This window comes from Patella vulgata, chromosome 4 (assembly GCF_932274485.2).
Source record: "Patella vulgata chromosome 4, xgPatVulg1.2, whole genome shotgun sequence".
In the NCBI taxonomy this organism is placed as follows: Eukaryota; Metazoa; Mollusca; class Gastropoda; family Patellidae; genus Patella; species Patella vulgata.
Genome location: NC_065882.2, coordinates 80,335,749 through 80,395,594, shown reverse-complemented (window position 1 = coordinate 80,395,594; position 59,846 = coordinate 80,335,749). Strand labels below are relative to the sequence as shown.

At 37.6% G+C, this 59,846-nt stretch overlaps 2 protein-coding genes across 2 annotated transcripts; both read right to left on the bottom strand.

The window, feature by feature from the left end:
• Positions 1 to 5,839: 5,839 nt before the first annotated feature.
• Positions 5,840 to 37,107, bottom strand: LOC126817104 (aldehyde dehydrogenase, mitochondrial). Its single transcript, XM_050543917.2, has 14 exons — positions 36,938 to 37,107; positions 34,856 to 34,960; positions 33,290 to 33,430; positions 32,352 to 32,431; positions 26,679 to 26,728; positions 24,128 to 24,189; positions 23,478 to 23,606; positions 22,211 to 22,324; positions 16,408 to 16,510; positions 15,470 to 15,651; positions 14,781 to 14,945; positions 12,375 to 12,532; positions 10,747 to 10,861; positions 5,840 to 8,277 (listed from the first exon to the last, which is right to left on the bottom strand). Exons 1-14 carry the CDS (start codon positions 37,061 to 37,063, stop codon positions 8,245 to 8,247), a joined length of 1,563 nt encoding a protein of 520 aa, XP_050399874.1. The 5' UTR covers positions 37,064 to 37,107; the 3' UTR covers positions 5,840 to 8,244.
• Positions 37,108 to 47,666: 10,559 nt separating this feature from the next.
• LOC130012477 (uncharacterized) lies at positions 47,667 to 57,793 on the bottom strand. Its single transcript, XM_056100514.1, has 9 exons — positions 57,682 to 57,793; positions 57,155 to 57,367; positions 56,140 to 56,370; positions 55,471 to 55,695; positions 53,800 to 54,030; positions 51,926 to 52,492; positions 50,854 to 50,991; positions 50,117 to 50,249; positions 47,667 to 49,570 (listed from the first exon to the last, which is right to left on the bottom strand). The coding sequence occupies exons 1-9, from the start codon at positions 57,704 to 57,706 to the stop codon at positions 49,309 to 49,311; spliced, it is 2,025 nt and encodes a 674-aa protein (XP_055956489.1). The 5' UTR covers positions 57,707 to 57,793; the 3' UTR covers positions 47,667 to 49,308.
• Positions 57,794 to 59,846: the final 2,053 nt, after the last annotated feature.

Sequence of the window (59,846 nt, the reverse complement as noted above, 5' to 3'; positions counted from 1 at the left end):
TGATGATATAGCAATTGTCAAAATGGTTCAAGGATATTATTTATCATAAATTATTGATTATTGATTTATAAAAAAACCAAACCAAAATGAAATGGCTGCTGTTCTCCTCCGACTCAGCGCACAGTGCACTATGAGGGAAATTTTGCCAAGACAGCGGCATTGTCGAATTCAAGCTGCCAGGAGGTCTTTTGCGTGCAAGCCTCGTTTTTTCGTCCTATCCGAAGGACTATACGCTGTCTCTTCCCACCCACGACCTCCATCGTACACCACTGATAAGGTCGAACCACGCCGATAATTCCTGATGAACTTTCTCGGCCAACACAATGGATCTCAAGGTTAGCAAGCCAACGTCTTACGAGATCACTGAGCCACAGTGGCTCCCTTATAAAAAAAAGGGGGACGGGAGGGGCAGAATAATTTGTTACCATTCATCAGCTTTTAATAATAATAATTACTGAATATTCATATCAATTTGGAAATTCTAACAGTTTATGCCAGGGCCTAAAATAAAGTTAAATTCTCGTAGCACGGATTCTGTGTCCGAAAATTCAGAACTGACAAATGGCATCTGTGGACTATTCGCAGATTTTTTCGCATGAAAACTCGACACGAGGAAGACAACACACCACTTTTGTTACGATAATATTTGAATTATAATTTAAATTCTATCATCACATCAACATCAGAACTAAAATTCTATCAGTAACAAGGGTACTAAATAAAAAAAAAACAAATCTAATTATTGTATTTTAAAGTCTCTAGGGAGTGAATCCATTAGGGGCCAGGAGTCAGCGCTACCTTACACTTATTCAGAGCACTACACCATTTTGTTCAGAGCACGGTTTTCTTATTTTTGAAGCACAGATTTTTCATTTCGATTTCTTGCTCCAAGGCACGTTAATTATTTTAGTCCCGGGTTCTTATTCTAGAATATTATCCATAGTTATATCTCGGCAACGTCAATTAAATAAATATTATTAGTAGATACATTATGGGAGATTCGATAACAAGTTGCCAGTTCTCACTATAATAGTTAAAAACTAGATAACGTAAAGGCAATTTGCCGAAAATTTCATTCACATTGATCCACTATGAACCGAGAAGTAAGCGAATGAAATTTCCGCCCTAGCCTCGTTCAACATTACTAAAGTCAGTACGATAAACAGCATAGTCTCCATTATCCATTTAATCGTTAAATCGTGAGGGAAATTTATGCCTATGCAGTAAATCGGTTCACAATCCACTACAGATCGCAGGTTAGCGATGGCATCTAGAGTTGATTATGGTCTGAATACTAGGTTAATTGATGTCTAATTGATAATTTAGATAACATTTCAGGCCTATAAGAAAGACCTGCAATAGACAGATTTAGCTCTTGCATAGTGTATGTTTAAGCCAAGTTAAGAATTATAGGTTTAAACGGTTTCTTTCAGAAATATGCAGGCTTGTAAATTAATAACACTATTGCTGGTTTAGTTTAGTTAGTACTGGACCTTTTTGTGATTTCTATTTAATTGGTTTTAAAGATTTGTTTGTTCACCTTTGATTAGACCCCACACGAGAGCTAAAACCTATAATTTTATTGTTTAATCTTAGAGTAACCTATCTGACTCTCTGGAAATATATGGGGATCGCAGTGGCTAAGTGGGTAAGACGCTGGCTTGCTAGCCTGGAGGTTGAACGTCCGATCCCTGCATTGGTCGAGAAAGTTCATCCCGATTTTCCAGCGTGGTTCCCCTTGTCAGTGATGCAGGACGGAGGGCCTGACAAGAACTACTGTCTAGTCGTTCGGATGGGACGAAAAACCGAGGTCCGTGTACACATTGGCGTACACGTAAAAGATCCCTCATAGCACACTGTATGGCGTATGCCCGTCTTCATTAGCCCAGTTTGGAGCAGAACAGTAGAACATTAAACCCCATTTCATTTCATTTCATTTCATTTCTCTGGAAAAACAAAATGATAAGCCAGTAATAAATGAAATTGCGACAATTTTATTCTCACCGTCTGAAAACGGGTCGTCATATTTGCGGCCTATGTTAACAAAGTTTTTTTTATAAACTGCACAATAAACGATCTAGAACAAAATAAAACAATATATTATATCTAATAATTATTGTACCGAATCAATGTAATAACAAATATAAATTTAATATTGTCATTTATATTGAAGCAGAACTGAAAATAGGGGAGGATCTTTAATTAATAAGTATAATAGGACAGAGCCTAGAGGTAAAAAAATGCGCACGTTTTCTTACAATCCGTCCACAAAAAACCTAAAATGGCAAAGTGGACTAAAAAGTGTAATTTGTTGTTACTCATTTCCTTACAGCAGTTTGCAACATTATTATTTACGTTTTATTTATTTGCGCAATATTGACATTGTGGATATGTGGAACTATCATTCCCGGAAAACAGATATAAAAAAGGAATGAAACCCCACGCGAGCTCAGCATATTAAAATTAAGTTTATTAAATTTAGCTTTTAGAAGTTTGAGATGTACAAATATTGGCTACCTTTGCGTTTTCATGTAATAATGGATATGCTGATTGTTGTTTTTGAGAATGTACAACATTTCCTATAATATGATGTTAAAAGAGGTCGAGGGTGCACCCCACACCCCGCCTATATCTCCGCCTGGGCCTTATGCTCTGAGCCGCCGTGGCTCCCTGAGAACAAAGAAATGGAGAAGGAATAGTTACATGAATATTGAGAGAGTAATCAGAGATTCGGTTTCATCCGTATGTGCCGGATACGTTCTGAGCGGATATGCAAAAGTCCGAACGCGAATATGCCCAACCGGACATCAAGAAAAAAGCTGGATTAGGTATGTAAGTAAGCCATCAGCCGAATTGATTGACTGGTAGATGTCCAAGAAGTTCCAGGATGAAGAAGATCTACAGCTGTGACATACAATTACTGTTATTTTTTTACTGGGTGACATTTCGACTTGATTCTGTAGTCTTTATCGTCAAACAAGCTAAAACCTTGTTTCAAGGATGAACATCCATACCTGATGGTGATGCATGTACTTGCCGACAGATAATATGATACATTTGTTATTTTATTGAATTGAATCTCAGATTATTCTTAGAATAAAAAAAATAAAATAAATATAGAGCATACATCCACAAAGGTGTATATTTACAAGATATCAAAATCTGAGGATGAGCATAGGCGTACGAGCTGGGGTGGCTGGGCACCAAATGCTGGGAAAATTTGGGCACACAATTGTACTTTGTAAAAGTTGTATAAAATAATATTGCGTTCTTGAATGTGTTCAATTTAACAGCGAATTTATTATTATTATGTAACATACAAAGAACCTAACTACATTTTTTGGGCACCAACCACCACCGCCCCCCCCCACTCGACACAAACTAGGCCATTCCAGGACTAACACATGGTTCAGTTTTATTTCAATAATACGCTTGCACGTAGGGGTCTTTAGCAGTGGGAGGAAACTGGAGAAAACCTATGAGGTTGGACAAGCGACCCTACTCCTTGTCATGTAGAACCAGGGAACTGAAACCACGCCAGTTGACTCAAAGACAAACCTTATGATACAACCCGCACGTGCTTACCGTTAGGCCAATCCCCCCCCCCCCCGTAATTAGAAATTGATTGGCTACTTGTTCTTCTATGGGCTAACATTTATTATACAAAAAAGTACTGTATGAGCAGATGATAACGTGTTTGGCTTACCAGGAATCAACTCTTGTCTTATAAACGTATACACTGTATATCAAGTCAATCAGATTACAACTTTAGACTCTAGAGCGTCCACAAATATAGGACAACTTTTCCATGTTGGAGTATTACAGGGGCCGCGGAACAGGGGGCTGCTATTTCCTCCCATTCTACATTTATAATAATTATAACTGGCATTATTCTCGTCATGGATAACACGAGTGGTGAGTCATGGTCAGCTTTTCTTTCCTGATAGCAGGAGGGTTTTGGGTTACTTTAAAATTCAAAAAATCATATCATAGTTTCAAAACTTTCTTTGGACCCTTAAGCGGGCCCCAAACCCCACGCCGGAAGCTTCCGGCGCCTGCCGCAATATGCTCTAACGTCACTATGCGACGCTTCGTTTTCGGGACCTCGTCCCTCAATTATTATTGTCAGACCCCCCACTTCGGATATCGCTCCGCGGCCTCTGTATTAAATGCGAAATGAAATGATGGGGTTTAACTTTCTACTGTTTTGCTCCGAGCTGCTTGGACAGCGGCACTACGGCCTACTCTTATATCGAATTCCAACTGTCAAGGGATCTTTAACCTGCATGCAAATGTGTACACAGGACCTCGATTTTTCGTCCCATCCGAACTACTAGACAGCTGTGCTTGTCAGGCCCTCTGTCCTGCATCACTGACAAGGGAGAACCACACCGGAAAATCTGAATGAACTTTCTCGGTCAATGCAGGGATCGAACACCGACCTCCAGGCTAGCGAGCAAGCATCTTACCTATTTAGCCACCGTGATTAAATGTGTGAACACAGTGAAGGCATAGTGGGATAAAGGCTTCAGGAGATGGAGGCCCAGGGGCCTCTGCCAGGTAAAGGACCTCTAATTATTGAGTTAAAAAGTTATTTCATTTGTGAATGTTGAATCAAAGTAAACTTATTGCGGCAAATTAAAGAACTGTACTGTATATCCATGGGCAGACAGTGGGTAAAAACATTCTAAATTCACAAAAAAAACTTGTCTTTCTGGGGGGCCTTAAAGTATCTGTAGAGTAAATGAATACACCATCCTAATTGTGTTCTGAAATAAAATGGGGTTTGAAATGAAATGAAAAATGAAATGAAACGGGGTTTAACGTCCTACTGTTTTGCTCCGAACTGGGCTAATGAAGACGGGCATACGCCATACAGTGTACTATGAGGGAAATTTTGCCCGGACAGCGGCACTACGGCCTACTCTTATATCGAATTCCAACTGTCAAGGGATCTTTTACGTGCACGCCAATGTGTACACGGGGCCTCGGTTTTTCGTCACATCCGAACGACTAGACAGTTGTCCTTGTCAGCCCCTCTGTCCTGCATCACTGACAAGGGAGAACCACGCCGGAAAATCTGGATGAACTTTCTCGGCCAATGCAGGGATCGAACACCGACCTCCAGGCTAGCGAGCAAGCATCTTACCTATTTAGCCACCGTGATTAAATGTGTGAACACAGTGAAGGCATGGTGGGATAAAGGCTTCGGGAGATGGAGGCCCAGGGGCCTCTGCCAGGTAGAGGACCTCTAATTATTGAGTTAAAAAGTTATTTCATTTGTGAATGTTTAATCAAAGTAAACTTATTGCGGCAAATTAAAGAACTGTACTGTATATCCATGGGCAGACAGTAGGTAAATTCACAAAAAAAACTTGTGTTTCTGGGGGGCCTTAAAGTATCTGTAGAGTAAATGAATACACCATCCTAATTGTGTTCTGAAATAAAATGGGGTTTAACATCCTAGTGATCTGCTCCATGACCTACTGTTCTGCTCCAACTGGGCTAATGAGAGAGAGAGAGAAATGGGGTCTAAAACATGAAACAAACTAGGTCATTTTGGGACTAACATATGGTTCAATTTTATTTCAATAATTTGCTTGCACGTAGGGGTCTTTAGTAGTGGGAGGAAATCGGAGGATCCGGAGAAAACCCATGAAGTTGGACAATTGACCCTTCTCCTTGTAACCTATAACCGTGGAATTGAAACCACGCTAGTTGACTGAATGGCAGACCTTATGATACAGTGCGCAGGTGCTAACCATTCGGCATCCAACCCCCCCAACTGGGCTAATGAAGGGGGGGTTTGAGGAGGTGAATAATAACTCAAACCATAAGGTAATTAATTGTATTTCATGATTTAATGGTGAAATTAATTCAAGATACATTATGAAAGATTAAATAAAGAGCTGGCAGTTCTCACTATAATAGTTAAAAACTAAATGATGTAAAGGGAATATGCAGAAAATTTTAGTTAAATTGCTTCACGAGAAAACCCTACTTTAAAATCTTTGTAGTTTTTGAACTATAAAAAACGAATCAAAATTGGATCTGTGTTTTAATCAGATTGATTCATCTTATATGGTAACGATACAAAATCATACATACAACAATAAACAGCTGTAATGGGCCTTGTTGATGAACACATTAACCATACTATTTGATGAATACTGACTGGGTGGATCTAAAGACCTATATTCATGAAAACTTAAGCATAAATTTTAGCTACCGGCCAATTAAAACACAGCATTAGGACCTACATTAGTTTAAGTTTTCTTGAATAGTCTACATCCTCGGGACAAAAACATGAGCCACAACTTTCGTGCTGGACATGCATTGAAAATATCAATACATATAGGTTGCCAAGCAACAAAACATACGCCCACAACAGCTAAGTCGTCTTGGCAATCAACAAGGGTTGTCATATATTTTTTCTTTTGTAAGTAATGGTAACATTTACAACATACTCAAATCTGATTAATAACCTCTACAGCATCCGAGATAATTCAAAGGGATCAAGGGCCATAATTCTAGCAGTAATTATCAGAAATCGTTGAAAATCATTAAGGCGTCTTCATCGCACGACTGTAACACTGTGTATAAATTTAAAGACAACTGGATGTTAACTTTAGCGTTAAGAGCATCCACAATTTTTTTTAGAGTGATCAAGGGCCATAACTCAGGCAGTAATTGTCAGAAGTCGTTGAAAATCAATAGGCTTCTTCGTCTTATGATCTTAAACATTGTGTATAAATTTACAATTGGATATTAACTTTAGCCCGCAAAACATTATGGACACAGGATGGACAGGGGCGACAACAATATACGACCGCATTTCAATATGGGTGCATAAAAACATCAAAATCTGTACCAGACAGAATTACAGATGACTTGTGCCTAATTTTCAGTTACCGTCGCTGATCGTCAATGGTATTTTTCAGACAATATGAATTTTTTTCACAACATAATCCCCGTTAAATGTACTTATCCTGATATCAAAATTAAGAAAACAAAATCAAAACATTTCAGCATCCTGTCCGAATATTGACAACTTTTCAATTCATCACAATTTTGTAAATAATGAATTGAATTGGACTATTTTTCAACTTTCATAATATTGTAGTTTGCAAGGGATTCTGAATTCCCCAAATGACTATCAGAGACATTGCGAAGATCTGGCTCGGACTTTAACAATTTCATCAGAGATATTGTGAAGCTCTGGCTCGGACTTTAACAATTTCATCAGAGACATTGCGAAGATCTGGCTCCGACTTTAACAATTTTATTAGAAATATTGTGAAGATCTGGCTTGCACTTTAACAATTTCATCAGAGACATTGCGAAGTCCTGGCTCAGACTTTATAACAATTTCATTAGAAAAAGAATCTAAATAAAAGGTATATATAAAACAACTTAACATGTAATAAATATAACATATTTATCAAAATATTTTTCACTGGACAAAAGTCAGTAAAATACTACTGTAAAGCTACAATACATCAACAGTCCAATAAACATTTGTCTCAGAATATGTCAAATTTTAACAAAAGAAAAACTTCGGTCCCCATTTTAATCTATTATAAATAAGGGAATATGGTTGTTGTTAGAAGTCTTAATTAATGTTATGTTTGGATTGTTAAATTGTTTTACTCATGGATGGAGGTTGTTATTCATTTTTTTTTATCATTGCTTGATTAAGATACCTGTAAGAGTATTGAAACGTTGTATGTAACAAACCAAGAAGTAGTAAATCTATAAAGTTGTATTATTATGAACTGACGGTTTATAATCCTTAAATATATTAATATTTTTCATTTTGTTTCGTTTAAAATTCACACAAAACTATACGACGACGCTAACATTTGAGCATAGATTGGTGCTTTGTCCAAGGCCACTGTGAGTATAATAGGACAGAATGGTTAAAATCGTAAATATCTACCAAACCAAACCTGTAACAATTCTCCTCATACATGGACTGGGATCTGAACTTTAAACGATTGCTTACAACTGACTTCACTTGACAAAAGCGGAGTGATTTGTTTCCCTTGTTTTAAAGATTTGTGTAACACATTCCTTATTGATATATAAATTGATATAAGGCCACTGTAATATATTTCTACACAGGAAGGAGACAAATTAGTACAATCACATAATTATTTGTTCATTAGATTATGGTAAGATGAAAATAATATGATCTAATTATGTCGGATGTTGCTTAGATGTACTCTGTTTTTCTTTTCCTTATTAGGAATTTTTCTGTGGGATCTTAATGGTGACCTGAAATATACAAAAAAACATTGTAAATGACATGTAACAGAAATGAAATGAAATGAAATGGGGTTTAACGTCCTACTGTTCTGCTCCTAACCTGGGCTAATGAAGACGGGCATACGCCATACAGTGTGCTATGAGGGAAATTTTGCCCGGACAGCGGCACTACGGCCTACTCTTATATCGAATTCCAACTGCCAAGGGATCTTTTACGTGCACGCCAATGTGTACACGGGACCTCGGTTTTTCGTACCATCCGAACGACTAGACAGCTTTCCTTGTCAGCCCCTCCGTCCTGCTTCACTGACAAGGGAGAACCACGCCGGAAAATCTGGATGAACTTTCTCGGCCAATGCAGGGATCGAACACCCGACCTCCAGGCTAGCGAGCTAGCGTCTTACCCACTTAGCCACGTGATCCCCATGACATGTAACATTCTAAATTGGAGAGCGAGGGGGAAGGGGGCATATCGATAAAGAGGGAGAAAGAGTCGGGGAGAGAGAGAGAGACGGGCAACGGAGGGGAGAGAGAGAGAGAGGAGGAATAGAGGGAAGAACATAGGTTGCCAGACAATGAAACATACACCCACAGCAGCAAAATTGTTGACAAGGGTTTTCGCATATTTATTCTTTTGTAGATAATTGGGGGCATTTACAAGACAATTTCATACAGATGAGATTGTAATTTTCGTCATTTGAGGGTTCACATGGTTCTACAAACTGAAACAAGGGTTTTAACTCTGCAAGTAATTTACAGAAATTGTTGAAATTTGACAGGCTTTTTTGTTTTACTAATTTAAATAATGCAAATAAATATCATACAGATCAGATGATAACTTTTGTCATTCGAACGTTTACAAGATTCTCAAAATAAAACAAGGACCATAACTCTAGAAGTAATTGACGGAAATTGCTGAAATTCAATAGACATCCGTTTCACAAATTTAAATGATGCATATAAATTTCATACACATCGGATGATAACTTTCGTAAATTGAGCATTAACATGGTTCAACAAAGTGAAACATGGGCCATTTCACTAATCTAAATGATGCATATAAATTTCATACAGATAAGATGATAACTTTTGGTGTTAAATAATTCACAAGGTTCAACAAAGTGAAACAAGGGCCATAACTCTAAAAGTAATTAACAGAAACTTCACTAATTTAATAATGCATATAAATTTCATAAAGATCGGAAGATAAGTGAAATAAGGGCCATAACTCTAGATGTAATTAATGGAAATTGCTGGAATTCAATAGGATTCTTCTTTTTTTCTAATTTAAATGACACATAAATTTCATACAGATCTGCAGATAACTTTTGATGTTAGAACGTTCACAAGGTGCAACAAAGTGAAACAAGGGCCATAATTCTAGAAGTAATTGATGGAATTTATTGAAATAAAATAGGCTTTTTCATTTCACTAATGTAAACAACATACATACATTTTAAAACAAACGGATGATAACTTTTAGCAATAGGAGCATTCACAAGAAATTGTGGACGACGGACGGACCGACAGATGGAGGAACGGGGTTGACGCCAATATACATTGGAAATGTGGACATATAAAAAGGAGAGAGAGGGAGGGATAGAGGGAAGAGCAGGAGGGAGAAGGGGGTGGAATCAAACTGAGTCAGTTCTACAGTTTGATCCATTTGAAATACAAGAGAGTATCTTTCAAAATATCATCCAATGATGTAAATGATGAAATTGTTATCCAGTATAGTGTCCTGCGGTTAGACAATGTAGCTAACAGATTCAACCCAAACGGTTCAAAGAAAGTGTTGAATAATTTAAGATATTTATTGCAACAAAATGTTAACCCAAGACAAATATCATGCAAAAACAATCAAATAATTTCCTGTAGTGCAAGTTGCCCAATCTGATTAAAACACAGATCCTATTTTGTTTCGTTTTTTATAGTTCAAAATTTTGTTTTGTTTGTCTTTACTACACTAGGATCTGGAAGAGTTGTTATATAACAGGTGTTCTAGTTGATGTGAGGAATTAGTCAATGAAACAGACTGTTATGGCGAGTTCCTGGCATGCTCTGCACGGAACTGTAGGTAAACCACTAGAAACGTCAATGCTGATTGATTAATCAATGTCTGACGTCATAGGTTCAAAACTCGGTCGTATGACCCTCTGACGCAACCTTCCACTACAACTAGTCAGATTTTCATGTTGTGGAGGCCATCGAAAATATAAAAAAACGAAACGAAACATAGATCTGTATTTCAATCAGATTGCAAGTTGGTGTGCACGTTGAAGAACCCTTGACAGATGGGGAAAATTTGTCCTCATAACACACTGTATGGCGTATCCCCTTCTTCATAAGTCCAGTCGAAGAAGAACAGTACGTAGGATGTTACACTCCCTCTCATTTTGTACAATAATATTTCTGTGAATGTTAACAGTTGACAAATAATGTGTTGCTGTAAATGAAAGTAGAAAATGTAAAACTGACCGTTTTGACCTCTGTATAGCTATCTAAACCATACTCTCCCAATTCACGACCATTACCAGACATCTTGTAACCTCCAAATGGTGCTGCTGCGTCGAAAACATCAAAGCAGTTTACCCTGTAATCATTGAGCAATTAATAATTGATGTAACCTTTGAAACATCAAAGCATGATCAAAACAGCTTGTCATACTCCACATTATAGTGCAACTAGTCTTCTGTTCAAAGGGAATATATGCTAGTCCTTGGTTTGAAGGGAATATATACTAGTCCTCTGTTTGAAGGGAATACATGTATATACTAGTCCTCTGTTTGAAGGGAATATATACTAGTCCTCGATTTGAAGGGAATATATAATAGTCCTATGTTTGAAGGGGATATATACTAGTCCTCTGTTTGAAGGGAATATATACTAGTCCTTTGTTTGAAGGGAATATATACTAGTCCTCGATTTGAAGGGAATATATAATAGTCCTATGTTTGAAGGGGATATATACTAGTCCTCTGTTTGAAGGGAATATATACTAGTCCTTTGTTTGAAGGGGAGATATACTAGTCCTCTGTTTGAATGTGATATATACTAGTCCTCTGTTTGAAGGGTATATATACTAGTCCTCTGTTTGAAGGGAATATATATGATTGTATAATATAATTTAAACATACATTATGCAAAAGCTAAATATGCCTATTGCAGGTCTTTCTTTAGGCCTGAAATGTTTTCTAAATTATTAATTAATTAGATAGTAATTAACTGATCCAGGCCATAATCAACTCTCGATGGCATCGGATTTATCCGATATTAAATAGATTAGGCAATTTGCTGAAAATTTCAGTCAAATTGATCCACTATGAACCGAGAATTAAGCGATTGAAATTTCAGCCTAGCCTCGATCATCATTACTTAAGTCTGTATTATAAAAAACATAGTCTCGATCATCCATATCTTGATTAAATTATGAATGGAAGTCGAGCAGCAAATGGGATCATTATCCAGTAAATATTGCAGGCTAGCGATGCCATTGAGAGTTGATTATGGTCTGGATAAGTTCATTAATGTCTAATTATAATTTAGATAACATTTCAGGCCTAAAGAAAGACCTGCAAATAAGCAGATTTACCTCTTGCATAATATATGTTTAAGTCATGAATTTACACAATTTTCAATCACTATTTATGACAAATATCTTGGATCTAGAAACATAAGAATTTGTACATAGTTTCTTATTGATGCATTTGATACATTAAAACAACAAAAGTTTTATAAAGGGCTATATTTTGGTTAAAATAAGGCGAACAATTTTGAGTAAACTCTTAATAGTAAGTGCAGGAGGACCGCACTACACGCAAAACAAAAATCTACAAGATAAACCTGCGGGCAAGATAGAAAATAGACATTGTAATATTTGCACCAAATAAACAAATCAAGTGAAAAGATCCGGGGGCCAGCCGTAAGCATCCACTGCGCTGTACAGTCCCGGGCCTATAGAGACACAGACTTCACTCAGATTTGAAAACAATCAGGAATACAAAAGAGATGTAACAGAAATAATGCGACCAATCTTGAGAGTCAGAGAATCATTTGTGAAATTGGGTCTTCTATAAAAAGAAAAAAAAAACCAATTGTATAATTACCATACTGTTCCTGCTCTCAAGCTGTTCGATAAATAAAGGGCTCTTTCTACATCCTTGGTAAAAACAGCTGCTGCCAGACCATATATGGTATTGTGGGATCTGTTTATAACCTCATCTAAACTTGAAAATTTGGAAATACTCATAACTGGTCCAAAAATCTGAAATGGAATCCAATGAAAATGTATTACACAAGATTCATCAGAATATGAAACAGGGTCTAATGTCCTACTTTTCTGCACCAACTGGGCTAATGAAGACTAACATTTGCCATGCAGTGAGCTAGGAGTCTATCTGGTTAAAATATAGATCTATATTTCACTTTGTTCTTTTATACTTTTGCTCCTATACTGGGCTAATGAAGATGGGCATATGCCATACAGTGTGCTATGAGGGAAATTTTGCCCGGGCAGCGGCACTATCGCCTACTCTTATATCAAATTCCAACTGCCAAGGGATGTTTTACATGCATTCCAATGTTTACATGGGACCTCGGTTTTCGTCTCATCCGAAGGACTAGACAGCTGTCCTTGTCAGGCCCTCCGTCCTGCATCACTGACAAGGGGAAACCACGTTTGAAAATCAGGATGCAGGGATCGAACACCCGACTTCCAGGCTAGCGAGCCAGCGCCTTACCCACCTAGCCACCGTGGCTCCCTACTTTTGATGGCCTACACTACATGAAGATCTGACCAGTTGTACTGGGAGGTCGTGTCAGGAGTAATATGGCTTTTAACCCTATGACATCAGACATTGATTAATCATTCAGCGTTGATGTTTCTAGAGGTTTACCCACAGTTCTGTGCACCACATGCCAAGAACTCATCATAACAGACCGTTTTATTGGCTAATTCCTCACATAAATCAGAACGTCGGTTATAAAACAACTCTTGCAGATCCTAGTGTAGTACACTAGGCAAACCTCGACAGATTCCGGTATCCTACATCTAGCCTCGGCTGTATGACAGTAAGTGATATGTACCTACGCCTATACATTTGCGATGCGGCACCGGTTTACTTATAAGGGAAACTTGCATGCGTTTAGAAAGAAGTTCTCATAATTGCGTCGTTTGAAGAATGTGTAGAATTTTCAGTGCAAATTTGTCCTTGTCTAAAGAAAATCGGATAAACTTGAAAGAAAAACAGCTTCAAACTTTGAAAATTTTGTAAGATAAAACATTCTTCAAACACGTCGTCATCAATCACGTCATTGGTCGTCATGGACAACGCCATTGTAATCCCGGAACTTGAAAGTAGTTCTAATGGCGGACTTTGTTATACAGCCGAGATTAGATGTAGGGTGCTGGAATCTGTTGAGGTTTGCCGATTGAGTGTAGTAAAGACAAACAAAATGAAATTTTGAACTATAAAAAATGAAACGAAATAGGATCTGTGTTTTAACCAGATTGGCTATAAGAGATAGTGGTTTCTCCATCTGCTCTACATTGAAGACAGCCCGTTCTGCACCAAGGACATGGGAAAAAAAACAGAATGGAAAATCTTGCTGAATTTTCTCAGCCACCACCAGGATCAAAATGAAATGGGGTTTAACGTCCTACTCCGACTGGGCTAATGAAGATGGACATATGCCATACAGTGTGCTATGAGAGAAATTTTGCCTGGGCAGTGGCACTATGACCTACTCTTATATTGAATTCCAACTGCCAAAGGATCTTTTACGTGCATACCAATGTATACATTGGACCTCCATTTTTGATCCCTTCCAAACAACTAGACAGCTGTCCTAGTCAGGCCCTCTGTCCTGCACCACTAACAAGGGGAAACCACGTCGGAAAATCAAGATGAACTTTCTCGGCCAAGCTAGCGAGCCAACATCTTACCCACTGCAACTCCGGAATATAATGTGTGTATAACACACGATACAAATATATGGAAGACAAGTTACTTAGAAGTTTATTTCTGGCCAGGTTGCTTGATAAAAGAAGAGAGAATCCTTGTTGAAATGCCACCAGAAATAAATCTTCTAAGTAACTTGTATTCCATATAATTATGTCATGTGTTATCCTATAGTTACACGCCTGTATTCTTGTATAATGCATGTCTGAGTAACTTGTATTCCATATAATTGTGTTATCCTATAATTACACTCCTGTATTCTTGTATAATGCATGTCTGAGTAACTTGTATTCCATATAATTATGTCATTTGTTATTCTATAGTTACACACCTGTATTCTTGTATAACGTCTTCCTTAGCCCAGTTCGGAGCAGAACAGTAGGATGTTAAACCCCATTTCATTTCATTTCTGTATAATGCATGTCTGAATAACTTGTACTTCATATAATTATGTCATGCATTATTCTCATTCAGTTACTAAATGCTGCTTAATCATCAATAATATCTCTATGTTACTTGGGAGTTTATAAAAATATCTCTAGAATTTCCTACCTCTTCTTGTGAAATAACCATATTGTCCTTGACGTCGGAGAATACTGTTGGTTCAATGAAGTAGCCTCGATCACCCACTCTCTTTCCTCCAGTCGTCATTTTAGCTCCTTCTTTTTTACCAATGTCGATATAATTTAAAACTTTATCAAATTGTTCTTTATCGACCTAAAATAAACAAAGCAATGTTACAATATTTCAATATTTTTGTGAGAGGACACAAAAAAACCCAATATTTTTATTGGTGGGGTGAGTGTGGGGAGGGTCCCACAATCTGACACCGAGAAATGTTTGACTACAGGGAATATGCTCGATACTGGTTAAGGATTATTGATTTTAGCGTTACAACAATCTGATTTTTACCATACCCTAAACCCATGACGCAAAGCACATCAATGTATCCCCTTCATAGAGCCCCTGCTTTTACATTCCCTCAACACCACCAAGTTATTCCAGGATATGTCAAGTTAAATCTGGAATAAAGACAAATCTGTGCCAGATACAGATACCAGAGAGGTTGTTTCTGCCAAAACCGTAATTTGTGCCGAACAATATCTGTGACAGCTGCCTTATTTCCAGGTATGTACTAACCTGTGGTCCCTCATCTACGTCTGCAAAAAATAGAGGATGGTTTCTGACAACACCATGAATTTGTTCTGTGACTGGTGAATTATTTTCAGGCATGTACTAACCTGAGGTCCCTGTTCTACGTTTGTAAAAGGATCACCTACGACCCTTTTTTTGGCCCTTTCTGTACTCTTTTCTACAAATTCATCATATATTTTATCTTCTACATATATTCTGGTACCAGCACAACAACACTGTCCTTGATTGAAAAACAGACCAAAATGAGCCTGTTCTACTGCATGATCCACTAGAAAATACAAGAAAATATCTCTTACAATATGAGAGAGAGAGAGAGAGAAGAAGAGAGAGAGAGAGAAAAACTAGGTGATTTTGGGACTAACATATGGTTCAATTTGATTTCAATAATTTGTTTGTGTGCAGGGGTCTTTAGCAGTGGGAGGAAACCAGAGAAAACTCACAAGGTTGCGCAATTGTCACGTACATGCAGGGAATCAAAACCATGCCACTTGTGACTAAATGACAGACATTATGATCAAACGTGCCTGCGCTAACCATTAGTCCATAATTATGTTGACAGGATTTTTTACGCATATGTTACTCTCAAATAAAATATTACATTGACAAGACTTGAAGCTCATTCCAATCCAGCTTAAAGTTGCAATTTCATATTTTTAAGTTATATTTTTAAAAGGTATTAAAATAAAGCCTTAAAATAGATGGTTTCTATAAACAGTCCTACCTTGTTAAAGAATAATCCTATTAATCCTATAATTCACTATTGCCAGTTGAGAAATTGGCAAAAATATCATTTTAACTTCAAATTCAAACGTTAGAAGATAGCTATTCCAGGTGGGGGGGGGGGTAGAAAAACAAGGGAGCAAGGGAGGTAATTGTGTTATTATTTCCGGGGTCAAGGATTTATAAGTAGGAGAATGATACCTATGATCGTATAATAGTGAATTGACAACCTATTGAGCAAAAGACAGAAATAATTATCTTTTGACTTTCCTCGAAAATATGAAATTCTCTCTTTAATACTTACAATCTGCGTCAGCTAAAATGATATTTGGACTTTTTCCACCAAGTTCTAATGTTACTCGTTTTAGGTTGGTTCTTGCAGCATCTTGAGCTATAAGTTGTCCAATCTGGAAATAAATTCAGACAAGACATTAGAATCTCTTCACCCCTCAAATTAGTTGTATTAAACAAATAGGGTAGAGGCTCGGTGGCCATATTGAACAAAAAGGGTTGAGGCATGGTGGTCATATTGAACAAATAGGGGAGAGGCTTGTTGGCCATATTAAACAAAAAGGGTTAAGGCATGGTGGTCATATTGAACAAATACGGCAGACGTCCAGTGGGCCTACTCTTATATCGAATTCCAACTGCCAAGGGATCTTTTACGTGCAAGCCAATGTGTACACAGGACCTCAGTTTTTTGTCCCATCCGAACGACTAGACAGCTGTCCTTGTCAGGCCCTCCATCCTGCATCACTGACAAGGGAAACCATGCCGGAAAATCGGGATGAACTTTCTAGGCCAATGCAGGGATCGAACACCTGACCTCCAGGCTAGCGAGCCAGCGTCTTACCCACTTAGCCACGTGATCCCCCTGGCCATATTGAACAAATAGGATTGAGGCATGATGGCCATATATAACAGAGGTACGGTATGTGGCCATATTGCACAAACAGGGTAGGCGCACGGTGGCCATATTGCATAAACAGGGCGGGAGCACGGTGGCCATATTGCACAAACAGGGCTGGCGCATGGTGGCCATGTTGCACAAACAGGGCAGAGGCATGATCTCGGTGTTGGCAAAGAAAGTCCCTCAGTATTTGTCAGTCTGGTTTCATGAAAGAGGGCCTGGGAATAAAACGTGTTTATTTGCTTTGTGGGATGGGATGATTGTTCAAATCTTTTAGTCGATGGATAAAGATAATGTTGACATATAACGGATTGTATGTTCAATTGTTGACCAGGGTTCCCGCGGCTTCGTCAAACATTTTTTCAAGGATATTCAAGGATAAATATACGTCAAATTCAAGGATTTTCAAGGACATTTTTTAGCCTAAAGTTACAATTTTTCATCTTAAAAATAACCAAACCATTACCAACTATCGTTATAATCTCATATTTAAAAGGAATTGAAGACATCTGAAACAAAATTAAGGATCTCAACTGAAATTCAAGGATGTTTTCCTATTTCCGCGAAATTCAAGGATATTCAAGACCTTGAAAATGAAATTTTCAATTTAAGGATATTCAAGGATTTTCAAGGACCGCAGGAGCCCTGGTTGACATTAGCTATGAAAATAAATTTAAATGCTTTTAATCTTTTGCCAGGAAGATTTTATGGTCGTGAGTGTGTCCCAAGATTTATTGATACAACCCATTAATCGCAGGCCTATTCAGCTTATTGAATAATAGGCCCACTGAGATATTAACGACCAATTAACCGGTTCAAAAATTGTTGTACCATTTTATCCTTACTTTATATTGAACTAAATCGGGGATATCATACAGTTTAAACAAACATTATGCAAGAGCCAAATCTGCCTATTTTAGGTCTTTCTTTAGGCCCGAAATGTTATATAACCTATTAATTAGACATTTATTAACAAAACAAGACCATAATCAACTCTCGATTGCATCGGATACTCAAGATTTTAACTAGATTAGAATGGTTCGCCATTTAAAAATTAATTTAAAAATGGGAAAGCAAGGCTAAGTCTTGAATATACCAGTGCCCTGTTTACCACAATGCACACATCTTGTTAAAACTACAAACAGTGATAACGTGGCTCAGAATGAAGTAATTTGAATGAAATTTTCAATATTTTCAATTAAAATTATCTATTTTTGGGCTATTATAGCAAGAATGGTCAGCTTTTTATCTAAATCTTACATAATGTATCTTTAATTCAATTTCAAATTATTCTTAAATAATGGGTGGGTGTTGTTTATCTCTCCATAACAGGAGTCTTTAAATGTTTTATTTGTACGATTTAGTAAGTTTGTAAATGGCCATAAGATATAATGTTTTAACTCCATGCAAAAACAAGTCACGGTGTCTAAATGAGAGAGAGAGAAATGGGGTTTAACGTCCACTCGACACAAACTAGGTCATTTCGGGACTAACATATGGTTTAATATTATTTCAGTAATTTGCTTGTGCGTTGGGGTCTTTAGCAGTGGGAGGAAACCGGAGGACCCGGAGAAAACCCACGAGGCTAGACAGGCGACCCTACTCGTCGTCACGTACAACCGGGGATTTGAAACCACGCCAGTTGACTCAATGCCATCCAACCCCCCCCCCCCAGGGTGGCTAAGTGAGTAAGACGCTGGCTCGCTAGCCTGTTGGACGTGGGTTCGATCCCAGTGTTGGATAAGAAACCTCCTCAGGATTTTGCGGCGTTGGGTCCCCATGTCAGAGATGCAGGACAGGGCCTGACAAGGACAGCTGTTAAGTCGTTTACACACTGGCATGCATGTAAAAGATCCCTTGACAGTTGAAATTCAATATAAAAGTCTGCCGCTGTCCAGGCAGGCTGTATGGCATATGCCGGTCTTCATTAGCCCAGTCGAAGCAGAACAATAGAATGTCAAATCTCAATTCATTTCATTTCCATATAAATTCTAGATGTGCTTGACTTATTTTAAATTACTAACAAATATTGCTACTTTAAGGAATGTGACAACTGTGCATAGTGTATGCATATAATTGTTGCTATGGAGATTGTGAGCTAGTTTAATACAGTAGCCCACTAACTCCTAGTATTTGTAGTTTTTATTATTATTATTCATGTCAAGGACTTTATTCAGGTGTGACTGCATCATCTTGTGTATAATAGTGAGTGAGAGAGAGAAAGAGAGAGAGAGAGAGGGTTTAACACCAGAAAAACTAGGTCATTTCGGAACTAACATATGGTTCAATTTTATTTCAATAATTTGTTTGCGCGTAGGGGTCTTTAGCAGTGGGATGAAACTGGAGAAGCCGGAGAAAACTCACGAGGTTGGACAGACGACTGTACTCCTTCAAAGGAAATGGAGTTCATCATCTTACTTTCCAGCACCGATATAGACGGTCATATGCCATTCGATGATTCCATCTAAATTTTATCGCCTTACAACTGTTAACATATACACTGGCCATTGTTTTTGTTTATACCATCCAAATGATCTCTATCCTGATTTGTTTAAAATTCGAATAGATTGACTCGTAAGTCCTGTCCAATATTGTAAAATGAAAGCCAGTGAATCCAGACCCCTCACCCCTCAGGCTTATATGATATAAGGCGGGGTCGATATATTTTTTTTCTCCATTTGAAAGTTCTGATCTCTAAAACAAATTGGGTGTTAATGCTTTTCCTTCTTAAGTACACCATTCTGCACTATTGACACAGAGAAACCACAGTGACAACAGCCTACTCTTATATCGAATTTCAACTGTCAAGGAATCTTTTACGTGCACACCAATGTGTACACAGGACATTGTTTTTTTCGTCCCATTCAAACAACTAGACAGCTGTCCTTATCATGCCCTCAGTACTGGGTAGAATGATTTACCTAAGTCTATAATCGATTCGTTAAATATTCAGGCACCACTGACAGTGAAAACCATGTCGATCATTTGCTGTCTGGAATCTGGGTAGTTAAAGTAGCTAAGTCTCTAACTCAATATCATCCAAAATCTTCAACATTGAAAACACGATTTATTTGTCAAATTAAATCAACATTCATGTTGTTATCTTACCGGAAAAAGATGGGCGTTTGATATCCAATATTTAAGACAAAATAAACATTTCACCATTGGTACACGAATCGTGTACCATAATGCGCTTCAGCCCCAGTTGTATCAAGAGACTCGAGAGACGAGGCTAGACACATTGCACCAAATCAAACGGCATATGTAGACTGGAATAACCAGACGCTAGAAATTTGCACTCGCTTGAGACTGCTGGCTTATTTCGCCGAACATAACTGATTTGAAATTGGAGTAAAAACGGAAACCATTGTATGTAAATCAGTTTATATACATTCATACTACAGTATTATATGTGTTGCGACCCACTTTTGTCAATTTCTAGGTCCCAAATGTTAGCGATTTAGCTCCTTTAATATTTACAGGGTTAATGATGATTTGATATCTAGAGTACGTATTTCTTTTATCATCGTGGTGAATTTTAACTTTCGTGATAATATTTTGTGTTTCAACCAGTTTTAACTGAATAGATCTTCTTTGAGCGGCATTTAACAACTGACACACGTAATAAACGTAACAATTAGATCTTGTAATAATGATACCTCCCTGTTTTTATATATTTATCTTTTAATAATGATAACTCCCCATATCTAGAGTATTTTTGTTATCTTTCTACTTATAATTTCAAAGTTTGTTGATAATATTTTGTGTTTAAACCTGTTTTAACTGAATAGATCTCGTAATAAGCTGTATTAAATATATCTTATATTTAGCATTTCTAACCTACATCTTTACATACTTGAAAAGTTTTTATGTAAGACCTATATACTTGAAACTCATATCAAAGTCGTATCGGGGGGGGGGGGGGGGCTGAATGGTTAGAGTGTGCATGTTGCATCATAAGGTCTGCCATTGAGTTATCTTGCAGGGTTTTGATTCCCCGGTTGTACGTGACAAGGAGTAGGGTTGCCTGTCCAACCTTGTAGGTTTTCTCCGGCTCCTCCGGTTTTCTCTTTCTGCTAAAGAGAAAGAGAAATGTGGTTTAACGTCCACTCGACACAAACTAGGTCATTTCGGGACTAACATATGGTTTTTAAATTTTATTTCAATAATTCGCTTGCGCGTAGGGGTCTTTAGCAGTGGGAGGAAACTGGAGGACCCGGAGAAAACCCACGAGATTGGACAGGCGACCCTACTCCTTGTCACGTACAACCGGGGATTTGAAACCACGCCAGTTGACTCAATGACAGGCTTTATGATACCGCACGCACGTGCTAACAATTCGGCCATCCAACCCCCCCGCCCCACTGCTAAAGACAGTAAAGACTCCTACGCGCAAGCGAATTATTGAAGTAAAATTTAACCATGTGTTAGTCACCAAATGACCTAGTTTGTGTCGAGTGGACAATAAACCCCATTTCTGTCTCTCTCTAAACCCCATTTCTCTCTCTCTAAGTTGTATGTAATTTCTCCATCTTATTTTGTTATAATGTTTTACTCTGTACTTCAAGAATAGTATAATTCTATAATGAACTATTAAATTACAAGTTATTACAAACAGATTAGGCAAAACAGGGCAGCGAAGTATTCTTGATGCACCAATTGAAACTCCATCCACCTCTTTTTTTTATACTCTCGGTTGGCTTCCACTTACACAGTGGATTCTTTATAATTTAACTGTCTTATCATTCAAAATAATAACATTTAATACTTCACTATATCTAAATTCAAGGACAGAGGGCCTGACAAGGATAGTTGTCTAGTCGTTTGGATGAGATGAAAATCCAAGGTCCCGTGCATACATTGGTGTGCACACAAAAGATCCCTTGGCAGTTGGAATTCGATATAAGAGTAGGCCATAGTGCTGCTTCTCGAGCAAAATTTCCCTCACAGCACACTGTTTAACGTCCTACTCCGAAAGGGCTAAAGAAATGTGGTTTAACGTCCTACTGTTCTACTCTGACTGGGATACTGAAATGGGGTTTAACGTCCTACTGTTCTGCTCCGACTGGGCTAACGAAGACTTCAGAAATGAACAGTTTCTTGAATAAGTCCACTAGTGTTTGATTTAAATGAGAAATATACGACTAATAGGAACGATTCTTTAAGAATCATATAAAAAAATTTGCATAAAACATACCTCTGTAGATCCTGTAAAAGCAACTTTATCAACATCTGGGTGTCTGGACAAGGCAGCACCAGCTGTAGGTCCGTAACCTGGTACAATATTTATAACACCAGGAGGAAAACCGGCCTGTAGTAAAAACAATTTTAGTATTTAATCTCAAGGAATATAACATAGCTATTTGATTATCAATTACTTAGTAAAATATATACCCACCCCTTCACCTATTAATCACTTTTTAATCCAATATTTCATTCAGAGAATATCAGCAAATGAAATGAGTAGTCCAGCTGAATGTCAGAAAAATGGAGCAGGGAAAGTCCAGCTTTCAATAGAATGTCAGAGCAATGGAGCGAGGCAAGTCCAGTTGAATAGCTTTCAATAGAATGTCAGAGCAATGGAGCGAGGAAAGTCCAGTTGAATAGCTTTCAACAGAATGTCAGAGCAATGGAGCGAGGAAAGTCCAGTTGAATAGCTTTCAATAGAATGTCAGAACAATGGAGCGAGGAAAGTCCAGTTGAATAGCTTTCAAAAGAATGTCAGAGCAATGGAGCGAGGAAAATACAGTTGAATAGCTTTCAATAGAATGTCAGAGCAATGGAGTAAGTCCAGTTGAATGTAGCTTTCATCAATAGAATGTCAGAGCAATGCGAAAGTCCAGTTGAATAGCTTTCAATAGAATGTCAGAGCAATGGAGTAAGTCCAGTCAAATGTAGCTTTCGATAGTATGTCAGAGCAAGTAAAGTCCAGACGAATGTAGCTTTCAACAGAATGTCAGAGCTCCATACTCTTTTACACTCGTAAATTACTGTGACTAATTTTGTTTAAAAAAACATATAGTTAAATATTCATAATGAACGACTAATTTTATCCTTAAATGACATTTAGAAGTAGAGGTATGCTATTCACAATAACACAACTTTATAGATTTACTACTTCTTGGTTTTACATGCAACGTTTCAATACTCTTACAGGTATCTTTATCTATATACATACAATGTTTCAATACTCTTACAGGTATCTTAAAAGCTGTGTTATTATGAACAACTAATTTAATAATAAAAATAAAATATATTGGGGCTTTTTCAGTGGCAGCATCCATCCAATGGAATAAACTCCTAGCAACATTAAAGGAAGCTAGAACTTTAAAGTCCTTTAAATCATCCTTGAAGACTCATTTGCTTAATTGTGAATACCAACGTGAATGTATGGCTCAGTGCCATCGAGTAGAACTGTTCTAGATGAGAGGCGTTATATAAATTCACATCATAATTATACATACCTCAGAGGCTAATTGTGCTACATGAAGAGCTGTTAATGGCGTCTGTTCGGCTGTTTTCATGACAACAGTATTTCCCATGGCAAGAGCTGGACCTAGTTTCCATGCTTGCATCAATAAAGGAAAGTTCCACTGAAAGTAAAAACAAAGAAATCAGACCATCTTTATTTCATTCACAAGCCATTTATGGCCCAAACAGTTTTATTTTACAACATGCTATCTGTTTAAAGTGATGTACAGCAAGGAGAGTGACAGAAATAGGATATAATGTCCACCCAATACATACTAGGTCATTACGGGACTAACATATGGTACAATTTTATTTCAATAATTAGCTAGTGCGTAGAGACGAAACTGCAGAATCTGGAGAAAACCCATGAGTTTAGGCAGGCAACACAGTTCTTCAACTTAATTACAAACCTAATGATCCAAAGACCACTTGTTAGACATCAACATCAAGATCAGATAGAGACAGAAATGGGGTTTAAGGTCCACTCGACACAAACTAGGTCATTTCGAGACTAACATATGGTTCAGGTGCCTAGTTGTCTTTATCAGTGGGAGGAAACTGGAGGACCCACGTCAAGATTACATATTCACCGTAGATTAGTTTATGGTACAAAGATTTATAGAAATTAATTGAGTTTACTTACAGGTATAATTTGTCCACAAACACCAACAGGTTCATGTCGAGTATACGTGAGATAATCTCCATCTGTTATAATATTCAATAATACATCAATATTATATACATCAGTATTATACAGTATTTACTAGAACTACTACTAATAATACATCAGTATTATACAGTGTTTACTACTAGTACTACTAATAATACATCAGTATTATACAGTGTTTACTAGAACTAGGCCTACTACTAATAATACATCAATATTATACAGTGTTTACTAAAACTACTAGGCCTACTACTAATAATACATCAGTATTATACAGTGTTTACTACTAGTACTACTAATAATACATCAGTATTATACAGTGTTTACTAGAACTAGGCCTACTACTAATAATACATCAGTATTATACAGTGTTTACTAGAACTACTACTAATAATACATCAATATTATTATACAGTGTTTACTACTAGTACTACTAATAATACATCAATATTATACAGTGTTTACTAGAACTACTAGGCCTACTACTAATATTAAAATCAGTATTATACAGTGTTTACTAGAACTACTAGGCCTACTACTAATTACATCAATATTATACAGTGTTTACTAGAACTACTAGGCCTACAACTAATATTAAAATCAGTATTATACAGTGTTTACTACTGCTAGGTCTACTACTAATTACATCAATATTATACAGTGTTTACTAGAACTACTAGGCCTACAACTAATATTAAAATCAGTATTATACAGTGTTTACTACTGCTAGGTCTACTACTAATTACATCAATATTATACAGTGTTTACTAGAACTACTAGGCCTACAACTAATATTAAAATCAGTATTATACAGTGTTTACTACTGCTAGGTCTACTACTAATTACATCAATATTATACAGTGTTTACTACTAGTACTACTAATTACATCAATATTATACAGTGTTTACTAGAACTACTAGGCCTACAACTAATATTAAAATCAGTATTATACAGTGTTTACTAGAACTACTAGGCCTACTACTAATAATATTAAAATCAGTATTATACTACTGCTAGGTCTACTACTAATAATATGTCGTACTATAAGACCAGCAACCCTGTTTCACGAAATTTTAACTAAAGATAAAATCCAAATTTTAGTAGATGCCTCAATTTTGATAGGCTAAGCACTAAAATCAATCTAATATTATCCAAAATTTAGATTTTATGTTAAAATTTCATGAAACAGGCGCAAGGATTCCTACTAATATTATACAGTATTAGACCGTGTTTACCACTACTACTACTAGGCCTAAAACTAATATGTCTTACTACAAGACCTACTAAATATATCTTCATACAGAGGTTCATTCATTATAAACATAATTGGTTTCTGCATCAATATAAGGCTGACCTTAAAAATATCTTTGTTTCACCAAACCCGACCCACAATCGAGGAGAAGGGTCGGTAGGTCGGGTTTTTTTCAGATTTTTTTTTTTAAGAGCTAATTTGACAGCTTGATAATTTTCCGGGTGCAAACATTCGTCTTCTTTTATTGGCAAACAAATCAATGACATCAGGATTTTTCTTGATGCATGACTCGCACACAAATTGCGACAAACTCACGTTTGAAACTCCCTCAACACGTTTTTAACGATCGTGCGGGTTGTGCCTTCATTTTTCTCGAAAACGGATATTGAAAATATCGTCGTAATGTTTAAAACGACGCCCCACAGACATAGAGGCAGAATCATTTCGTGGGAATGGACGTGCTTTCGTCTGCAACCATTTTGTTGAGAAGCGACACCTACGACGCTTTCGTCTTGATCAACCAGTTTCAATAATGAATCAAACCATAGCCATAGTAAAGGGAAATAACTCTCGTGATATATTTCAGGTTGACACACAAAATAAAATAAAATAAAAAGATCGCGGAAAAGTGCAATAAAATAATTTAAGTCGGGGGTGGTTTTAGTTAGTCGGTCGCGTTAGGCGAAACAAAGATATTTTTAAGGTCAGCCTAAGCTGAGCATCAGTAAATATATCTGACAGGTTAGTCATACTTCAGAGGGAGAGAGAGAAATGGTGGTTTAACCTCCACTCGACACAAACTAGATCATTTCAGGACTAACACATGGTTCAATTTTATTTCAATAATTTGCTTGCACGTAGAAGTCTTTAGCAGTGGGAGGAAACCGGAGGACCCAGGGAAAACCCATGAGGTTGAACAGGCAACCCTACTCCTTGTCACGTACAACTGGGGAATCAAACCCATTCCAGTTGACTCAATGACAATTTGGCCATCCAACCCCCTAGTCATACTTCAACCACGACTGTTATGATTATTCTATTCAGAGGAGGGGGCATGTCTCACAGTGGACTCTCGAATCCCAGCGATGTTCTGGGCTATTTGTGCAGACAGTCCCAAGACCATGACTATTATGATTAGTCTATTTAGAGGAGGGGGCATGTCTCACAGTAAACTCTCGAATCCCAGCGATGTTCTGGGCTGTTTGTGCAGAGTCCCAAGATCACACATTTATTAACAGAGGTGACAAAAAAATAACAGAAAATTGAAAACTTACCGATTGGAATAGTTTTTCCATGATTTTTATTTGCCCATCCAGCATAATATCTGTAAAATTCAACAGAAGATTATATACATACTGTGACACACCCCTTTTATAAATGGACACACACTCTTGAAGGATACCTGTCTTCACCCGGGGCCCAAATTTTATAAATAGATGATTATAAATTTGGTTTGAGAGATAAACGACATCTGATCACTAAAATAATATGTGAGAATGATGTTTTCACAGGATATTATATCAGTATGTTTGGTTATATAGGATGTTAACTGAGACTATTTAAATCTATATATTTGGCACTTTTTGTTTGTTTGTGTTTTAGAGGTTGGCATTAACACTAGGGCTGCCTCAAGGCTGAGATTCAGGGTTTCAGTGCAACTCAAGCTGTGGAGTACCATGGCCATGGTGGTGCTGCACTACCTGTTCCTGCTTTGGTGTCATAGTTAGGGCTGGCAATCGATCCGGTTTCAAGTATTGATTATCGCGGACCATCTGCCGATCAATAATATCGGCAAATTATTTTGACTTACAATTGGTTTTAAAACAACCATAATTTGTACACGAATAACGAATTATATGCGAGTTTATGTTGTGATAGCATTCCATAGCAAAACCAAGGTGTAGAAAGAAACTCGATCAACTTCGTTTGGAAGACAGAACCGCCACCGCTCGCCATATCTTTGTCGCTTATGACCTGAATAATAATTAGTTAAATGTAGTTATTTCCTCTTCAGACGTTTATTCGCAGATTCCTTGATAAACCAATAAAGGGAAAGTACATGTTTGAAAGAGAAGATGAAAGAAATGGAAAGTCAAAATAAGGTGCACAACTGAATGTTGCGTGAAACCATTGGCTCTCATCATGACATAAGCGGCCAACATTACTCACCGATGGCATCGCACGTGAAAAAACAAAACATGTTTGTTTTAGTATGAATATTCTGTCTAATTACAGTTCTAGGCATAAGCACGCATTATTTTTATAGACTTCTTCTTACAAGTGAAGTACCTATAATTGCACGATAATCGATATTTTAAAACTGTATTGATAATCGATTTTAAAACGCTTACCCACAATTATCGGCAATATCGATATTTTCTGCCAGCCCTAGTCATAGTACTTCCGGTTCCAGGCTTTAACATAGGCCTATGATTCCAATTATTCAATATGTAATCAGTCAGGAAATGTAGAGCATTTTGCAAGCATGATCTCAGAAAAAAACAATACTTGTCTTGACAGAAATTATCAGATTTTTTTGTGTAAACAATATTTTATTTCAGAAATTTATGAAAAGGGATCAGGGAACAGGCAAAGCCAAAATCACCCCTCTCCTCATACAAGGAATATAAAACAGATCTCCTATGTACATGTTATAAATTAATGGTGAAAATCATATGAATTAAATAATTTATATACATACTATTTAAAAGAAATGAAAAAAAGAGGAAGTGCTGTTTTATAACATGATAAAAGGGTTTCTATAAATAGAATCAGATATTGAAGCGTCTGGTAACATCGAAGTATTCATGAACTATTTTAAAGATGTTATTAGATTTAGTCTGATTTTCTATGCCAAAAAGAAGTGGTTTAATTGATTGCTGGTGTAAAAGAAGTATTGTATTACCGGATAGATATAATGAGTTGGCCAATGGTTTCTAAACTTTTCCCACTTTAAAGGAGCTAAATCGCTAATATCTGGCACCTACAAATTGACACAAATGGGTCGCAACTTATATAATAATGTAATATGAATGTATATAAACTGATCTACATTCAATCGTTTCCGTTTTTACTCTAATTTTAAAGCAGTTATGTTCGGCGAAATACGCCAGAAGTCTCAATCCAATGGCAATCTCTAGCGTCTGGTTATTCCAGTCTACACCAATAGTATTTACTGCGCATGTTCTCCAGATAAGAATATGAGGTCACCGTTTGACATGACTTGTGAAACGCATTATGGTACACGATTCGTGTACCAATCGTAAAATGTTTATTTTGTCTTAAATATTGGATATCAGAAAACCATCTTTTTTCGGTAAGATCACAAAACCAATGTTGATTAAAATTGACAAATAATTTGTGTTTTCATTGTCGAAGGTTTTGAATGATATTGAGTTAGAGACTTAGCTACTTTAAGACAACTTGGGACATTTACCATAATAATGGGGTGTTAAGACGTAAGCTTCTTGCCACCGTACTTTTCACCTAAATCTTTCATAAACCCCAACATGAGCCATCTTAATAGCCATAACAAGATCTTAGATAATCACCATATCAATGTGACTCCAATATCAACTACTCAAATTCATTGTATGAATATGAACATCTTTTTTTTCCATGTAAAACCCCCTTTTGACATAGCGCACCTCCTTAGTCAAAGTACAATAGACACTATATCTGTATTCAGGTCGAGTTTGACCTTTAACATTGAATTGGACCTTTCTAATAACCTTCAATATATTACAGCTGTTAAAATGACTATGTTGTCAAGACCTGGATTATCCTTAAAGGCTCAATACCACTCTTGTTGTAACTGAATAATATGTCCCAATCTTTATTCTAGTCAACAAATTGTACTATTTTACAATATTCCAATTAATTGATGATACAAATTTCATCTTAACACACCTAATTTAAAAAATTGGAAAAATTCAACTAAATGATTTGAAAAGCCTAACGTAAACCTTTTCAAATGTGACTTGGATTTAAATATATTTTCGAACCCTCTGGACAAGTAAAATAGGATGTAATGGATAATTTACACAACAGGTAGGACACTTAAACATCTAATACTTAAAATAAGGCTATTATTTATTTTCTGGAGCTGTCAAGCCAGTAAGAGTGTTATTGTCCCTTTAAGACCCAAACAAAAGAATCCATATCAGTAGTAAAAATAAAACCTAACACCTAGAAAGTTCACCTGGATATTTGTCAGTCTTGGAATTTCTTTTAAAAATGTATTTGTGTTCCACCCATAGCAATAAGAGAGAGAGAGAGAGAGAGAGAGAGTAGAGAGAGAGGAGAGTAGAGAGTAGAGAGAGAGAGAGTCATTTTGAGACTAACATATAGTTCAATTTTATTTCAGCCAATTTCAGGCCTAATTTCTACTTTTTGGGAATAAAGTGATTATTATATTTGTTTGTTTATTGTAACTTATTATTATTATCAGTATCTTTTTTTTTTATTATCTTGACAGTTTGTAAATTAGGACAAATAATTATACAACATATCCCATGGAGCCTTTAAATTGATAAGAAGGCCTACCTTATAATATTGAAAGGTAAGCAATTAATTATCTTTCTAGACAGTACAGTGTTTATCTGTACATAGATAACTAATATATATATATATATATATATATATATATATATATATATATATATTACACAGGTGAACATAATATACCTGTGTGACGACCTAACTTAATATAAGTACAGGTGTTTTCAACTCTTAATGTAACCACATCCAGATTATGAGGAGAGAAAGAGAGAGAGAGAAATGGGGTTTAACGCCCACTTGACACAAACTTGGTCATTTCGGGTCTAACACATGATTCAATTTTATTTCAATAATTTGCTTGCGCATAGGGGGTCTTCAGCAGTGGGAGAAAACCGGAAGACCTGGAGGAAATCCACGAGGTTGGACAGGCGACCCTACTCCTTGTCACGTATAACCGGGGAATCGAAACCATGCCAGTTGAATCATTGACAGACCATATCATACAGTGTGCACGTGCTAACACATGAATCAATTTTATTTCAATAATTCGCTTGCGCGTAGGGGTCTTTAGCAGTGGGAGGAAACCGGGGGACCCGGAGAAAACTAACAGATTTGGACAGGCGTTCCTACTCCTTGTAACGTATAACCGGGGAATCGAAACCATGCCAGTTGACTCATTGACAGACCATATCATACAGTGTGCACGTGCTAACCATTCAGCCATCCACCCCCCCGGATTACTGGTGCAACACACACTAGTGAACATTATATCCGAGTTAAAGTAGTTAAGTCTAACTCAATATCATCCAGTCTTCGACATTGAAAACCTGAATTATTTGTCAATTCAAATCAACATTGATGTTGTGATCTTCCTTGGAAAACATGGGCTTCTAATATCCAATATTTAAGACAAAATAGACATTTCACCTTTGGTGTCATTGACTCAATGACAGACCTTATGATACAGCGTGCACGAGCTAACCATTAAGCCAAAAGAAAGACCTGCAATCGGCAAATATAGCTCTTACATAATGCATCATCATTCAGCAGTTAGGTCGTCCTGACAGATGTAGTTTTTTTTAAGTAAACAGGTTATAGTATTTTTATCATCATAGTAACATAAGTATCATATTGACATAAGCTAGCTATTCAAACCTCAACAATTGAACAGTTGAAAACTGGATTAGGTCTGACTCAGTTGTTTTCTTGTGAACTGTTATCGTGATCACCCTTTTTTTGTTGTGTATTACATTAGAATTTCATTTTACAGATAAATGGTTATTACATAAAAAACCCTTTTTTTGTGAATTCTTAATTCATGATCTCTTATATATACATGTAATTACGTATATTGGTATTTAATGAAATATATATATTTATATATTAAACATGCAAGAGGTAAATCTGCCTATTGCAGGTCTTTCCTTAGGCCTGAAATGTTATCTAAATTATTAATTAGACATTAACTTATCCAGACCATAATTAACTCTCGATGGCATCGCTAGCCTGCGATATTTACTGGATTTGGATCCGACTTGCTGCTCAACGCTCATTGATGATTACATCATGAAATGGATGATTGAAACTATGTATTTTTTATCGTACAGACTTTAGTAATGATGATCAAGGCTAGGCCCAAAATTTAATCGCTAAATTCTCGGTTCTGAGTGGATCAATTTGACTGAAATCTTCAGTAAATTACCTTTACATTATCTAGACTTTAACTATTACAGTGAGAACTGCCAGTTCTTTATCTAATCTTCCATAATGTATCTTTAAAGTAGATAAAGTACAAGTATATAATATACATTATTCTTTCCTAATCTAACCCTTGATTCATGAGCCAATATTTCTGTTGTAGAGAGAAAGAAGAATAGGGTTAAATGTCCACTTGTCATTTCGGGACTAACACATTGTAAATTTTTGATTTAAATACTTCGCTTGCGCGTATGGGTCTTTTGCAATTTCGGTAAATAATTTCTGTTGTATCCGATAATTCACTGGCGATCATAGTGTGATAGATCATAGTGTTATAGCCAATGAAAGTCTTCAGGATAAATGAGATGAGAGGAGGTCATTTCGGGACTCACATTTGGTTCAATTTTATTTTAATAATTTAGCAGAGGGAGAAAACCAGAGGACTGGGATAAAACCCACGCGGTTGGACAGGCGGCCCCACACCTTGTCATGTACAACCGGGAAATTGAAACCACGCCAGTTGACTCACTGATAGACCTTATGATACAGCTGGCACAGGCTAACCATTCGGCCATCCAACCCCCCACAGGACAAATGACCAGCGTAATATTGTCACACGTCCATTAGTAGGGTTTGTTGAATGTAGACATGATCAAATTGAGATGGTTAAAAAAAATAAATAGGATTAGGAATGATGACAATTTGAATCTCAGTCTGTCTCAAAAATTTATCAAAACAGAAATGTTTACCTGTAGCACTTGACAACCAGTCCCAAATCAGCAGCAATAGCTATATTATATGGTTTACCATTATCCAGTGTTTCCAAAGACTACAGCAAAACAAAGAAAAGAAAGAATGTAACATCTACTCAACATAAATTACGTCATTTTGAGACTACAGTATTTTATTCTTATTTCAATAAATTGTTTGAGTGTAGGATTTTTTTTTAATGGTGGAAGGGAAACCATGCTAGAACCTGGAAATGAAATGAAATGAAATGGGGTTTAACATCCTACTGTTCTGCTCCAACTGGGCTAACGATGACGGGTTAGAACCTGGAGGAGACCCACTACTTGTCATGAACATGCTTGGAATCAAAACCACGCCACTTGACTCAATGACACCTTATGATCCAACGTGCACGGTGCACACATTAACCATTTGTACTTGTCATGTTAATAAATGTTTAAATAATAATGACACAAACTAGGTCATTTCGGGACTAACATTACATATGGTTCAATTTTATTTCGATAATTCGTTTGCAGGAAACTGGAGGACCTGGAGAAAACCCATGAGGTTGGACAGGCGACGCTACTATTGTCACATGCAACCAGGAAATCGAAACTACGCCAGTTGACTCAACGACAGGCCTTATGACACAGCGCGCACATGCTAACCTTTCAGCCATTCAACCCCCCTCAACAGTAGACAATCTCCTGGTTTGGGTTAGATTGGATTAAAAAGAAGTCCATCCACCGAGTTTAACAAACACTACTGACTTGTTTATATGGTTTCGAAATTTCAAATTCATCATATCTTTATACTAAACTAAATGGAATTAAATCATTTTTTGACTGATTTTAGAGATTCAAATTTCAAAATATTTTAGTTTGAAAGGGATTTGATTTAAAATCCTTCAAAAGGCAATATAGAAATTTTAATATATTTTTGAGAAAATTCTTACGGCTAGAATCTGTCTATCTCGTTCAATCAGATCAGCTAATCTGTACAGGAGTAGACCTCTCTCTGACGCATCCATAGTTCTCCATGGTGACCCAAGTTGAAAGGCATTTTGAGCTGCACGGACAGCTTTATCAATATCTGCCTGCAATGAAAATAATTATAAAGATAGGTTGCCAGGCAACAAAACATACGCACCCACAGCAGCTTAATCGTCCGAGCAGTCGACAAGGGTTGTCGCATATTTATTCTTTTGTAGGTAATTAGGGGATTTTAATAGACAATTTCATACAGATGACATAATTTTCGTCGTTTGAGGGTTCACAAGATTCTAAAAACTAAAACAAGGGCCGTAACTCTGGAAGTAATCTACAGAAATTGTTGAAATTCGACAGGCTTTTTCGTTCTACTAACTCAAATAATGCATATTTGACGGGGGCGACGGCAATATACGACCACATTTCCATGTGGGTGTATAAAAACTAGTTTCGTTATAAGATTATTGCTGGCTTGCAATTAATATATCGGCAACCATTGAAATTGTACATTACATTTTTAAAAATTGTTCCTGAAAATTTCAAAATCTGTGCCTGACAATGTCTGTGGCAGGCACCTTATTTCAAGGCTTAAAAGACATAAAGATATCTGGTATTATTGCCCTTGGATCATAACCGATTTAAGCACATTGAACATGCTGCCATTGATTTTAAAACACGTAATTGGGCACTGTAAACATTTTTTTACCGATTTAAACATGCCCAACATGCTGCCCTTGATTTGTAAACGTGAAATTGGGCATTGTAAAGGTTTCTTTTTTTAACCCTTGTGGGTTCACGTTATGAGAATCACATAGCAGGTATCAGGGGTCCATATGGACCCCAGTTATAATTCAAAGTTTTTACGTACAGATATATTTGAATTAAAAGGCAGCGGTTAAGTTTTTATTTGCCTTCATATTTGACAACTGAAAAACAACTAAATTATTTTACAAAAACATTTTAGTGACATTTGGAAAAGATTTAATAATTCTCACAAAATTGCTACTTTGTGTACTATGTGATAAAGAGGTTAAAATGGCAATTCACGCTTGATACAAAAACCATTGAATATCTTGAATTCATCATTTAATTTTTGGTATTTGTAACATGCAGCTGCTAAAAGAAAGAATACTCTGGCATACGCAATATGGTATTAGGCAGCAAATACATTAGCAAAATCCCTACGTTGAGATGTTTAAGTTAGGGGTCCGAATGGACCCCTTGTTATCTTCAAGCGTTGGGCCTGATTTGCATGTAACAGAACTCTGCATGTGGGAAGCAGATGAATACCGAGTTCTTCACTACGTGTAAAAATGTATAGGAGACAAAGTCACTAAATTTCAAAAAGCAGTGCCCAGTAGTTATTACACAACACTATAAAACATGTGCATGGGGTCCACAGAGACCGAACGTGCACCGACAAGGGTTAATGATTTAAGCAAACACCAATATGCTGCCATTGATTTGTAAACACTTAAAATTGGGGCACTGTAAACTTTCTTTTTTACCGATTTTGATTACACTCTGCTCACCTTGTCTCCCTCTGCTACTTCACAGATTGCCTCCCCTGTTGTCGGGTTGATGGTTTGAAACGTCTTACCGCTTTCAGCATTAACAAACTCATTATTTATAAATATCTGTAATATAATCATATGGTACTGAGTAAATAAGTTAATAACTGTAACCAGAAATGCTACTGAGTCACTACTGAGTACTAAATAACCATAAACTTTTACCAGAAAATGATACTGAGTCACTACTGAGTAAATAACCATAAAAACTGTAACCAGAAATAAAATGGTGTTTAACGTCCTACTGTTCTGCTCCAACTGGGCTAAAATATGCCATACAGTGTGCTATGAGGGAAATTTTGCCCGGACAGCAGCGCTTTTGATTACTCTTATATCGAATTACAACTGGGTTAAAATAGTAAAAAAGACAGGCATATGCCATACAGTGTGCAATGAGGGAAATTTTGCCAGGACAGCAGCACTATGGCCTACTCTTATATCAAATTCCAACTGCCAAGGGATCTTTTATGTGCATGCTAATGTGTACACTGGGCCTCAGTTTTCCACCCCATCCAAATGACTAGATAGGCCTTCCCTCTCGCACTACTGACAAGGGGAAAACCCTGCTGGAAAATCCTGATGAACTTTCTCGTCAACACCAGGAGTGAACCTCTGCGACCTCCAGGCCATCATGCCAGCGTCTTACTCACTGTGGCTCCAAAAAACTGTAACCAGATTGTGAATGCCACTGCAGTGAAATTGGGTATAACATCCTATTTTTCGTCACTAACCGGGTTAATTCAGTCATGTATATACCATCAGCAGCGGATCCAGGAATTTTTGCAGGAGGTGGTTTGCCAGGTTCTTGAAAAATGTATCGTCTCTATTATCATTTTGCCACTAGTGAATATACATATTCAACAAACAGCGATGAATATCTACTACTGTCAGACTAATAAAGATTATACATGCACCTATTCAAGGCAGACCCTAATACATGTAATACCTGGGGTTTTAATGGGATATGCACAGGTGAACATCAACTATACATTTTATCTCCTCTTCATAGATTAAATTATCCACCGCAATTTCAGACTAACAATACACTTTCATTTCTAACAATTTTAACGGTCTAGTAATTCATGGAACGCATATAGTATAGAATAGATATTTGTTCATCAGTAACCACATCAACTTTACAATGTGACACTTGATTGACCTTTCTACACCAACTGGTGTCAATTGGATACATGCAGTGAGCTATGAGGGAAATTATATCTTGACAGCAGCGCTACGACCTATTCTTATTTTGAATTACAACTGCCAAGGGTTCTTTTACGTCCCAGCTAACGTGTACACTGGACTTGTGTTTTACATCCTGTCCGAATGACTAGATACCATATAAATAGGACTACTGCTGTATGAAAGTCTCCTATACTGGGCTAATGATGACGGGCATACGCCATGCAGTGTGCTATCAGTGTAATTTTGCTTGATTAGCAATGTTACGGACACACATTGTTGCATTGTTACAGTGGCGCAGTGAGTAAGGAGGTCTGTGATTCAATTCCGGTTTTTGTCAAAAAGATCACTCAGGGCTAATAAATGGGACAATAAATCAAAATCCTGTAGCTATACTGTTGAGTGCACATAAAAAAAAACACTGATAGCTGGAATTCAGCAAACACAGGCCGCAAAAACGCAGCTGTCCAGGCAAAAGTTCTCTCACAGTCATGTCGTACAGTACGCTACATGGCACATGCCAGTCTGCTAAGTATGTCTGGTGCATGCAAATTTTCTTTAGATTTGCATGGCAGTTGTGACACAACATTTTTTCTTGCACGCAGACTTCTTTTTGTTGTGGATACGCATTATTAGCTAGTCTTATTGGTAAATTAAAATTCATTTTCAATTAATACATTTATGTGACATATAAGCATATTCAAATTAGATTATAATATTTCCAATTCAAATGCAACAAAATATGAGACTGATTTGCCAAGTCATCGCCTATTTAGTACAAATAATAACATCATCATATTATTTTCTTCGTGCTTGTTTTTCTAACTACGGTACCAGTTCTTAAAAAAGTTTGAGTCTGACCTGAGCATATTTAACATCTGGTTTCAAAATAGGTGATGGCAATGATGACATACAACCTTTCTGCTGGTGTAATAAACTCCATAATGAAGATTTTCTCGAGGATAAAATTCGTCTAACAAGAGCCATGTTTACAGTTCAGCCACAAACAAACAGCTGCACTCGTAACAGCTAGCTATGTACCAAGGTCGATATTCTATAAATAGCCCTCACGTGGCGGCATGCCGTATTGCCCGCCTTTTTACTCACTTATATCGCCACTCGACAAACCTCGGTGGATTCCGCTACTCTAAGCAAACGTTGGCAGATTCCGTTACTCTACATCTATCCTCGGCTGTATGACGATAAGTGGTCTGTACCTACAATAGCTCCGGCACCGGTTTATCTATTAGGAAAACTTGCCGCTTTTAAAAAAGAAGTTATCAAAATTGCGTCGTTCGAAGCGTGTGTAGAATTTTCAGTACAAATTTGAAAGAAAAACAGCTTCAGCTGCAGTGCCGGACTGGGCCCACCTGTCCACGGTCCACCTGTCCGTGACAGGTGGGCCTAAGCTCATTAAAAAAAGTGGGCCTTAGCCTATAAAGAAAAAAGAGAAAAGAGAATGAAAAAAGAAAAAAAAACAAAAGAGAAAAAAAAAGGAGAATAAAGGGGTTTTTTTTGACACTGAAGAGAATTCTCAAATTCATCTAATGATAGTGCTCTTAGGTCATTCTGTTATCTAATTGTATTGGGAAATCAAAAATTTGCCTTCTTCTGCTTTGGTCTGAAATGCTTTGGAAAATGGGTTTGCGGTTGTCAATTTTCAAAATTTTCATGGGGGGAGATCCCCCTCGGACGCTCGAGTGCCTTCATCGCGCTCGTGACGCGACGAAGGCGCGTACTTGTGTGGGCCTTGGTCAATGACCTGACAGGTGGGCCTTCGGCCCACCAGTCCGGCATTGCTTTGAAATATTTGTAAGATAAAACATTCTTCAAAGGCGTCGTCATGGGCAACGCCGTTGGTAATCGGGAAACTTGAATATAGTTCAAATGGCGGACTTCTTCATCTTTAGACGTCATTGCTCCGGACTTACTCGACCAGGATCCTCGAGTACGTTACGACATGCGCGCATGCGCAGCGAGAACGGGTAATCCAACGGCGCGGCGCTTTCTTTAGGTATCAAAATGGAAGATAAACGCCGCCAAACAATTATGCCCGGTGTCCAGACGAGCAGAAAATAATCCACCAACAAACTTTAATTAAAACTGACTTTTTCATTGACATCTTATTGGAATTATTAAATCCGGAGAAGCGAAATAAAGCCCCAAGGACAGAATATAATGTTGAACATACAGTCCGGCTCTACAATCCTTAGAAGACTTTAAATTATACTTTCGTTTAACCAATGTGACGTATTTGTTAACGAGCTCAATGGCTTACCAGAATTGCAGTTAGGAAGGCAAGATGGTCGCATGCCAGTTACAATCTCAAAACAAGCAGTGGGGTTTCTGTGGAATACTGCTATATCCATTTCGCCCACTATCCGATAGATTTGAAATATCTAAATCAACAACGCACGACTGTACACGCCACAGAGTTTCTAAAGAAAACAACTATTCAATGGCTATTACCCCATGGACGTCAAGAAATTTATGATTGTTTTGTTAAATAATGTAAATTTCCCGGAACAATCGAAGCTATCAGTGGCTGTCATATCCGAATTAAAACGCCCAAGATGAAGGACAATCAAACATATTGCATACATCAACCGCAAAAATTTCACTCGGTCGTACTCCTGTTTATATGATCATCGAATTCTATTTAATCATGTTAAAACTGGTTGCTCTACCGGCGCTAGGGTTTTGAGGAATTCTTCTATTTTCCTCCAACCAGATACCAAATTTCAGGAGGGAGAATTCCTACTTGGGGTCCCAGCCTTCCCTCTTCCGCCATGGTTTATGACTCCACACAATGATTTTGGGAAATTCTATTTTGCCCTTGAAGTTTGGTATCTAATGATAGTGCTCTTAGGTCATTCTGTTATCTAATTGTATTGGGAAATCAAAAATTTGCCTTCTTCTGCTTTGGTCTGAAATGCTTTGGAAAATGGGTTTGCGGTTGTCAATTTTCAAAATTTTCATGGGGGGAGATCCCCCTCGGACGCTCGAGTGCCTTCATCGCGCTCGTGACGCGACGAAGGCGCGTACTTGTGTGGGCCTTGGTCAATGACCTGACAGGTGGGCCTTCGGCCCACCAGTCCGGCATTGCTTTGAAATATTTGTAAGATAAAACATTCTTCAAAGGCGTCGTCATGGGCAACGCCGTTGGTAATCGGGAAACTTGAATATAGTTCAAATGGCGGACTTCTTCATCTTTAGACGTCATTGCTCCGGACTTACTCGACCAGGATCCTCGAGTACGTTACGACATGCGCGCATGCGCAGCGAGAACGGGTAATCCAACGGCGCGGCGCTTTCTTTAGGTATCAAAATGGAAGATAAACGCCGCCAAACAATTATGCCCGGTGTCCAGACGAGCAGAAAATAATCCACCAACAAACTTTAATTAAAACTGACTTTTTCATTGACATCTTATTGGAATTATTAAATCCGGAGAAGCGAAATAAAGCCCCAAGGACAGAATATAATGTTGAACATACAGTCCGGCTCTACAATCCTTAGAAGACTTTAAATTATACTTTCGTTTAACCAATGTGACGTATTTGTTAACGAGCTCAATGGCTTACCAGAATTGCAGTTAGGAAGGCAAGATGGTCGCATGCCAGTTACAATCTCAAAACAAGCAGTGGGGTTTCTGTGGAATACTGCTATATCCATTTCGCCCACTATCCGATAGATTTGAAATATCTAAATCAACAACGCACGACTGTACACGCCACAGAGTTTCTAAAGAAAACAACTATTCAATGGCTATTACCCCATGGACGTCAAGAAATTTATGATTGTTTTGTTAAATAATGTAAATTTCCCGGAACAATCGAAGCTATCAGTGGCTGTCATATCCGAATTAAAACGCCCAAGATGAAGGACAATCAAACATATTGCATACATCAACCGCAAAAATTTCACTCGGTCGTACTCCTGTTTATATGATCATCGAATTCTATTTAATCATGTTAAAACTGGTTGCTCTACCGGCGCTAGGGTTTTGAGGAATTCTTCTATTTTCCTCCAACCAGATACCAAATTTCAGGAGGGAGAATTCCTACTTGGGGTCCCAGCCTTCCCTCTTCCGCCATGGTTTATGACTCCACACAATGATTTTGGGAAATTCTATTTTGCCCTTGAAGTTTGGTAGTGTGGTGGCGTTTGGTGATGGTGCAGTGGAGATCAATTGGTTGTAGCTGGTGATGTTTTGGCAGGCAATCGGATTTTCTTGTCGGAGTCGGGAAGAAGTGGGGATCTGTGTGGTGAAGAGCTTGGTTGTTGGGAAAGCTGCTCTGGTCACCTTGAGTAGATCTAGCATCTGCTCGTGTATCCTTGGTTAACTTTCCTCCCTGTTGTTGAGCCCGACATGTGTCATTAATTCCTCTGGTGCAGGTCCCAGGTAGTTCTGGAGGATCTGTTTGATGTGGCTGATCTTGGCTCCGGAATAGCTATGGATCTCCCAGTCCCCGAGGAAGGATGCAATCCTAGCCAGGTTAGAGGATCCAATAACCAGGGTCTTTGCCATGACGGGTGGTAGGAACCATAAATCCTTCTCGTCTTTATCTTTGTAGCCGTGAGGTCTCTTTAGGGATAGGTTGAGTGATCGCCTACATCTGGTGGAAGATCTGGTGGTGATTCTAGGGATAGGAATGATGGGCGATCTAGGGGACAGACAGTTGACAAGTGCGTTCAGTGTCGATATAGATCCGGAGGAAGTAGGTGAGCCAGACACACCGGGGCGAACGGGTTGGCCTAGCAGCACGCTTTGAGGAAGTGATAATGCATATCCTTCTCTTGTTGGGTGTGTTTTGTTTTGGTGTGTCCCTTAGACGGTTGTGTGTCATGTGCATTGAGGATGGCGGAGGGTGTGTGACAGTTTTAGAGACCGTGGATAGGAGGCGATGGAGCTCTGTCTTCACAGTATCCTGAAGTCGCTTGCCATAGGACTTCTTGACCCATGCTTGGGCATGGCTAGAGTACTCTTGTATAGCATCCATGGTAAACTGACGTGACTTCAAGTACAGGTACTCCAGTTTCTCCGCTAGCAGCGCTCGGTAGTGTGTTGACAAGGATGAGGCGACGTCTTGGCCCATTTCAAGTTCAATGTCTCAATGGTAGTGGCTATGGTAGGCGTCTTCATGGCCGGCTTCGCGAACTTGGATCTTCCAAGTGATACTTCTGGTGGGTGTTTCATTCTCTTGACTCTCCATAATGTCAAATGGTGGAGGCATTGGAGGACCTAGAAGAAGACCTTCACAACACCTGCATTCTCTGGAGGTGGTTGGCGCTAGTTTGGTTACCCAATGGCACCCAGTAACTATGGCTAAATCTATTTGTTACGGCCAGCTCAATTTTTGTCAAGGTCGCTGAGATGTAAATAAGGTTAGGGCACGTGATTGTAGGTTATGGTTATGGTAAACATTGGGGCTAGGCCCAGGGTTAGGGTTGGGATTAGCGCTAGGCCTGTTTACATCTCGTGACCTATGACGAAAAATTCAGTTGAGCTTATCATTTAGCACCGAGCGGAATCCATTCTTGTCCCATGCCATCTCAATAACTTTTTGATTTTTTTCAATGTGATGAAGTTTGTTAGTGCCTGTTAGATCCCACGACCGTTGCTGACGGCAATAAAAGAAACGGGTTATTGATGAATCCTTATATGGTATTGAACACGGTGATAAGGGGAGATCTAAAGTAGCTTTGGCAGCAAAATGTGCTTGATCATTCTCCCTTATATCATCGTGACTTGGGAGCCAGCAAAAGACAACGCCTTTGCTGTTAAACCCGTAAGATAATAGCAGACGGTGAACAACTGCTACTAACGGGTGTTCAAGTCGTTTATTTTTAATTGCTTGGAGCGAGGACGAAGAATCAGTAAAGATGATGTGCTGTAGTTAATGTGATGATTAAATGAACTTCAATGCAGGAAGAAGGGCATGGAGCTCAGTTGTAAATGTTGAAGCAGCTAGTGGAAGACGCACAGAAATGGTCTCAAATGGCGTCACGGTAGCCGAAGCTACCCAATCACCATCTTTAGAACCATCTGTGTAAATAGGAGCATAATAACCATATGTAAAACCTTAGCAAGGAGATATTGGAACACCATCCAGCTAATAGTATCTCTCTTTTTATGTTAAGTAAAATCGAAATCGATCGTTGGGGGGGGGGGGAGATATAGCCCCTGATGGTGTCCTAAAGAAAGGGGTGTTCGCAATACTGTCAAGGCTGATACCAGCCATAGACAAAAGCGGTTGTATGCGAATACCGAGCGATGGAATAACATTAGTTTATCACGTCGGTTGTGAAGCGAGGGCATAGTATAGTCCCTTGGGCTTTCCCAGGTTAAAGCCGGATTTATCTACTCTGGGTTGAGATGTGTGACTTTAACCAAGGTGATGCTCACATCTTGTTAGCGTGTTTCTAAAATATTGTAAATGGCAGATAAACAACGACTATTTTAATCCTTGAGTGGCATTTAGCGATTGAACACATTAAAAACACAACACAGTTTATATGGAAATACAATCACTGGTTTATAAGTATAGCACGACGTTTCGACAAGTATTCTCTTATCGTTATCAAGCACAAATGATATTTAGTTAAACTAAAAGGTGATATTTATAGTAAAACAAAAAAGACGCCATAGATAAATGCTGTTATAATACAAGATAATAGTTAAATTGATCAAAGGATAATTAAAACTTAAATATAGTTAATTGATGGGGGTTAACAGTGACCAGGGAGCAACAAAGCCATATATTTGGTATAGACAAAATAAACACAATTTGATGTGGCTGATCTTGGCTCCGGAATAGCTATGGATCTCCCAGTCCCCGAGAAAGGATGCAATCCTAGCCAGGTTAGAGGATCCAATAACCAGGGTCTTTGCCATGACGGGTGGTAGGAACCATAAATCCTTCTCGTCTTTATCTTTGTAGCTGTGAGGTCTCTTTAGGGATAGGTTGAGTGATCGCCTACATCTGGTGGAAGATCTGGTGGTGATTCTAGGGATAGGAATGATGGGCGATCTAGGGGACAGACAGTTGACAAGTGCGTTCAGCGTCGATATAGATCCGGAGGAAGTAGGTGAGCCAGACACACCGGGGCGAACGGGTTGGCCTAGCAGCACGCTTTGAGGAAGTGTTAATGCATATCCTTCTCTTGTTGGGTGTGTTTTGTTTTGGTGTGTCCCTTAGACGGTTGTGTGTTATGTGCATTGAGGATGGCGGAGGGTGTGTGACAGTTTTAGAGACCGTGGATAGGAGGCGATGAAGCTCTGTCTTCACAGTATCCTGAAGTCGCTTGCCATAGGACTTCTTGACCCATGCTTGGGCATGGCTAGAGTACTCTTGTATAGCATCCTTGGTAAACTGACATGACTTCAAGTACAGGTACTCCAGTTTCTCCGCTAGCAGCGCTCGGTAGTGTGTCGACAAGGATGAGGCGACGTCTTGGCCCATTTCAAGTTCAATGTCTCAATGGTAGTGGCTATGTTAGGCGTCTTCATGGCCGGCTTCGCGAACTTGGATCTTCCAAGTGATACTTCTGGTGGGTGTTTCATTCTCTTGGCTCTCCATAATGTCAAATGGTGGAGGCATTGGAGGACCTAGAAGAAGACCTTCACAACACCTGCATTCTCTGGAGGTGGTTGGCGCTAGTTTGGTTACCCAATGGCACCCAGTAACTATGGCTAAATCTATTTGTTACGGCCAGCTCAATTTTTGTCAAGGTCGCTGAGATGTAAATAAGGTTAGGGCACGTGATTGTTGGCAGGATTGTAGGTTATGGTTATGGTAAACAATGGGGCTAGGTCCAGGGTTAGGGTTGGGATTAGCGCTAGGCCTGTTTACATCTCGTGACCTATGACGAAAAATTCAGTTGAGGTTATCATTTAGCACCGAGCGGAATCCATTCTTGTCCCATGCCATCTCAATAACTTTTTGATTTTTTTCAATGTGATGAAGTTTGTTAGTGCCTGTTAGATCCCACGAACGTTGTTGACGGCAATAAAAGAAACGGGTTATTGATGAATCCTTATATGGTATTGAACACGGTGATAAGGGGAGATCTAAAGTAGTTTTGGCAGCAAAATGTGCTTGATCATTCTCCCTTATATCATCGTGACTTGGGAGCCAGCAAAAGACAACGACTTTGCTGTTAAACCCGTAAGATAATAGCAGACGATGAACAACTGCTACTAACGGGTGTTCAAGTCGTTTATTTTTAATTGCTTGGAGCGAGGACGAAGAATCAGTAAAGATGATGTGCTGTAGTTAATGTGATGATTAAATGAACTTCAATGCAGGAAGAAGGGCATGGATCTCAGTTGTAAATGTTGAAGCAGCTAGTGGAAGACGCACAGAAATGGTCTCAAATGGCGTCACGGTAGCCGAAGCTACCCAATCACCATCTTTAGAGCCATCTGTGTAAATAGGAGCATAATAACCATATGTAAAACCTTAGCAAGGAGATATTGGAACACCATCCAGCTAATAGTATCTCTCTTTTTATGTTAAGTAAAATCGAAATCGATCTTTGGGGGGGGGGGGAGATATAGCCCCTGATGGTGTCCTAAAGAAAGGGGTGTTCGCAATACTGTCAAGGCTGATACCAGCCATAGACAAAAGCGGTTGTATGCGAATACCGAGCGATGGAATAACATTAGCTTATCACGTCGGTTGTGAAGCGAGGGCATAGTATAGTCCCTTGGGCTTTCTCAGGTTAAAGCCGGATTTATCTACTCTGGGTTGAGATGTGTGACTTTAACCAAGGTGATGCTCACATCTTGTTAGCGTGTTTCTAAAATATTGTAAATGGCAGATAAACAACGACTATTTTATTTGAATAATATAAGTTTACCTGACTTAAAGCGGAAATTATGTGTGTATGCACCAGTAATCCGGGGGTTGGATGACCGAATGGTTAGCACGTGCACACTGTAAGATAAGGTCTGTCATTGAGTCAACTGGCGTGGTTTCCATTCCCCGGTTGTACGTGACAAGGAGTATGGTCGCCTGTCCCACCTCGTGGATTTTCTCCTCCGGTTTCCTCCAACTGCTAAAGAACCCTACGCGCAAGCGGATTATTGAAAAAAAAAATTGAACCATGTGTTAATCCCGAAATCACCTAGTTTGTGTCGAGTGGACTTTAACCCCCCCCCCCTCTCTCTCTCTCTCTCTCTCTCTGCACCAGTAATCCGATATATTGACATCAGGTTTAAGTAATAAAAATTTGATACCCGATAGAATGTAAAGCTCTTCAATCCACTGAGCGTCGTTTGCATTTTCCGGACGATATCTAATTGTTCACGATTTGAACCACGCTACAGTGTACTCCGCTATAATTAAAAACACGAAATGAAAAAGTCAACAGTAGATTCATCCCCATGCGTGGATTGCAGAGGAAATTGTAGTTGGAACTGGTTGGTTTTGATCATCAAATAACATCCAACTTTTCTACTACATCGGGGCTAATGAAGATGTAGTGTAGCTGTCTGGTCGTTCAGATGGAACAAAAAACTGAGGGCCCAAGTACACATTGGCGTGCACGTGCACGTAAAAGATCCCTTGGCAGTTGGAATTCGATATAAGAGTAGGCTCTAGCGCCGCTTCCCGAGCAAAATTTCTCTCATGAAAGCACACTGTATGGCGTATGCCTGTCTTCATTAGCCCAGGTTAGGAGCAGAACAGTAGGACGTTAAACCCCCTTTCATTTTATAACACCTGGTAATCTAGATTCATGGTGTGGGCTACGGGGTAAACTTCGTTTATCTGTATTTTCATACCTTTTATATTTATCTGGGGTTTTGGGGTTTTTTTGCAGTTCAAGATGGCGGATAAACTACGTAAACCTCACTGTAGTAAATGTAGAAATCACGGTGTTCTCAGTCCCTTAAAGGGTCATAAACGGAGATGTACCGTCCAGAAGTGTACATGCACCAATTGTGAACTGGTTGACATTAGTAGACGAGATATATCTAAACGACAAATTGCCCTTAGAAGACTTCAGACGGAAGATGAACAGTATGGTGCTCCAGAGACGACAATAATAAATTCAGAAGATCATTCAAATGGTAAATAACATTAAATCTGGTTTAACATCCTACTTTACTGCTCTTACTGGGCTAATAAAGTAGAGGATACACCATGCAGTGTGCTATGTGGGGAAATTTGGGCTTGACAGCGGCTCTTAAGTCTAGAGCCTACTCTTTTACTCTTCTTCAATTTCCAATTGTCAGAGCAAAAGAGCAATGGAGTGTAACGTCCACTCGACGTAAAACTAGGTCATTTCGGGACTAACATGGTTCAATTTCATTTCAAAAATTCTCTTGCGGGTAGGGATCTTTAGCAGTGGGATGAAACCGGAGGACCTGGAGAAACCCACGAGGGTGGACAGGCAATCCCTACTTCTTGTCACATAAAACCTTATGATACAACGCGCATGCACTAACCACTTGAACACCCAACCCTCCTGTGCGATCTTTAACATGCTTCCAATGGAATACAGGGTACTACCCAAGTTTTTTATTCCATTCGAACAACTAGACACATTTCCTTGCCATGCCCTCTTTCCTGATACCTCCTTTTTAGTGTGCCAGAGTCTTAATCACTGATCGACTGTGACTATCACAATGTTTCAGAGCTAGAAACTATGACTCGGGCTTAATACTAAAGTCAGGGACTTAGGACTCGACTTGGGTTTGAAGTTCGATGACATGGGACTCGAAGTCATACTCGAGATCACACCTCTGCAATGTATTAGATGACACCATTTAAAAAATTGTGTTTATTGAGAGAGAAATGGAGTTTAACGTCCACTCAACACAAACTAGGTCATTTCGGGACTAACATATGGTTTAATTTTATTTCAACAATTCGCTTGCGCGTAGGGGTCTTTAGCTGTGGCAGGAAATCAGAGGAACTGGAGAAAACGCACAAGGTTGGACAGGCGACCCTACTCCTTGTCAGGTACAACCGGGGAATCGAAACCATGCCAGTTAACTCAATGACAGACCTTATGAGACGACGCACATGTGCTAAAGCAGTGGACACGTTAACCGAATCATTCAGCCGAATCAATCAGCGCCGAATTTTATTTGGTCGAATGGGTGGACACACTAGCCGAAAGCTTCGCCCGATTCACCAGTCGATTGCATCGCCTTTCACATCACATGATTAAACATGCCGGTGTCTATGTCTTCAAACAATCATGTGACTTCTCGATATGAGTGGATGATGGGTGGTAATTGGGCAATGAATACTACATTCGGTCGAATGCTTCGGTGAAGTGGACACAATAGACGAATATATCAAACATGTTTGATTCGGGCGAATCATTCGACAGAATGACAATGGACACTAGGCGAATTTCGACGCCGATTGATTCGGCTATTGTGTCCACCACTTAACCATTCGACCTTCCAAAACCCCTGTGTTGTTTATAATTTCAGGTACAAGTAAACCTGTCTACCGACCAGCAGACGTGGCTTGTGTCCGATCAGCTACCAGTGCTCCGCCCGTTAATCACTACAACTACAACTACCAGGGGGCTAAATATTGTATATTATTTATTATAAATAGTGTTATAAAGCATAATGTTAACAAACTATTCATCTATAAATATACAAGTATTGACATAACACAGCATTAAAAGACAAGGTTATAGTTCATTGCATAGTAAATAGTTTTACATTATTTTTTTAATTACAAAAGTACAAAAAGTATAAAAAATAGATACACGTTTCTAAAATCTGTCTCAAATGGTCATAGAAAAATATTCATAAATGATGTCAATGCGTAGGGATGGACACCATACTTTAATTTACACATATTTACATAGTAACATTGTGGTTTAAATTGTCTATAGTTACAACTGTATGTGGTAACAGAAAACTTGTATACAAGTGTGTTAATTTGTTGTATATGGGTATAAAATAGGAACAATGAGTAGAAAATAATCTCGGAATAGATTAAGAAAATAAATCAAATTAATGGCCCATTGTTACTTATTCAATATTAAGTCGAGGGAAGTATTTTTTTGTTTTTGTTATTTGACCGACTTCCATTTTATGAAACGGGACATCTTTCAATTTTATTTGTAGGTCTTTTCCACATTTTAATATGTGTCTAATTACAAATAAGGGCCCAGGTTCAATGTGTGCCGGTTTCATCCATATAAAAGTGCCCCCCCCCCCATTACAAGTTAAGGCATACATGAGGTTCTTTGTGTCCCAGTTCATATTGACGTTAAGAGTGAAGTTATAAAAATAATATGAACTATTTGGCATCGAACATCGAGGCATTTAGATACACTATAGATGAACTAAATTTTGCTTTGGTTAAGGCGTTTCAGATTAGGTGGCTGCCTTTGTAGTTTCTTTTGATGTCAGGATTGTCCTGCGCGCTTGCATTGTTTTCAAGAATTTGGGTAGCGACAATGTTAATCATATTATCTGAACTGTCTTTTACTTTAGTAGCCCTCAACGTTTGGATATCAATTGCCAAAGTCTTATTTATTTTACCCCAGCTTCTATTACCGAGGAGGTAATGCTATTTCAACAGATTTCGTTATAGCTCACATAATCTAACTAATGATGAGAATGCGTGGGTGACATGATTTTAAAGCGAGACAGTTTCTGCACAATGAACCAATCCCGATGAACTTTCTCGGTCAACAGCGGGATCAAAACGGGGGCTCCAATTTAGCGAGCCAACGTCTTACTCACTGAGTGACCGTGTCGGCTCTAGATATAATATGACTATATATAACGTAACAATATAATAGAAATACATTGAATGTTTGTTATAATGGATATTTGAATTCCTCAAACGAATCCTACAACTATCAAAAAAGACCTTCCGATATATAAGACCGGAACCATCATTGAAAAGTATGAACCAATGTATCACTGGCTTATGATTAAATTATAGTGAATTATTAATAATAAAAATCTAAACAATTTTATCTACTTGATGCACTACTGATAAATACTTTAGCACTCGAGTTGTTGTTGTTGAGATCGAGTGTCAATACAATTGATATTCCAATTCCTTACCGGATAACCTCGTCTGGTGAATGGTTCAGACACCTCATATGTCTATGATAGTAACGACTAAATCGTCCAGGGAGGTCATTGCGAATCCAAAGAATTTTAAACGTAAGAAACATTAATAAAATGTTTCGCTATATATCATTTTTTTGTTTCTATACAATATACATTATTACATCTATTTGATTTTGCCAGACACTATAGATGTATACGTATTTGGCGTATCATTTGATGTAAGATCTAATGTGTCATACATATTTCTCGTATTGTCTTCTGTATTAAACGACTGGTTTTCATATTCTACATCACGTGTATTAGTGAGAATATTCTGATATCTAGTGGTTAATGTATCATCTGTTGTAGAACTAGTTGGGTTTAAATCTGTATTACTGTAAACATAATCAGGAACAGTGTCGTCCTTTGGGTTATTCGATTGACGCCTGAAATATATTCCAATCCTTTTATAAGATAACTGATATCTACCATTAAACCATAGGCATCAAGTAAATAATTGTAGTCTACGTAGTTTGCATAACAAAGTAGCATCAATCTGTAGAAAGCCTTCACATCAATAAGTTTCAAAATGATAATATACAGATTATTGTAGCCTCTGTTCAGCTAGTTAACAAAAATTATATGAGCAACGCCAACGGTCCTAAGGACGAACACAGATGCCAGCAGTATGCGACAACGTTAAATTGTCAGCACAAGACCAGTATTTAGATGGCTCGGCTATCACATGATTCTTTCACGGGGCAATGCGGTAGACGTGATTGATATATGACACAATGCAATGCAAGAGATCAGCGGACGTCTTTCACAATTATTTGTAGATCAAACTGATTTGATGTGTACGACCGAACATGACACGAACCGTTCAGTGGAGGTCAATGAAACTACCACAAAGGCATAAGATAGCTAATTGAATTGATAAACTATTAAAGCGTAAATTGAGATATATAGCCGCTGTAATTCATAAATGTTACCTTTTCTTATAAGTATGATATGGCAGGAAGACTGCTATCGTACCAAGTATACCACACAGAACACCAACCAGAACACCAATCACACCACTTACAACAGGACTTACCGCTGTACATGCGCAGCAAGACAAACGGTCTGTTAAATATAATAATGATATTGCGCAACTATGATATTGTAAACCGTATATTTATGAACATACCGTTTTGTTATTTCGGATCAGAGAAAGGGAAGGAGAGAGAGAGAGATAAATGAGGCTTAACGTCCACTCGACACAAACTAGGTCATTTCGGGACTAATATATATGGTTCAATTCTATTTCAATAATTCACTGGCGCGTAGGCGTTGTCTTTATCAATGGGAGGAAACCGGAGGACCCGGAGAAAACCGACGAGGCTGGACAGACGACTTATAACTCCTTGTCACATACAAGCGGTTAATCGAAACCACACCAGTTGACTCAGTGGGAGACCTTGGGATGTCACGTGCACGCGTTAAACCTTAAGACTCCCCCACCCCAGATTATAGAAATATATTATTATCGGGAATAATATTTCGTTTTTAGACAGACATGTTAGAGGTACTCTTAGTATCCAATGAATAAAAGAAAAGTTCCAGCCTATGCATATTACAGCTGACCGTGTTATAATTATAATTAAATACCGAAACTGTCAATCAGTAGGTAATAAAATGTACAGTATACAAATAATATTTTCTTTAAAATTGTGTAAATGTAGCTTACCCTGACAAGTTGGACCTTGAAAGCCATCAGCACAACCAACAAGACCACAACTACCAGTAATTATATCACATGATGTTTCATCAGCACAGTTACCACATTTACTGGTACAGTTATCACCATAAAGACCTGCTTCACAATCTGTTAATACCAGACCAACATTCATAATATATATGTTATCATCAACCATTTGTGTTATTAGACATGCACTGAAGTCTACTTTTTATCATTCGATACACGAAATAAATTAAGTACGTAGTTTGGTCAAAAAGTAGTTATGAACTGTAAATACTGGGTGTGTTGGCGGCTGTGATAGAAATGGTAGATGTACTAACTGTCTCATGTAAAGATATGTGTGATATATACAACTGGCGGGAGTTTTTTCTTTAATGTGCATAAAAGTTATATCTCATATCAACCTGTCATGACGTCATCTTAGGTTGATATATTCGGTTCATATCAACCGATGATCGATATAATACAAATAATTATTACAAATATAAATAATATTTGGGCAAGACGCTGGCTCGCTAGCCTGGAGGTCGGGTGTTCGATCCCTGCATTGGACGAGGAAGTGATGCAGGACGGATTGCCTGACAAGGACAGCTGTCTAGTCGTTCGAATGGGACGAAAAACCGAGGTCCCGTGTACACATTGGTGTGCACGTAAAATATCCCTTGACAGTTGGAATTCGATATAAGAGTAGGCCGTAGTGCCCCTGTCCGGGCAAAATTTCCCCCATAGCACATTGTATGCTCCATTAGCCCAGTTCGGAGCAGAACAGTAGGACGTTAAACCCATTTCATTTCATTTTATTGTCTATCATTACAATATCCTGTCATCTGACATAATCCTTCTAAGAACTACAATCATTATTAAATGTACTTCCAAAAATATATGTCAGGGTTGTCCATGGATATTCTGTATGTGGTGAAGATTGACTTTATAATACTAGTACGAACCATGTGAAGAGTTGATGATAGTATATTTGAGTTCGAGGGATATTGTCATATTATTTATGTTTAATCAAATTAAACTCAATTATATTCAAATAAAGGTAGAATAAAAAACTTACCCGTTGTACAGTTGGACCCTATTTTACCAGGTACACATCCATTTATACAATCCCCTGTCATCTGATCACACTTACCAACAGTTGTACAAACTACTGGTTTACAGTTAGTATTACATAGTTTATTACATGATGATCCCCATCTACCATCTTTACATTCAGTACAAGAGTTGGCATCATCTCTATCACAAACAGTACAACCAGTATTACAGTTCGTATCACATCTATCACCATATCTTCCAACAGTACATTCAGTACATCGACCATTTCTATCACAAGTGACACTGGTCTGGTCTGTTCTTGGTTGACATTCTGTACCACATGTAAGGTTACAGTATGGACCAACTGTATCAGGTTTACAGTCATTACATCTACCATCAGATTTAAAACATTTATTGTTTAAACAACCATCATTACAATTCTGTTGACATTTTGCACCATAAAAACCAGTTTTACAATCTCCAGTACAAACACCAGTAGTAGGATCACATGTATTATTATAACAGGTATTACATGGCTGACATGTAGAACGTGATGTACTGTAGTATCCAGTATTACATTGTGCTAGATCTGTAATATATATGATATATATGTCATTAGATCAATGATTTATTGCTCAGTGGTAGTTCGTATTACATTTAATTAAATATCCATATATTGTGCTGTATTTGATGCAGTATCCTTTATCATATTTTACCAAATGTACATATAATGTTATTGTATATTTAGTGTCACTGTATGCAATTCTGGAGAGGAAAATACACCCAAAATCTAAGCATTTCCAAAATGTTTTATGAACAAAAGCAATTTTGTTCGAAACACTTCTGATCACTGTTGGAAATATGTTTTATGAAAATAGCGATTTTGTTCAAACACTTCTGATCACGGTTCGAAAAATAATTTATGTAAATAGCCATTTTGTTCGAAAAACTTTTGATCATTGCTAGAAAAATGACCATATTGGACTATAATAGTTCATAAATAGGTAACGACAAATGAATATAATAAAAATGTTGAAAACGAGTACCACTTCATTCTTGTCTGTCCAATCGTGCAAGATATTAGAATGAACTTCCTGCCGGAATATAAGTCGTTATTCCAATGTAAAAACGAAAATGATATTAAGAATCTTTGTGTATATATCAAAAAAGGTATGAAAATAAGGGAAGAATTTCTATCAATATAACAAACATAAATATTAATTTTTTTTTATATTTTTCTGTGCTGTGTATTAATATATTGATTAATTATGTGTTGTTTGTTTTTTTTTTATTTTGTATAAATTTTGTACCATTGGCTTTTGGCCACAAAGTTCTTAAATAAAGATATTATTATTATTTAATGTATCTTTACAAACCTTCCCATACGTTCGCTTTAAGTAGGGACAGGTGTCGTGCACGATACATGGTATTCTTATTCTTATAGAACTCTCGATACAACTGAGCTAACTGCCTTTGAAATGGGTTAAATAGAGTGTCGATATGGGTTGGTAACTGTTTAGTGTAGCGACATTTCTTTACGATTACGTTTAATGCATCATATATAAGAGCTATATCTGCCTAGTGTAGGTCTTTCATTTGGCCTATCGAATTGTTGTAAGTTTAAACAGATTAAAACACGATGGCCATCTCAACAACGGTAGCATTGAAAACTGAGACTACGGTATCCTTCAAAGAGTCACAACGTTGCGTCGTTAAGAATAAAGTAATTCGACTTAAATGTTAAATATATTTCTTTTTCATTATCTATTTTTAAACTACCACAGCGATAACTATCGGCTCTTTATCTCCATCTTACATAAATGAGTTGATTTCTCGTTTAAAGAATTGGAAACTAGCGTCAGCAATCGTAATGTAACATATAATTACGCCAGGTACCTGCAAATATTTCAACTTCACACATTACTAGGGAGTCGTTAAAGCTTGACACATAGACAGTTCTACCAGAAAATGATGTAGATGAACCTTGATTACATCCAGTTACATTATAAACAGACTGTATTGTTGATGTTGTATCTTTATAACATGATGTAGCTGATTGAAGTCCTTGTCCACTACACTGACCACTAGAACTTGTCTTTATCTCAAATCCTTGTAATCTCCCCCAAACTGAAAATAAACCAAATAGAAAATCAGGGACAATCGATCCTTACCAAAAGGTTGTATTCTACCTAGTTTAAAAAGCGATCCTCAGTCAGCAACATTCAATAGACAAAAATGCTAAGAATAAACGGGCAATTAATTGTACTGTTGTAAGGGGCATTCTGTCTCTTCCAGCATCGAACAGGTTCGTTAAAATCTCTCGGAGTCACTGAATGAGACATTAAAACATATATTAAGAGTAATAATTATTAATTATAGATATTAACATACAGATGAAAATTATTTGGTATAGCAGCGGTGATAACAAAATGAAATCCCGAGAATCGTGTGTTGCTTCGTAATAAATTCACCAACATCTACCAAATCTACACGTAGAACTTGAATAGTATATATCACTGATAATTGTCTTTGATTATAAAATAAAAATATTCATCCGTTCGCCAAGAAGTCGATGAAAAAATTTGATTCTTCAATTGTATGAAGATATACAGTTATCCGTGCTATTCCACAGATTGTATTACAGTTGCACAATTCTCGGATACGGGTTGTCAGGAAACATTCACCTCGAATAAACTAGTTTTATGCTCTATTGTAAATATTTGAATTGTCAAGCGTAATTATCCACCGACAGTCTTTATTCCTGCCTGGAATTACAGTATGTAATTTAATTTTCAATATTACTTAATTTATATTATATCATCGAAACATAACACGTGCATGTATTGGTGATGTATCCTTCTGTCCAGTACATATATGATGGCACTATCACGTGTGTTGAAAATGACTTGAAATAGGGTTTAACGTCCTATTTTGCTCCGACTGGAATAATAAAGACGGGTATACGCCAAATTGTGTGCTATGAGCGAAATTTAATTTTGTCAGGACAACGGCGTTACAGCCTACACTTATATCGAATTCCCCCATTGTCAGTGTCTAGTAATTCGGATGTGACGAAAAACCGAGGTCTCGGGTACACATTGATGTGCACGTAAAAGATCCCTTGGCAGTTGGAATTCGATTTAAGAGTAGGCCTTAGCGCCGGTGTCCGGGTAAAATATCTCTCATAGCACACTGTATGGCGTATGCCCGTATTCATTATCCCAGTCGGGGCAGAACAGTAAGACATTTTAAACCCCATTTCATTTCATTTCCCGTGGTGCCCGTGGGGAAAATTGCAAATGAAAGTATTATTAGTTTAACAACCTAAGCCAGTGTTAAACATACAGAGGTTGAAACTCCGAACGTTTATCAGGCACTGATCCACAGGAATAAACAGACTCGAGGCGGTTATTTAATTGGACGAAATAAAAATAAATCGCCAATACACTCATTTTTATTCCCGAATTGCAGTTATATCTATATCATCGGCATATTATTTCACCGTTTTTTTTGTTCTATTTTCTGAATTAAAAATATTGGTTATAAGTTTACATATTATGTACTTACATCTCGTGTCTTGTATGTTATATATTTTAATTTGGTTGAAATAATACAACTGTTGTAAATCAACACACCACCAACCAGACACTCCTTCCGGTGTATGAGTACATGATTGGCCAATATTCAAATCACTATTAGTATTACCATCTACAGCTCTAGAAGCGACACCACCATATTTTGTAGAACTCTGTTGTACTGATTGTTGACCAAGAGCAACATTGGTGGATGTATCTGTTTTAAAAGATCGAATATTATAAATGCATGTTTAAAAAGGTACGTGTGGAATATATTGCGATTTGAGAAAGGAAGAACATTTTTAACCTATTCAATAAGGCTATGGTTTCTGTGTCGCCGTCCACCAAATCAAATATTTCAAACTTACCAACACCCATATCCATCATATTACTGAGGCAATGCCCGAGAAATCCGTTGAGTTGGAATGGGTCTAATCGAACGAATCAATGCGAGGAGTGTGATATACTTCAAAATGAGATTCTCCAAAACGAAACGGTGGCATTCAAGTTAATCGGTCTCATGAATTATACCCCATACACACCCCCTCTTTAATGAACAACATCTACATTTTATGTAGCCCGTTCTAGAACTGCAACTGAACTGTATGTCAGTAATATCATCCATGTACGAAATATTTGCGTTTAGTGTATTATTTCTTACCAGAAAATATCTGAACTTCACATAAAGTAACTACTTCACTTGAAACAGTGACATATACTGTTCTTGCAGATATACTAGTTGATATAGGTTGATTACATCTATCTATTGTATAAACATCTTGTGTTGTTGGTGGTGTATCTTTATAACATGATGTAGCTGATGTAAATCCTGTTTGATTACACTGACCATTAGAACTTGTCTTAATCTCAAATCCCTGTAATCTGTCTTTAACTAGAAAAATGTAACATTATTCGATCAGTTATTGCCTGTGGATTTGTTTGCTCCAGAGATTTACCCAGGATACCACGAATAAACATTAATCTTTATCTGAACACTATTAGTTACTGACTGCAGATTAGGTTTTCATATCAGGATTTCTCAAACTGAACTGGTTACATTTACCAGGAATGTTAGATGACTGACTGTTGGACATACGCCGTACCGATAATTAGTCCAAAAAGTATCAAATATATATTTACAAACGATTTTAAATACAACATTCCCACTATTTTCAGTTAGGAGATTTAAATAACGTTATTCAACTCGCACTAGAGGGATTTGTTATTTCTGTGCCATTGAATCCATTTAGAGGATACTTAAACGATTTTAAATAGAACATGACGGATACTTTCAGTAAACTGATTTAATATCCACATGGTTATTCTTCTACTACATTTTGATCTGTTCATCTATGAAAGTGTTTATTTGTCAACTATAAAATTGTTGTTATTTAACTTTACTGAACGTATTTTTTATATATGTTCAAGTACACTAAATATAGTATTAGCATTTTTAATTTTTAATTGTTCATGTTAATGTTTCTGGGAATTTCTAAGTCTTTAGATAAAGCCACGTTCTACGTTTGTTCCAAATGTCAGTAAAACCCATCCAGTAAAACAACCACATTATATCCACAATTGAGTAGATGAAATGGTGTGCAAAGAAATATATTTGCATTTTACAACAAAACCGAAAAAGATTCGAAATTGACTAAAGAAGAAGAAGAAACACTTACAGGCATCTCTATTAAATAGTTTAATGATGTTTATATTATAAATCTGTTGAAGATCAACACACCACCATTCATTACCATTGTTACTCTTTGTACGTGTACATTGACCACTGTTCCAGTTATTATTAGTACTACCATCTACAGCATTACTTGAAGATGATCTAAAATCTAATTTAGAACTCTGCCCCGTTGGTTTTCCAACAGCAATGTTTGTATCTATAAATACATCATGTAAATAAGATCACACATAATTGTGAAACAATTTGTCAATTAATGTATTTAATATAACTGTAAAAAATTATTGTTTAAAGAAAAAATGATTTCAATATGTTAAAAAGGTCTAACACTGTTAACTGATTGTCTGTATTTCTGCACTAAGTACACACAGGCAGTTGTATTGTCGATTTGTTTGTCAATAGCAAGTCTAGTAAATGATTTATTTCCTTGATCCTACTTCCAATCGATAATACAATTACTAAGACCCCGTAGCTACATGTTAAAATTATTCAATACAGTAAAACAAGCATTACCTATACAAACATCACATGACCTCATACAGTTCTCTCTATAAAACTGATCTATAGGATATACAGTATTACCACATGATTGACAGTTGGTGGTGTCTGTATCTTTACATTCATCTAAAGCTGGAAAAACGAGAGAAGAACTTTAGTAAGCCGGTAATAAATAGATATTAAAGGTACATGCACACTATCTGAATAATATTGGTTTTACTAATGCTGTAAAAAGAGAATAGTGTTAATAACCTAATAATACATGCACACTAACAGAATAATGTAGATTTCACGCTTTGATGGCAGCTTGAACCTTGGATCATTATACCTCTCTCATCGATGCAGGTGCTGTGGTTCCGATCCAAGACCCGTGCGTAAAACGGCGAAGGGGTACCTACCTAAAGACCCTCAATAGCAAGCTAAGTTTCCAATTTTAATAGGGGTGTCTGTCAAAAGAAAGTCATTTTTTTCAATTAACGATGAGTTGGTGTTGAGTGCACGTCAAACCCCATTTTACCCTGTTTCGTCTACAGAACATGAATAATATTCTGAATAGGTCTGATTCTATCTTTTCTTATCTATTGAGCTAGACTTTATAATTCTATATAAATAATATAACATGATGACTACTTACCAGAACTAGAATGTAATATTAAAGATGATATTATCATTACGAATGAAAACTGGTTAGCTTTCATTTTGTACAATATACTTAAGACCTAAGAAAAAAAATATACAGATTTTATTTGTAAAACCGTGTCACTCTATAATAATGTTAAAACGGTTATATTAACATCTTACATTTGTATCATAATACATCCCTGGATTTTAAGAGTAAAATGAATGTAACCGCATACCTTAAACCACTCATGCAGATAGATATATGAAAATCTTCCTGGTTGCGTATTAAGTCATTTACTGTATATAAAGAAGACGGTGTGTGAAATATAATACAATTGGTTAGTAAAACATGCATGATAAATACATAGTTGGTCTAATTATTATACTTACTTCATTCAACCACCAGCATCAGTTAAAACAAGCCCTAATAACTATGGCGGGTATTTTACCAGTGCCTTTTAACCAAGAGAACTCTATAAACATAATTTAAATCTATGCATGTATTTGTTTGAAATGGTTAATAAGAGAACCTTTATTAATATTTGTATCTTTTCTTACCTGGGCATTCGATTGGTTCTGTAATTGACAATACAATGTGTTGTCTATCATCGCAGATCTATTTCATCTGGGTTATAAATCAAAGTATGCTACACATTTCTAAATATCTTACTATTACTCTTATGTGACACGTTTTAACTGGGAGCCGCGGTGGCTACGCGAGTAAGACGTAGGCTCGCTAACATGGGCGTCTCGTTATCGATTCTTGCGTTGGTCGAAAAAGTTCATGGGGTTTTTCCGCCCCCCCCCACCCTTGTTATTGTTAGTGGTGCAGGACAGAAGATAGGAAAACCCGAATTCTCGTCTACATATTAGCATGCACGCAAAAGATCCCTTTTCAGTTGGAATTCGATATAAGAGTAGGCCGTAGTGCCGCTGTCCGGATAAACTGTATCTCATAGCAAAGTGTATGGCGTATGCCCGTCTTCATTAGTTCAGTTGGAGCACAACAGTAGGACGTTAAACCGCTTTCATTTTCTGAGTTTATCTGCGAGAGTTATATTTTATAGTGAGATAATCGCTTGATTACTTTGACATCTTGGAGAGAGAGAGAGAGAGAGAGAGAGAGAGAGAGAGAGAGACTAGGTTTAACGTCCACTCGACACAAACTAGGACATTTCGGGACAGTGGGGGGAAACTAAACTGGAGGACCCGGAGAAAACCCACGAGTTTGGACAGTCGACCCTTATCCTTGTCACGTACAACAGGGGAATCGAAAACACACCAGTTGCCCAAACGTTAGACGTTATGATACAACGCGCACGCGCTAACCATTCGGCCATCCAACCAGCCGCAGTGAAAGGAAGGTTGAATATATTTTATACAGTAGCTGATGGTTTAATGTTAGCATGCATCCACGCTTATTCATATCTATAGTTAAGCAGGTAAGTTTAAATAATAACTGTTGGTTTAATGTCAGTATGCATCAATGTTTATTCATATTTATTGTCGTCGAGAAGGTAATTTTATATAGTAGCTGGCGATTTAACGCTTGAATCCAT

Excerpts from the sequence above, each read along its gene's own strand:
- LOC130012477 (XM_056100514.1), bottom strand. The coding sequence starts at position 57,706 with ATGAGGTCATGTGATGTTTGTATAG. Across the intron at positions 57,368-57,681 it reads GTCATGTGATGTTTGTATAG|ATACAAACATTGCTGTTGGA; the intron begins GTAATGCTTGTT and ends ATGTATTTATAG. Across the intron at positions 55,696-56,139 it reads TGAAGTTCAGATATTTTCTG|ATACATCCACCAATGTTGCT; the intron begins GTAAGAAATAAT and ends CTTTTAAAACAG.
- LOC126817104 (XM_050543917.2), bottom strand. The coding sequence starts at position 37,063 with ATGGCTCTTGTTAGACGAATTTTATCCTCGAGAAAATCTTCATTATGG. Across the intron at positions 32,432-33,289 it reads GAGATAGACAGATTCTAGCC|TCTTTGGAAACACTGGATAA; the intron begins GTAAGAATTTTC and ends GTTTTGCTGTAG. Across the intron at positions 23,607-24,127 it reads TTTGTGGACAAATTATACCT|TGGAACTTTCCTTTATTGAT; the intron begins GTAAGTAAACTC and ends TTTTACTTTCAG.